The 71,857-nt window shown below is 38.8% G+C and overlaps 1 protein-coding gene across 1 annotated transcript; it reads right to left on the bottom strand.

Annotated features, from left to right (window-relative positions):
- Positions 1-11,420: 11,420 nt before the first annotated feature.
- On the bottom strand, positions 11,421-59,847 carry NDC1 (NDC1 transmembrane nucleoporin). The gene is made up of 18 exons (XM_030870197.3): positions 59,555-59,847; positions 57,953-58,073; positions 55,292-55,393; positions 52,271-52,445; positions 50,990-51,128; positions 47,704-47,812; positions 45,708-45,759; positions 43,587-43,722; positions 42,460-42,552; positions 40,836-40,917; positions 38,037-38,195; positions 35,612-35,857; positions 35,407-35,522; positions 32,692-32,742; positions 30,632-30,695; positions 29,770-29,870; positions 17,249-17,409; positions 11,421-13,996 (listed from the first exon to the last, which is right to left on the bottom strand). The coding sequence occupies exons 1-18, from the start codon at positions 59,702-59,704 to the stop codon at positions 13,933-13,935; spliced, it is 2,121 nt and encodes a 706-aa protein (XP_030726057.1). The 5' UTR covers positions 59,705-59,847; the 3' UTR covers positions 11,421-13,932.
- Positions 59,848-71,857: the final 12,010 nt, after the last annotated feature.

The following is a 71,857-nucleotide window of genomic DNA, read 5'->3' as shown; positions in this document are numbered from 1 at the left end:
CATCCATCCATATCCCCAGAGCTGTCACCATCATTTAGAGGATAATCATTAGGAATTCCAAAGTTAGAATATGAAAAAGAATATATATATGTATAAGTGAGTCATTTTGCTGTACAGCAGAAATTAACACATTGTAAATCAACTCTACTCAATAAAATAAATTTTAAAAAGGAGTAAAAAAAAAAAAAGAGGACCCACAAAAGTTTGAACCCATTTATCAAGGGTTAACTGCATCTTCTCTCACCTGCTTTACAGCAGTAGCCTCCTAACTAGTCTCCCTGCTTTCTTTTTTTTTTTTAAGATTTTTTTGATGTAGACCATTTTTAAAGTCTTTATTGAATTTGTTACAATACTGCTTCTGTTTTATGTTTTGGTTTTTTGGCTGTGAGGCATGTAGGATCTTTGTTCCCCCACCAGGGATCAAATCCGCACCCCCTGCATTGGAAGGCAAAGTCTTAACCACTGGACCGACAGGGAAGTCCCAATCTCCCTGCTTTCATTCTTACCTGTTTTCCATAGAACAGCCAGATTTAATTTTTTTTTTTTTTGCAGTACGCGGGCCTCTCACTGTTGTGGCCTCTCCTGTTGCGGAGCACAGGCTCCGGACACTCAGGCTCAGCGGCCATGGCTCACGGGCCTAGCCGCTCCACGACATGTGGGATCTTTCCAGACCGGGGCACGAACCCGTGTCCCCTGTATCGGCAGGCGGACTCTCAACCATTGCGCCACCAGGGAAGCCCCAGATTTAATTTTTTAAGACATAAGTTGGTCCACATTACTCCTTCGCTCAGAACTTTCCAGCGGCTGCCCCTGACTCAGAGTAAGAGCAAAGTCCTTGTTGTTGTCTACCAGGCCTGACATGATCTGGTCCCCTCCTCAGTCTCTGACCACAGCTACCACTCTTCCCCTCACCCACTGAACCCCACCACCCTACCCTCTTTGCTATCCCTTGAACTTACCAGGCATGCTCTGGTCTCCAGGTTCACTGCTTTTAGGAACTCTTCCCCCAGATACCCACATATCACCACTCTTACCTCATTCAGGCCTCTGGCCAAACATCACTTTATCAGGAGGGTGTTCCCTGACCACCCTATCTAAAATAGAATCCCACCCCCACTATCTACTGTCTAATTGTTCCCCTGTGTACTCGCCACCACATGATGTTTGTTTATATTCATTGTCTATCTCCCCCACTACCGCCTTAGTGTTGCTACTCTGAGCAACTTGCCATCCACATGGAAACTTGTTAAATATTTGCTCGCAACAAAAATAAGCCAGCTCCATCTTACTAGTTAATTAAGAAGATCTATAAGGGTAATATGGTTTTCTGTTCTAATCATAATAAGTATTACTATTACAGTTAACAGCAACCACAAAACATTAAAAATTTTGAAATAAGAATGATGGACAGCAGTACGTCAGACCAATTTGTAAGACTGACTCCAGAACCAAATGTCCTTTTATAGCAGCCCAAGAGATACAAAGCTTTTTCTTACTGTTCTCATATGACCTCTTCAGTGAGAACAGGGTGGGGTCAAATTGACCACTCGTTATTTGGTGATGAACACAGCTGTCTTCTCATAACTCTCCAGCTTTATGGAAAATCCTCATAATTTATTAATGTTTTTAAAAACATGAATAAATAAAAGTCCACGAAAACAGATTTATCTTTTCATTCACAAACAGCTTATTTCTTGTCAAAGTTAGGAAGTTCTTCCTTTGGATTTATAAATTGAAATTAGAAATCTTTTTAGTAAACTACTCACCAAATAGGTCTTAAGCTTGAGACATTTTTGGAGACAATGTATTACTGACATTTGTTTTCCTGTGGAGAAGGAGCAAAGGCTGACAGAACATCACAGTTCCCATCTTCAAAGAGGACCAAGAAGCCAAGTTTAGATTCTTCAAGAACATTTGCAAGGAAAAACAGCAAGCTATTTCTGAGGCTTTGCTTCAGATGACTGCTAAAATATTCCTTCTTTGAAGAAAAAGTATAGCTCCCAAGAAAATGAAGAGCCGAGCTTTGAAGACACAACTCCCTGCATCTGAATCCCATCTCCATTAGCTGTGTGCCCTTGGACCGCTCCTCGCCTCAGGCTCCCCTTCTGGAAAACTGAGGTATAAGCATCACAACCACTCCAGAAGATAGATGGCTATTAAAGATAAGAGAGTGGGATAGTGTGGAGCACAGGGTCCGGTACCTAGTAGGTGCTCAATAAATGTTATCACTACATAAACAACTGTCTACAGAAGTCCACGCAAGCCATCAGCACTTTTAAACGTAATATATTACAAAATTGATTTTTTTTAGAACATTTGGAAAATACAGAAAAGTATGAATAGAAAACCACCCACCAGTACTCTATGAATAATACCTCCCCCAAACAAAAGAGAAGTGGTGTGGACTATCATTTTTCCTCTGACAACTTTGAAATAGTGACCTCTGCTGGCCAGTGGAAAACATGAGCTTTCCAATCAACTCTCGCGACTGAGCAAGGGTTGAGTCAGCCAGGCTTGGTCCGTGTCCCAGAAACAAAAACCAGGTGTTGCATTACAAGGTACAGAAATCATCACAAGGGTTACCACAATGTAATTGGGATGTTAACAAAATTAAAGGCTGGCCTTTCCATTTGCTTATCCGCCCAGAAGATTCTTTTTTTCAAACTCCATGGTCTCCTATTTTTAAAATGTCATAATTACATGCAAATGTTACAGTCGAAAAACAATGCAAGGGGCATTAAAAATCAATCTTCCATGTAAGCCTCAGATTTTCCAACATGATGATCCAAAAGCAGAAGTGGTGACAAATGTGTAGAAAACAGAGTGAAAAAGTCAGAAGGCATCATTAAGAATATTACAACAAAAGGAGGAAAAAAATCTTTGGGAACACATGTATGATTCAGCTGGGGTAAACAGCCAACTACAAAGAAGGCTTTAAAAAACCCTACAAACCTCTTACAGATATGACCCAGAAATCCAGTTAGGAAGCAGTCACGACCCTTTTCTTCAGGCAGAAATAAACATGATGGAATAGGCTGCCCAAGAGTCTACTGGCTGAGATATTTAGACATGAAACACATTCCCACCTCTTAAGGTATGAAATAAAACAGAGGTTGCAAACTGTCAACGACAGGACTGCGTGTCTTGATTTGGCACTTACTGTATCTTTTTTTAATTAATTAGTTTCCAACATTTTAAAAATGGAGATTTCACAAAAATCTGAATTTCTGCCTTCTTAAAAACAAATGGGGAGATCTAGACATACCAAGCAAGCACTCTCCCACAGCAACAATCAACCAGGGCCAAACAGCAGTGGTTCCTTTATTTTATTTTAATTAATTTTTATTGAAGTATAGTTGATTTACAATGCTGTGTTAGTTTCTTCTGTACAGCAAAGTGAATCAGCTATACATATACATATATTCACTCTTTTTTAGATTTCCTTCCCATTTAGGTCACCACAGAGCACTGAGTAGAGTTCCCTGTGCTATACAGTAGGTTCTTATTAGTTATCTATTTTATATATAGTAGTGTATATATGTCAATCCCAATCTCCCGATTCATCCCACCCCCCCTTCCCCCCTTGGTAACCATAAGTTTGTTTTCTACATCTGTGACTCTATTTCTGCTTTGCAAATAAGTTCATCTGTACCGTTTTTCTAGATTCCACATATAAGCAATATTATACGATATTTGACTTTCTCTTTCTTTCTTCACTCTTTTTTGTTCGTTTTTGGCCACGCCGCGTGGCATGCGGGATGTTAGTTCCCGACCAGGGATCGAACCTAAGCCCCATGCAGTAGAAGCGCAGAGTCTTAACCACCGGACCGCCAGGAAAGTCCCTTACTTCACTCTGTATAACAGTCTCTAGGTCCATCCATGTCGCTGCAAATGGCATTATTTCGTTCCTTCTTATGGCTGAGTATAATCTCACTCCTGGGCATATATCCGCAGAAAACCATGATTCGAAAGGATGCATGCACCCCAATGCAGCACTATTTACAATAGCCAGGACATGGAAGCAACCTAAATGTCCATCGACAGAGGAATGGATAAAGAAGACGTGGTACGTATACACAATGGAATAGTACTCAGCAGTCGCTCCTTTAGATGGGGCACGTGCTCTCCGGTTTGCTGTGTTCCCCATCCTGACAGCCTTACTCATCACATCACCTGTTTGGCTTTTGTAAGCTCGAGATTGAGGCCCAGGGTTTCTTTTTCTTTTATTTTCAATATTTATTTATTTATTTGGTTGCACCGGGTCTTAGTTGCAGCGGGCGGGTTCCTTAGTTGTGGCACATGGGCTCCTTAGTTGTGCCAGGCGGGCTCCTTAGTTGTGGCATGAGGCATGCACGTGGGATCTAGTTCCTTGACCAGGGATTGAACACTGGCCTGCTGCATTGGGAGTGCAAAGTCTTAACGACTGCACAACCAGGAAAGTCCCGAGACCCTGGGTTTCTGACCAACCTAAGGCACTGAGGATGAACTGAATTCAGTTAAAACAATTATCAACCACGTGCAAGGTACTTCAACAAGCACTGGGTTTATAAAAAGACATGATCCTTGAACCCAAAGAACTCATTTATCACCATTTCCAGTAAAACCAAGTAAACTGGTTAATTATAATACATTATGACATGTTCACTGAAAAGATATAGAGGTGGTAAAGATAAAAGTGATAAAATTCACTTTCTAGCTTTTTGAGATGCTACTCAGCCCACTGATGTTCAGCCTTTCTTCTTTCCTAATAAATGCATTTTAAAAATATTTATTTATTTATTTTTTGGCTGCACTGGGTCTTCGTTGCTGTGCGCAGGCTTTCTCTAGTTGCAGCGAGCGGGAGCTACTCTTTGTTATGGTGTGCGGGCTTCTCATTGTGGTGGCTTCTCTTTATGCGGAGCACGGGCTCTAGGCACACGGGCTGCAGTAGTTGTGGCACTGCAGGCTCAGTAGTTGTGGTGCACGGGCTTAGTTTCTCCGCAGCATGTGGGATCTTCGCAGACCAGGGCTTGAACCTGTGTCCCCTGCATCGGCAGGCAGATTCTTAACCACTTCGCCACCAGGGAAGTACCCTAATAAATGCATTATAAGGGTATATATTTCCCTCTAAGCATGGCATTAGCTATATCTCACAAGTTTCAACATGTATTCTTATTATCACTCCTTTAGAATCATTTTTCTAATTCCCACCTGTGTCATTTTCTGTGGGAGATTTTGAAGTGTATTTCTTAATTTCCAAACATATGGAAATTAGTTATTCTAATTATCATTTTTAATGGATTTCTACCTTAACTGCCTTACAAATATACTCTAAATCATTTAAATCCTTTGAAGTTTGTTGAAACTTGCTTTATGGATCAACATATGGCCAGATTTGTAAATGTTCAATGTGAGCTTGAAGAGAATGCCTGTTTTTTAGTTGTCAGGTGCAGTGTTTCATATGTGTCCATTAGGTCAAGTTTGCTGATTGTGTCATTCAAATATTCTACATCCTTACTGATTGCTAAAATCTACTCGTTCTATCAGTTACTGAGAGAGGTGTGTAAAGAATCTTGTTGTAATTGTGGATTTATCTATTTCTCCTTGTAAGTGGTTCTGTCAGTTTTTGTTTTGTGTATTTTTTATTAAGGTACAACACACCAATACATAAAGCACATAAATCTTACATATCCAGTTCAACAAGTCTTTTATGTATACACCCACATAATTCAAATCAAGATATAGAACATTTCCAGCACCTCAGGTTTCTTCATGCCCTTCTAAGTCAATATGCTGCCCCTCTCTGCATTACTATTCTGACTGAGGATGACAACATGAAGTTTTACCTGTTCTGGAAATGCATAAAAACGTAATCGTACAGTATATATTCCTTTGTGTCTGGCTTCTTTTGCTTCCTACCATGTCTAGGAGCTTCATTCATGCTGTTATACATAGCAGTAGTCCATTCTTTTGCTTGCTATGTAAAATTGCATTGTAAAAGTGTAGCACAATTTATCTATCCAGTCTACTACTGACAGACAATTGTCTCCAATTTGGGGTTTTGTGAAAAATCCTGCTGTAAGCATCCTTGTAAACATGACGTTTGGTGTGCACACACACTTATTTTTGTTGAGTGGTATCTCAGTATAGTTTAAATTTGTATTTCCCTAGTAACTGATGGTGCTGAATACCTATCTTCTCTTATAAGCCATTTCAATAACCTCATTTTTGAAGTGCCTGTTAATCTTTTGCCCATATTTTTTTAATATACTTCAAGGCTATGTTATTAGGTGCATTAACATTTAGAACTGTTATCTTTCTCAAGAACTGATTCTTTTATTTTGAAGTGCCCCTCTTTATCTCTAGTAAGGGTTTTTGCCTTATACATTATCAAAAATTAATGCAAGTATACTGGCTTTCTTTTAGTGTCTGCATATTTCTTTCCTATTTTTTTATTTTCCATATATCTTTCTTTAACTGTGGCTGTTGTTGACAGCTAACAGTTCAATTTTGGTTTTTTGTTTGATGATCTTTGCTTTTTGAGTGGAATATTAGTTTATTTATATTAATGTAATTACTGATATCTTGGGTTTATTTATTTATTTTTTGGTGGCCACACAGCATATGGAATCTTAGTTCCCTGACCAGGGCTCGAACCCATGCCCCCTGCATTGGGAGCATGCAGTCTTAACCACTGGACCGCCAGGGAAGTCCTGATATCTTGGGTTTAAATCTACAACTTATTATGTGCATTATCTTTGTCCTGCCTATTTCAGATTTCTTTTTTCCTCCTCCTTTCATTTTTTATTATTTCATTCTTTCCGTCTTCATTTGAAACTTTTACTATTCTTTTAGAGGTTATCCTTAAGTTACAATGTACACCTTTAATATATCAAAGTCTACTTTTAGTCTACTGGCACTTTCTCTCTTCCCAGACAACATAAAGACCTTAAGATATTTTACATCCCAAATACTAACGTATGTCATTATGTTGTGTACTTTAATTCTCTCTATATTTAAAATCCTATCAGACGTTACTATGTCTCATAAGTCAATATTCGTATTTATCCTTTTTGTTGTTCTTAATTTCTTCCTGCTTCTCTATCCTTTCTTATCCCTGAAAAAACAAAAAAAAAACCCCTGTATTTACAAATTAAGTTCCTTTTAGTGTGACCTGTTGATGAAATTTCTCAGCTTTTGTCTGAAAATGTTTTGAATTTCCCCAGTATTTTTGTAGATTAATGCTGGATATGGAGTTCTAGGTTAGTACATTTCTTCCAGCACTTTAAACTTTCCATTCCATTCTCTTCAATTGTTTTCTTGAAATGTTAGCTGTCTAGTTGTTGCTCATTTAAACATGTCTTTTTTTCACTTCTGGCTACTCTGAACACTTTGATTTTTAGCACTGATGTACCTCAGTGTGCACCTTTTATTTATCTGTTTAGGGGTCATAGAGGTTTCTCAATCAGTGCCTTGACGTTTTATCAATTTTATAAAGTTCTTTGCTATCAAGTCTTCAAAATCGTTTCTGTTCCATCAGATCACCATCTCTTTCCAGGACTCCAATTACATTTACAAACTTTCTCATTATATTATCTCTGTCTTAATCTGTCGTCTGTATTTTGATATTTTTTACTTTCCATGCTTTATTCTGAATAATTTCTTCTGACCGATCTTCTAAGTCAATCTTTTTCAGCTATGTCTATCTGCAGGTAAACCTATCTATTGACTTAATTTTATTCCATTTTTCTGTTCTAGAATTTCTCTGTGGTACTTTTTCAAATTATCTGTGTGTGTGTATGTGTGTGTAGTTTCTACTACATATATATGTAGTTTCTAGTTCTCTAATGAATTAAAATTTCATTTTTTAATCTTATTGAACACAGTAATCATAATTCTTTTAAAATCTTTGTCTGATAACTCTAATACCTGGAGTCCCTATGGGTCTATTCTATTGTCTATTGCTTTTGTTATTCTCATTCATGTTGTCTCTTCCTGTGCCTGGTTATTTTCAATTGTCTGCAGACACTGTATCTGAAAAATCATTTGTAGAAATAATTGAGACCCAGGATGTTGTTTTCCTCCAGAGATGATTTATGATAGCTTCTCCCAGGAGCTAGAAACGCTGGCAAATAGAGATTACTGCAACTCAATTTAATTAGGATTCTAACTCAACTACAGCTCATGCAATCGACTTCCTCTTCACCCTTCCTTCTAGGTTGCAGCCCTTTAGGGGTCCAACCCAAAGCAAGGGGACCTACCAGCCCCTCTTTGCAGGCCCTGAATCCCAAATTCTGTCCCCTATGTTGGAAAACTCTGGAAACTGCCCCTACCTGACACTTTATCCTGATCAACAAAGGTAAGTTCTCAGAAGCCATGTTGGCACTACATGACCTTGTCCCTGAAGCCTAATTAGACCCTTGGACACTTAATCCATTTAGGCTAATTTCTTTCAAACAGGAATTTGGTTGGCATTCAGAAACAGATGGTCAGTCTACATCTATTATATGTAAACTCAGGGGTTAGAGGGCAGATGGAGTGAGTAGCAGAAAGCCACTAGGCAGAGAGACAGAATAAATCTTTGATGCACAAAGAAGCAGAGAAGAACCATTTAGAGGTCCTGAGAGCTCTCCAGGTTCTTCATGGGGCCCAGAAGCAAATCTATACTTGTGCTCACCAAGACTTTCCTGTGCCCTTAGGATCAACTCCCCTTCTTATGCTTAAGCTAAGTTGGGTGGGGACTGTGTCCTTGCAACAAAGAATCATCATATAGCAAGGGAGGGACTAGTGTTCAAATTTTTTTCAAAACTGTAGACCGCTTTACTAGTAAGTTGAGAGATTAAAAAGGATAAATCAATCAAGAGTCAACATATCTTCAAGACTATCAAGTAAAAGCATGTAATTCAGAGGTCATCTTCCAATGTTTTTCTGCCAGAGACATCCCATAGGTCTTCCAGAACTACCATCAGAACTACTTTACCAACAGAATCGCTTGCAAGTCACACTCAACAGTATCTGGTAAGAGATATGTGTGTGCAGGGAGAACATAAGCAATTAAAGACAAGGTAGAGCCACACAGCTCCTGAAAAATAATGTAAGAGACAAAGTGGGATGGCACCAGGACACCTAAAGAGATGCTGCATTCTGGGTAGGCTAGGAACAGAATAGGTGCTCAATCAACAAGGAGACAGCACATAGCAAGACACATCAATTATGTAAATAAGTAGAAAAAAGGTCTTTGCAAACAATGGTTACCTCCACTTACTTCTTCCACACAAGGAAGAACTCTAAGGGGGTAAGTTTGTACTGTCAGGGCCTGGTATACAGCAGGCAGTTAGTAAATGCTGCATTAGTAAATGGAAGAATTAACAGCATTTTACAAAAACGGTCTACAACGCTTTGTCTTAAATTCCTGAGGCCAGATGTTTCGAATAGAGAATTTTTCAGATTTTAGAAAGGTAATAAAGATGTATATTACATAACACTCTAGTGGGGTCTGGAACAGCACCTTATAATCACACTACAGTGAATGTAAACGTAGTCATACTACATGGAATAAATTAAGTCTACAAATAACCTCATATCAGTTAAGGTCGGGTTTAGCTGCCAAATATGTTTTGTCACCAAACTTACCAATAAAAAAACCTCTGGATTTCAGAATTGTAGATAAGGTCTGCTAAAGATGAAAACTAAAAGTAATCCTAAAAAAGGACTGCTAATTTTCACTTAGTTATCAGGAAACTATTGTTAGTGTGATAAGTTTACTGATTAGACACAGTTGAGGAAAACGACTTGTAAGACAAGTCAGAAGAAACTACCCAGAATAAAGCATGGAAAGTCAAAAATATTAAAGTGATACATTGAGAAAGTGTAACGGGAATCCTGGAAGGAGAGACAGCTCATAATCTACAAGGGGAAGCAGATTTTTAATCAGTTAAGTTACAATTCAATGTGATAATGGTCCAAAAAAGAAAGAATGACAAAGCATTGAAAAAACACATTGAAACCTATCCAGGAGCATGAGGGAAAGCTAAGCTCGTTGTGAAAAACGGGAAGTGCGCCAAGACAGAAATTCAGGCAAAGGGAACAATGTGAGCACGAGCACGTAAAGGTGCGAGAGCAACTCGCGTCAGATCCCTGCTGCAGTTTCAAGATAATCATCCGCACACCTGAATATTTCTCAGCATTCCTGCATTACCTATGGGATCTAACCACATTCTTCAAGCTTTCCAACAAATGAATCAGATGTAAGAACTCCACCTTACAGAAAATCATAGTTCATATGCTTTAGACACTCATCTGAGAGAACAACACATATGAGAAAATCCACTAGAACAGTAGTTCTTAAAGTATGGTCTCCTGACTAGCAGCATCCGCAGTGTCTGGACACTTGTTAGAAATACAAATTCTTGGGCCCCACCTCAGACTTACTGAACCTAAAACTTTGGAGAGGGGGCCCGGTAATGTGTTTTAACAAGCTTTCCAACTGATTCTGATGCATGCTAAATGCATCAGATCTCCTGATCTAAGATAAACCCTTCTCATAATGTAATTCTCAGACCACTGCTTGGAATTGGTTACAAACTACATCTCTTGGGAACCAGTCCAGACCTCCTGAAGCAGAATCTGTACTGAAGTGGAGCCCAGACTCTGAACCTTAATAAGCACTCCCTGTGAGTCTGATGCTTCTGATTCCAAGTTTCAAATGCCACTGCATCAGATTATACACTCCTGGAGGACAAGGACTCTCTTGTTCACAGGTCAATTTGTTTCTAATAGCTGGGCCATAATAGACATTCAGTGAGTATTTTTGGATGATTAGCTAGCTCCACATCAACGTGCCTATCACTACAGCAACTGCCAAGTCTGCTTAGGACCATGACTGAGAACTCTAGGGGGTGCGTGCTGTCTATCCCCCTTTCTTACCCTCAAAACGATAACGATTTTGCTTATTTTAAAATGGTGGTCAGCAGCTTGTTAAGAGTAGCTGGATTATTAACTGATGAATTAAAGTCATCTTTGTTTTAAGCTATTTGGTTCTAAGGAAACATAACTATGGATTGGGATAGCACACAAGAAAGTTGAGGGACTTAATACATAGTACCTCAACTACCTTGAGTTGAAGTTCAGACTAATTTAAGTAAAGCTGACAGACAAAACTTTTAGTCTGGTGGAATATGATCCGTTTAGAAACATTATTCTGGCAAGAAAAGAAACCTCTATTAAGAAATGGCTTTCAGCACCTGCATCCTTTGTTTAGTTTCGGAAAAAAAGGCAGCCAAGACAACGAAGAAAGAGGCTTTTAGAATTCACGCTCCTTAGAGGTACCATGAAACACAGATCACCTACCAGATTAGTCCAACCAGGGGCAAAAGCTCATTTCTCAAGAAGTGTTTCAGGTTTTATAAGCAACAACTCTGAGACTGCATTAAAACGGCTAAGGAAACACACACACACACACACCCCAGAAATTAAATAACTGACCTCACAGATATACATATTTCATTTTACAGTCCCATTTTTAAAAACTGTCAATTTATTTTTCTACCCAATTGAGTATCAGTGATATACAAAAGGATATAAACAGATCACCATATTTATAGGAAGACACACAGAACAATTACCAAGGAATAAACCCAGCAAAGTAACAAATTGTTGCTTATCCACGTCCGCTCAACTATACAAGTTTTTTAAAATTCTAGCACAGTGTCCCAGTTCTCTAGGAAAGAAGTTACGTGGATTTATACCTTCCATAAGGGTCAAGAAAACATTACAAGAGCTGATACAATCACGTTTTGTACTGACAGTCAGAGAAAGGCTTTTAAAGAACACCCTCTAATTTTCAGGCCAATGTATAGTATCAGTGGGTTCACAGGCAGGATGTGACTTCATCAAAGGAAATGGTTCTCTCCTCTTGCTGGCCTTCCTAAGATCCTCCTCCCTGTACACAGGCGAAGGAGCTCTCTTTCATAACAGGTGATCGAGCCATACCCTACTCCAACAGATGGTGTGTAGATTAACAACACAATGAGGAAAAGGAACTGACTTCCTTATCTACTAAATACAATCCAGATTTGGGGAAGCAGTTTCCAAATTTCCACCAGCCAGACATATAGTGAACTATACTGTGTACACAGCACGTCCTCTTGAGAAAAAATAGGGATGAACACATCAGAAATTTTCACATTGCTCATCAAATATACATTTGCCCAAAGTATATGGGAAATGATAAAAACCTAAACAAAGCCAGACATTTTATCTAAGTAAGTCAGAGTTTAAATTCTTCTTTATGGAAGCATAAGGTTAAGAGTTCTTTTCTCCCAAAATGCCTCAGCCAAGGAAAGCAGAGAATGGAATATAAGAAGTTCAATGGCTTTAAAACATGGAACTCAACAGTTCTCAGTCAACCTAGTCACAATTTTTTGGTCATCTGTAAGTAACTTCCACATTCAAAATTCAACTTTTACATTCAAAAAAGAGATCAACTCCACTTCAGATGCAAAAAAAAAAAAAAAAAGGCAACTGCCTAAATACTCCAAACACTTGACAACTGGGAAACTGTCTCATAAAGATACTTTAAAGGCCAGCAGGATTCATTTATAATTTGGCATGTGCTGGTTGAAGGGGCAACAAATAAATCAAGATATAATACATCAAGTAATCAGACAAATGGTAGACATATATACCACATTAAAGATTCATATACAATTCTGTGCTGACTTTAAAGAAAAAAATGGGGGACACTCGAGGGAAAAAATGGGAAAAGAATTACAAGGGAGCATTTCAGTCCAAAGTTAGTCCAGTGAATATCTACCAGTAGGATTTCCAATCTTTCACCTCCAAAGGTGATCTAATAAATTATAAAATTACCTACTCACTTTGGGGACATACAACATACTCCTAAGAACAGTAATCCCTCTGACATTTTGGTTTCACTTGCTGATTGATGACTAAGTTGTTTCTGGCTGCAAAGATTTTCCTAATATATTTTAATTAGCCAGTTAACAAAGCAAAGGTTGCTCCCTCTGTGAGGCCAATTAAGCTTTACAAAATAATTTGATCTAATGAAGATGAGGGAAGGAAAAAAAAGGGAAAGTTTCCTGGTGTTTCGTGCAAAACTTTTTCTCTCACTTGAAAAACTCGGCAATCACTTAATGTTTTGTTCCAGAAAATGAAAGCAAAACTAGTTGAGAAAATACCCATATGCTTATTGTTTACTAGCATGATACAAAATAAATTCATAGATGTTGGTCAATTGTCTTTCGAAAACCAAATGTGAATGTTTAATCTTGTAACTTAAGAACTGAATTTTTCCACATTCCTTTATATAGAGTTAGCATCTGTAAATTGAGACTTTTTTTGGACAATCATGCAAATTTAATTTGTCTCTGAAAACAAAAACACAACCTAACAGATTAACAAAATATGTCCTTCAGACAATATTTTCTGTGAAATTTTCTCCACTGTTACCCTTTTTATCCTTTAGCAAACAGAAACTACTCCAAAAAAGTTTATGTATTTTGAATTTACAGAGAGCTAAACTCTCAGGACGATTAGGAAGGAAGACTAGATCAAGTCAACCTATTTTATCAGTACCTTCTGAGCTGACTCTACTCCTCTCAAAAGTAAATTCTAAAAATTTTCTGGTTACTATTATTAAGCTATATAAGCTACAAACATTTCTACTGCCATAGATGCTTCTGTAAAATTGAATAAAGATTTTATTATGCCACACACAAAAAAAGTAATCGGTACAGAAAAGGCAGTTTTCGGTTATTCTGTTGAGAATTTCTCTCCATGATTTCTCCCATTAAAGTATAGTTTTCAAAGCAACCACCACGACAAAGGAAGCATCTAATTAGTCCATTTTCTTCTGATCCAAGAATGCTGAACATTTACTGTCCCATCTGTAGTTGTATCAGCAGTGTAATGAACACAGTTTATATTACTTAACTATTCTTTGAACTCCAAGAACTGTTGAAGTCTTTTCTGATGTTCTGCAGATGCTTGCACAGCACTAAATGAAACATAAATTCAAAGCATAAGCTTTATTTTACATTAAGCATATTAAGTGAACCACAGAGCACAGAGTCAATATTTTTCAAAACAATTAAAAACGAATAGAAATCTTCACATATTTAGTACTTCTGAAAAAGCTGGATGAAAACCCTCCTTAATCTAATGAGGAGGAGGGCTTGCACTCAGTAACAGCATGCTTCTACCTTCTAAAAGACCAAAGCAAATTAAGACTGACAAGTGAAGGCATCAATTTTAACCTGCTCTGCTGTGGAACCTGCTGTGCAGTTCCAGGCCTTGCAGTAGATTTTCTGGATTTTATTATTTTATTTAAACCAGATTCCAACATTATCTTTGAGTTGTGGAGTATTTGAATTGCCTTTAATATAAAATCCTTTAAACTAAAATGTTTGGTTAAAACACAATAGACTCCACTAATCGTTTTCAAAGGTAATAGCTTGGTGGTTTAGATTTACTTTTCCCTTTGAACGTAAGTTATGTCTTAGAGGGGGAAACTGAGTTCTCTCCCCACCCTTGCCGCCACAAAAATACATTACCTGGACAAAAGCGGGGCAAATATATATATTGAAACTAGTATAAAACTTCCTTTTAAACTTTTGGGCAGAAATTGAATATACTGAAAAATTCTGGTTTTCTAGTTGTTGATAGTAATATACCATTACTGAATGATAAAATTCCAGGTAACTGAAGGTCGCCACTTTTAAAAGCGTCAAGTCTTATTATAATAATTTTGCTACAAATCATGCTAAAGCACCTTATACATTTACATCTCTCTGACTAACTGCACCATCTCAAGTGTATTTTACTGTTCAGACTCCCTCTAGGTGCCAGTGAGGTTGTCATCTCTCACTAAATGGCTCCGAACTTTTTCAAACACCAAGTCTACAGCTTTTCTCGTGACTCCCCTCTGCTAGCAGGCACTGTACTGTCTCTTACTGTTGTTTGTATTCTTGACTCTAACAGCAGTCTTCCTCTCATATTTTAATATGTTATAGGCTGGAAAACTAGCAAATCGAATTTGCCTAAATTAAGAGTAAATAGGTATTAAATGAATTTCTCCAATGCGTAACTGATCTGCGTTAATTTTCACACCTCAGACGTTTACTTCATTTATACCTGGTTCTCAGAGGTGAAGTTTTGGGGAATGAATAAACCAGGTATGATACAGTAATAATAGTTATTGTCACAACAATATATAATGTAGTGTGGGCTTTACATATGTAGGATCCCATTTTATCTCTCTTAACAGCAAATGAAACAAACTGGAATGGATAACATACCCTTTTCATAGGAGGGTAAACAGTATCAGAATGGTTTCCAGAGGTTTGTAGATAGAATTCTAGGGTCAGAAAGATTTGAGTCTAAATGCTGGTTCTGCAACTTACTACCTGCATAATCTCAGGCCAGTTACTTAAATCAATAGGTAACTTGCCCACAACTACAGATAGTCAATAATGTAACCAGGCATATATCCAAATGTTTTAATTCCAAATCTAACTTCTACTATACCATTCTGTCCTGTATTTGTACAAAATAGTCTCTACTGACCTCATCAATTTTGGTACATGTATAAAAATATGGCTCTTCTCAAAGGAAAGAAACTAAGGCAGAGTTTCATTCTCATAATTTTTTTAACAGTCATCTCCCTTTCTTATCTAAGTTTACATCTTAAAGGGAGTCTAGTATTGTATAGGGTAAGAAGGTGGAATTTTAAGAGGAAGAAAGACCTGATTTCAGGTTCATGTTCTAACACTGACTAGACTACGCTATTAGGCGAGTTCTTAATCCCTCCAAGTCTGTTTCCATATCTATACAATACGATAATCTCTACACCCCAAAGGCTCTTTGAGAAGAGTAAGTGAAAATGCGAGTGTATTGTCTAGAATAGCACTGTGCAACAGAACTTTCTGCAATGATGGAAATGTTTTATACCTAAGCTGTCCAATATGGTAGCCACTAGCTATGTGCAGTTATTGAGGACCTGAAATGTGGCCAATGTAAGTGACAAACTGGATTTTCAATTTTATTTAACTTTAATTAATTTAAATTTAAATAGCAAGGGGGCTTCCCTGGTGGCGCAGTGGTTGAGAGTCCGCCTGCCGATGCAGGGGACGCAGGTTCGTGGCCCGGTCTGGGAAGATCCCACATGCCGCGGAGCGGCTGGGCCCGTGAGCCATGGCCGCTGAGCCTGTGCGTCCGGAGCCTGTGCTCCGCAACGGGAGAGGCCACAACAGTGAGAGGCCCGCGTACCGCACACACACAAAAAATTTAAATAGCAATACATGGCTATCACATTGGAGAGTGCAGATCTAGAAGCACTCAATAAATAGATTTTTTTTTGGTTTGTTTTTAAACAAATGAATAAACTTCTTAAGGAGAGCGGATCTACAACTCTTCTGTATTCCCGCACAGAACCAAAGTGTTCCAAAAAAACTTGCTGCTGCTGCTACCTTATGTATGTGTTGACATGTATGTCATATGCTTTATGTATGTGCCTCATGGAAGTAAAAGGAAATACACTACTGCTTCTAAAAGCAAGTGGTTTGAGGAAGTTCTAAACTACTTATTGATTGCATACAGAAAAGAACAGAGCAATCTCTTATATCTTTTAAAGTTTATTTATAATTATGACAGAAATAATTTAGTTAATAAACTAGTATCCCTTACACTGCCTAGGTAGATTATTTCATGAAAAGAAAGCAGTAAACATCAATGAAACTAAATATACACAGGTCTGGCATTTGTGGTTTTCTTTCTGGTTCCGTTTCTGAAGGTGGTATGATCTATCATTGCTTTTCCAGCACGATTCACAAAGCACCAAGGACTCATTTATGGAATACTCTCCTCACCCCAAGTCTTAGTTTGCTGACCAAGATGTAATAACAGAATTATTTTTAATATGCTTTTCTGGAGAAGAAAATATCATTTTGCCTTTTTTCTCCCTTAAGGATATTTTAGTAATTAAAAAAAAACAATATATAATTACATTTGCTGCTTTTATAACTTTCTATCCTCTTTTTTACCCATTTGAAAGAAGGCCCCAAAGCTTATATGATAGGCCAAATTTTAAAATGTAAATATTAAATCTAAATCCAAGCTGTTAGTTCCCAGTAGGAATCATGAAGGTCCCAAAAGAATACTTTCAACTTATGAGCCTTTATAATTCTCATGCCTGTTTCTCAGGTGAACTCCTGAGAGTGAATTATCGTGGAACAAAAACAGGTAAACTTACTTCAGATGTTCACCAAATGTAGTAGTTATTCTATAGATGGCAGTTTTTAGTGATGCTCTAAAGGCAAATCTTAATGTTTTATAAGAAGTGTCCACTAGGCTTCCTGAAATCCGAGGTGGTTTACTGGAAGCATGAGGAAGCTTGAAGTACTTATCAACTGCCTACATCAAGAAAGAAAGAAAACACGTTAGTTCAGACTATCAAGAAAGCCAATTTAGTCCAAAGGATTAAAGAGATTTCATTTCAGATAGATAGATACAGACACACACACACACACACACACACACACAGAGACATATAATATTTATTTTGGATCACAGTCAAAACAATTTGAAAAACAGGGAGTAGAGGTTCAGCCACTTCAGCAGTTACCAGGGAAAAGTCCACATCTGTCCTCTAAAAAGCAGTTATACTTCAACAGCCTTGAAAATGCAAAACTGGGAAGTGAAACACAGATATCCTACTCTGCTTATAATGTATGACAGACGGGTAAGAGCATCTTTATTATAAATCTCAGCCCAAAAAAAGACCAAACTTTATACTTTACAAGGGTAAGGTTATTTACTATACTAGTTTATCTTCCTTTACAATTCTAGCTGATAAAGTACCTATGAGCAAGAATAGGTGGGAAGAGAACTCACAAGTGAAACTGATTTTATTTATAGTTGATAGTATGAGATTTAAGTATAACTTTTAAAAGCCAAAGGTAAATATTATAATTTTTAAATGCTATAAACTATATTAAGAGAAGGGAGAAGACTGAGAAGTATAAGCATGTCAATCTACTACAGGAAAGATAATGTCTAAAGTGACAAGAAGTAATAATATAAGTCTATTATTTATAGTTACAGATGTAAGCACCAAAAAAGTACTTAAAACTATAGTTAAAAGGATTTCTGCCATCATGTTTTTAATTTCAAGAGCTCTTACGAGGGGAAAGCAGGGGTGGGGGTGGTGGTGGGATGAATTGGGAGATTGGGACTGACATATATACACTATTATGTATTAAATAGATAACTAATAAGAACCTGCTGTGTAAAAAATAAATAAAAATTTTAAAAAGAGCTCTTTATGTCATTTGAGTGATCCTTTTTACTTCAGCATACTATTTTTGTTTCAAGGCTGCAATACCGCTTTTATTTCTGAGGATTTTGGTGATTTTTGTTATGTTTTTGGTTTTTTGTTTGTTTTATAGTTTCTTCCAAGCTACTTTTCTTCTCTTTCCTTCTTCTGGTCTGTATCTTCTGTATTGGATACTTTCTTCAAAATCTAGTGATCTTTGGCTCATGACTGAGAGTGGGACCTCCTAAAGAGCTGACCGAAAGCTCTGAGTACTGGAGATTATTGACCACAGCTTTGAGTACACAACTGGAGATTACTGACAGCTTCACAATAGGTGATCTGCGTGGACTTTTTTGGGGATAAGTGCTCAACTCAGTAACTTTAGATCTTTCTTCTTGGTTTGATCAGAGTTCCCAAATAAAAGTCTTCCAGTACCCTGTCTGGGGGGCTTGGTCCCCAGTGCTCAGGGAAGCCAAGTGGTGAACAGAGCTATGGAGCACACCTCTACGCTTTTTAGTAGAGTACCCACAACTGTGAACTCTCCCAGTCCAGAGACCCAGTGCTCTACTCTCTCTGAGGATGAACCTCGACTTCTGCTGGAATGAGGGAGAAGCACCACCTAGGAAAATCTAGGGATCTAACTGGTTTTCAAACAGCTCTCACCCAAACCTCCCTGTTCTGGTACCTGTCCCTTCACCCTTGGTTCCAGAGGGTCTTGGTGCTTGCCCCACTACCAACTTCAGATTTGCCTCTGGAATCTGGTAAGTTAGTTATCTCAACCATCTGCTGTCCAGCTTTGAAGACTTTGTTGCTGTTGTCTCCTTTCCTATTTATGGATTTACGTTTGTTTTTTTTTAAAATAAATTTAGTTATTTATTTTTGGCTGCACTGGGTCTTTGTTGCTGTGCGCAGGCTCTCTCCAGTTGTAGCGAGCGGGAGCTACTCTTTGTTGCAGCGTGAGGGCTTCTCATTGAGGTGGCTTCTCTTGTTGCGGAGCACGGGCTCTAGGCATGTGAGCTTCAGTACTTGTGGCATGTGGGCTCAGTAGTTATGGCTTGTGGGTTCTAGAGCACAGGCTCAGTAGCTGTGGTGCATGGGCTGAGTTGCTCCATGGCATGTGGGATCTTCCCAGATCAGGGCTTGAACTCGTGTCCCCTGCACTGGCAGGCGGATTCTTAACCACTGCGCCACCAGGGAAGGCCCTGGATTTATGTCTTTTTAAAAGTCCTTTTACTGTAGTTTAGCAGAGTTTAGGGGTAAGGAACAAGACCTGATGTGTGTGTTCAGTCTGCCATGATAACTGCAAGTCTAAACATTTATTCTCTCAACAGTAACTTATAAGAGGGATTCCCAAGACTGGGACAAACTTGAGATAATTTTAGGCAGTATGGGAGATGGTATCCAATGACATATTTAAGCAACATTAAATAACACTGAATCATAATGGAAAAGTTACTTCCTTTTCAATTTTCTCGTAAACCTTCTTATTAACATTCAGTATACCAGCAAAATCATCATCATCATTTACACCTGGATCCAGTGGACCCTTTATTTAAAAATCTATTTTTATTTATTTATTTTTGGCTGCGTTAAGCCTTTGTTGCTGCACGTGGGCTTTCTCTAGTTGCAGCGAGCGGGGGCTACTTTTTGTTGCGGTGCGTGGGCTCCTCATTACTGTGGCTTCTCTTGTTGTGGAGCATGGGCTCTAGGCGCAGGGCTTCAGTAGTTGTAGCAAGTGGGCTCAGTAGTTGTGGCTCGTGGGCTCTAGGGCGCAGGCTCAATAGTTGTAGCGCATGGGCTTAGTTGCTCCGCGGCATGTGGGATCTTCCCGGAACAGGGCTCAAACCCGTGTCCCCCACATTGGCAGGCGGATTCTTAACCACTCTGCCACCAGGGAAGCTCCCCTTTTTTTTTTTTTCCAGTGGACCTTTTTTATAGTTTAGTTTTTTTACAAAAAATTTACAGAAATAAGAATGACAGGATAATGTAAAATAACTTTATAGAAGTTTAAATAAGATTATAAACATATTTTCCAGGTTTTGAAGATATATACATCTGAAATAGGCAGTCTTTTGAATGCAACTAGCTGCTTATCAGCTATCATGAATAAACGTGGAACACAGCCATCTTGCAATACTGATTTCAAACTGAAGATATATCTCCAACAGGTTCTAGTTTATCATTACTTCTGATTCTTTTTCTTGCATCTGCACATCAAAATACAATATTTTAAAAAACTTTTGACAGCTCATAATATTGTTGAAGACTTCAGCCATTTTCTTTGTACCCTAATTGTGCAAAACATTTTCATTCTTAGGTTTATAAAGATGAACTGAAATGATGAATCAAATATAAAAATATTTTATTGTACATGACTTTTTTCATTTCAGTATCACCTATTTCCTTCCACTTTTTTGTTTATTAATTAATTAACTTATTTATTAATTATTTATTTCTGGCTGCGTTGGGTCTTCATTGCTGCCCATGGGCTTTCTTTAGCTGCTGCGAGCGGGGGCTACTCTTCGTTGCGGTGCGCAGGCTTCTCATTGCAGTGGCTTCTCTTGTTGTGGAGCACGGGCTCTAGGCACACGGGCTTCAGCAGTTGTGACTAGCGGGTTCTAGAGCGCAGGCTCAGTAGTTACGGCACGTGGGCTTAGTTGCTCTGCAGCATGTGGGATCTTCCCAGACCAGCACTCGAACCCGTGTCCCCTGCGTTGGCAAGCAGATTCTTAACCACTGCGCCACCAGGGAAGTCCTCCCATCACTTTTTTTTTTTGCAGTACGCAGGCCTCTCACTGTTGTGGCCTCTCCCGTTGCAGAGCACAGGCTCAGTGGCCATGGCTCACGGGCCCAGCTCCTCCGCGGCATGTTGGATCTTCCCGGACCGGGGCATGAATCCGTATCCCCTGCATCGGCAGGTGGACTCTCAACCACTGTGCCACCAGGGGAGCCCCCTCCCATCACTTTTGAATACACCTTTGTGTACCTTCAGCATGTAACCACTTAAGAACCATGTAAATTTCCAGAGTGCTGTCTCTCCACATTCATCTTCTGATTTATCTAAATAATTATTTAACATATTGGCAATTTTCTTCCTTTTACCATCATCGGTGGTAAATTTTAAAAATCTGAACTAGCAACTGCATTCAATGAAAGCTTAAAAAAAAAACTGTAAAGATGTGTGTTCAGACTATATACCTTTTCTTCAAAGATGATACAATATTATATGATTTCATCATTCTTCTGTTTTCTTACTGGTCTTTTTTACCACAATTGGAATAACTGATGAGTAATGATGAAATAATTCCTGGGATGATCAAATAGCAAGTTGTTTCAAGATACTGGAAATGTAAAATCACTAGGATTTCATAATACCTCTTGGATTTTACAAGGGTCCAAAGGATAACTGTAAAACAGTGAATTCTGTTTGACTGTTTTCTCTTTGTTCTTTGAAAGACCTCTAAGAAAGAATAAAAGTCATAGAATATCAATCCTTACAAATAACTGGAATAGCTCACAAATAAATACAAAAATTATGAGTCCAGCAGACCCTAATGGTATAAAAGTTACATTGGGGAAGAAAGTCTTAGTTTGGAGGTAATGTGTCCTTAACACATCTCTAATTCTCTCTAATCTCCTTTTGTAGCAAAGGACAAGAAGGCTTCAGGTTCAGGGATTTGAGCAAACAGTATGTAGCCAGAGCTTAAAATTATTGTCTTTTCTCACTCTAATTGTCTTCTCCTAAATACTGAAATCCAAGAAGCACTGGGACTTCCCTGGTGGTCCAGTGGTTAAGAATCCTCCTTCCATGTGGAACATATATACAATGGAATACTACTCAGCCATAAAAAGGAACGAAACTAGGTCATTTTTAGAGACGTGGATGGACCTAGAGACTGTCATACAGAGTGAAGTAAGTCAGAAAGAGAAAAACAAATATCTTATCTTAATGCATATATGTGGAATCTAGAAAATGGTACAGGTGAACCGGTTTGCAAGGCAGAAATAGAGACAGAGATGTAGAGAACAAACGTATGGACACCAAGGGGGGAAAGCAGGGGTTGGGGGGTGGTGTTGGTGGGATGAATTGGGAGATTGGGACTGACATATATACACTAATATGTATAAAATAGATAACTAATAAGAACCTGCTGTATAATAAAAATAAAATAAAATTCAAAACAAAAAAGAAATCCGCCTTCCAATATAGGGGACACGGATTCGATCCCTGGTTGGGGAACTAAGATCCTACATGCCGCGGGGCAACTAAGCTTGTGTGCCACAACTACTGAGCCCGCGCTCCACAACTAGAGAGAAGCCTGCACACCACGAAGAAGAGCCCGCATGCTGCAATGAAGACCCGATGCAGCCATAAGTAAGTAAGTAAGTAAATAAATAAATAAATAAATAAAAGGAGGTTAAGAAATGCATGCTCCTGCCAAGCCCTCACAGAGGTAATTTGATATGGCGGGAAGCAAAGGACTTCAGGTCTAAAAGCCTGGTTTTCAAATTTACTCGACCATTTATTGGCATGATCTTGATTAAGTCATACCGACAGATACAGTCTTTTTGAGAGAGCCTCAGTCATGCAAAGTAAGTCTTATTCTAACTTTATGGGAGTGTTACAAAAATTAAAGAAAGAGCATTTCTTTTGGAGTACTACACAGATATTAGGTAAAGTAGCATAGGATTCTAGAGAAACAAAGAATGGACTGTGACTTGTAGAAGAGTATTGGTCAAGGGTCTCTGGGCCTTCAAACCCATAGTTCTGGCCCTCAAGAACATTCCTTTCCTTTTCCCCATTCTTCCTTCTAACTTCTGTTATCACTTCCTCAGGGAGGCCTTTAATGACTTCATACTTCCTTTCAATCTCCTATTCACAAGACTAGCTTAGACTTGCCTGTTTTATGTTCTCTGATCATCCTGCATTTTTGCATACTGTGGCACTTATTACAATTGTAGTTACTTATTTGTATGATTTTCTATTTTATAGTCTGTAAGCTCCTGGAGGGCAGGTACCATGTATGCCTTTTCTCATTCTATATCATAACACATGGTAAACCATTTGATAATTAACATTTACTGGATGAATGGATATGTGAATAGCATAAAGGTCAACTCCAATATTCCAAGTATATCAAAATTTGACCTTTAGATGATAAGGCAAAAAATATAATAGACAGAGCTGATATCCCACCATCAAGGTGACAATGACTTTTCAAAGACTTGAAGGCTTTCTGAAAACTTTAAAAAGTACTTTTAAAGATGAAAAAGTTCTGGAGCTAGATGATGGTTGATGGTTAAACAACAATGTGACTGTACTTAACGACATAGAAATGTACACTAAAAGATAGTTAAAATGGTAAATGTTACGTTATGTGTATTTTAACACAATTTAAGAAAAATTTGTTTTGATTAAAAAACCACTCTAGGGGCTGCCCTGGTGGCGCAGTGGTTGAGAGTCCGTCTGCCGCTGCAGGGGACACGGGTTCGTGCCCCAGTCCGGGAAGATCCCACATGCCGCAGAGTGGCTGGGCCTGTGAGCCACGGCTGCTGAGCCTGCGCGTCCGGAGCCTGTGCTCCACAACGGGAGAGGCCACAACAGTGAGAGGCCCGTTTTCCGCAAAAAAAAAAAACACTCTAGGGGCTTCCCTGGTAGCGCAGTGGTTGAGAGTCCACCTGCCGATGCAGGGGACACGGGTTCGTGCCCCAGTCCGGGAAGATCCCACATGCCACAGAGCGGCTGGGCCCGTGAGCCATGGCCGCGGAGCCTGCACGTCCAGAGCTTGTGCTCCGCAACGGGAGAGGCCACAGCAGTGAGAGGCCCGCGTACCGCAAAAAAAAAAAACCACTCTACCATTTTGGTCCCCAACCTTTATAAGGACCCTTTTTAAAGATTATATATATATGTAGACATGTACACATATATATGTATACGTAGTGGAATTCCACAGGATAGTAGTTTTTCTCCATCCACTAATGTAGGAAATAATGCTTTTAAGTGAATTTCTATTTTAATTAACCAAAACAGCATGTAAAAACCTCTGAAAAATAGCTATAAATATGTCAGACAAACATTAATTACTCAGATGACGGCAATATATGTGTGGATTCATGAACCTGTTGTGATACTTGGAATCTCCCAGGAGGGCCTGGCCCACTATTAGGAACAACTGTCCTAGGATATCCATCCCTCCACGGCTTGCCCTCTGAATGATTTGAAGAATGAAAGGCTTCCCCTTTCCTATTTTCTCTTTAATGATTCACAGTGATATGGCTTTTTTATTGATAGTGAAAAATAAAACAAAAGAACAGAACAGTTCCATACAATTTTCCTTAGTAACATCCAGAAGCCTGTATTTTATAACTTGCCTTAAATTCTAAGAGATACTTAGAACTTATTCTCGTTATTAAGAGCAAGTATCCCTCCTACATCACAGAACATAAAACCAAAAACATGTAACAGGGCTCGTATGAGTCTCATGACATCCCTGCCTCTCAAAATGAAGGGGCTTGGGACTATTATAATTAACCCATTACATCAGAACTGTCACTCAAATCAGGCCCCAGAACAGAAGCTTTTGCCCACCAAACCAACCATGAAGCTATCCAGCAGTCATCAAACAAGCATTTAATAAGTGCCTGTCATTTGCCAGGTACCAGGTCAGATGCTAGGAATACAGAATTAAGACAAGGTCCCTGCCTCTGCTCTGACTAGAGACAATAAAAGTAAAGAGACAGGGCTTCCCTGGTGGCGCAGTGGTTGAGAGTCTGCCTGCCGATGCAGGGGACACGGGTTCGTGCCCCGGTCCAGGAAGATCCCACATGCCGCGGAGCGGCTGGACCTGTGAGCCATGGCCTCTGAGCCTGTGCGTCCGGAGCCTGTGCTCCGCGACGGCAGAGGCCACAACAGTAAGAGAACCGTGTACCGCAAAAAAAAAAAAAAAAGTAAACATACAATTAAAATGCAGTATAATAAAGTGATGAAATGGGGATTACAGGGCAGAGCCAGAGAAAAGAAAAATGTGTTCTAAGCAAAGAAGGAAAGAAGAAGCATCATATACAGAGTTAGAGTCTGGTTAAGAAAATAAAATATATTTGGGGGGGAAATGGAATAGTCCATCGTGGTTATTAGAGTAGAGGGCTTATAGGAAGAACAGGATAGTGACTAAAGTCAGAATGAAGGATCCCTGTTAATAAGAGGAGCAAAAGGCCATAGTAATAATTCAGGTCAGAAATGCCAAGGGCTGAAGTGAGCCTGAAGCAGGAGGGATGGGCAAGAGAAAGGGTGGGTGGTTGATATGGGATTGATCCCTTAGAGTTTTGCCACATGGGTGCAACTGAAGGACATGGCAACAAGGAGTTGAAGAACAGGTAACAAGGACCTAATGAAACTTGGAAGCTTTTGCACAGCAAAGGAAACCATAAACAAGACGAAAAGACAACCCTCAGAATGGGAGAAAATATTTGCAAATGAAGCAACTGACAAAGGATTAATCTCCAAAACATACAAGCAACTCATGCAGCTCAATATCAAAAAAACAAACAAACCAAGCCAAAAATGGGCAGAAGACCTAAATAGACATTTCTCCAAAGAAGATATACAGATTGCCAACAAACACATGAAAGAATGCTCAACATCATTAATCATTAGAGAAATGCAAATCAAAACTACAATGAGATATCATCTCACACCGGTTAGAATGGCCATCATCAAAAAATCTACAAACAATAAATGCTGGAGAGGGTGGGGAGAAAAGGGATCCCTCTTGCACTGTTGGTGGGAATGTAAACTGATACAGCCACTATGGAGAACTGTATGGAGGTTCCTTAAAAAAACTAAAAATAGAACTACCATACGACCCAGCAATCCCACTACGGGGCATATACCCTGAGAAAACCATAATTCAAAAAGAGTCATGTACCAAAATGTTCACTGCAGCTCTATTTACAATAGCCAAGACGTGGAAGCAACCTAAGTGTCCATCAACAGATGAATGGATAAAGAAGATGTGGCATATACATATAATGGAATATTACTCAGCCATATAAAGGAATGAAACTGAGTTATTTGTAGTGAGGTGGATGGACCTAGAGACTGTCATACAGAGTGAAGTAAGTCAGAAGGAGAAAAACAAATACCATATACTAACACATATATATGGAATCTAAAAAAAAAAAAAAAAAGGTCATGAAGAACCTAGGGGCAAGATGGGAATAAAGACACAGACCTACTAGAGAATGGATTTGAGGTTATGGGGAGGGGAAGGGTAAGCTGGGACAAAGTGAGAGAGTGGCATGGACATATATACACTACCAAATGGAAAATAGATAGCTAGTGGGAAGCAGCTGTATAGCACAGGGAGGTCAGCTTGGTGCTTTGTGACCCCCTAGAGGGGTGGGATAGGGAGGGTGGGGTGGAGGGAGATGCAAGAGGGAAGAGATATGGGGACATATGTATATGTATAGCTGATTCACTTTGTTATAAAGCAGAAACTGACACACCATTGTAAAGCAATTATACTCTAATAAAGATGTTAAAAAAAAAAATTGGTAACAAAATGGTTGAAGTGACAGACTATAAGGTCTAAGCTGGATAGGGAAAGACATATGTGTAGCTAGGAGGGAGCCGAAAAACAAAGGAAGTGAAAATATTGACAAAGACAAAGTGTACAGAAGAAGCAAGGTCATAAGAGGCTGTGCTTGGGGGGCCTCTTACATGGGCCCACAGATCTATGGATAGGATTCAGGGCGCAAGAACTCTGGGATAAAAATTACATGCTTATCTTTACTAAGCTCTAATTAAAAATTAGCATTTCTTTCAATTATGAAACAGTAAATCACAATAGCATTAGCAATTCCTGTGACTTTGCCACCATAGATATCATCAATATCTTCATATCACATTACTATTGCAATTATCTGAAATACCATTCATCATATCACTACTTCAAAGTGATGGGTTAGTAGACTCACTGATAGATCTTGTTATTTAATGCATTAATTAAAAAGCACACATTACTGTATCATAGATTTAATACTTTCATAATTGTATTCTAATATAATTGATTTCCTTTTTAATCCTAAGGACTTTATTTTATGTATTTAAGAACATTATTCTGAGAAAAAGTCCATGGGCTTCATCAGACTGTTAAAGGGACCTTTGGCACAAAAACATTTAAGGACTCTGACTTAGAGGGTAGAATCCTGGAATTTTAAGCTTTGGAGGTGGAGAATTCAGGGGATGATGAGGCCTGGATGATGGTCAAAGGCTGACACTGATGGGTATGTAAAAGACTGGTGAGGAGGTCAAGGTGTGGGACAAATATCCACGTGGACACTGAATTACTCACTACAGTCAACCTCAGGATATGGGGTGGGAAAGACTGCAAGGCAGTTTGCAAAATCTGATGCCTGCAGAGCATGACCAAAAGGCCGACTGTGATGTGGCCTAGGGGAGAACAGATGCCAGAAGCCTCACACTAGGAAGGGTTTTTATACTCAGAAGCAAAGTATCAAATCACTGGTCCTGTTCTTTGTTCCATTTACCTCTTCTCAACTCTCAAAAACATGCCTCTGCCTCTTTCTACTCTGCCCCTCAACAGTATCCTCCATTCAACTCCTCTGTTTCAAAGTAAATAGGGCCTGACCCTTAGACAAATCTATAATTCTTATCTTCCCAATCAATCAAAGGTAGGAATGACTATAACCAAATAAACAAATTGCTTTCCTTGTCATACCTACCCATAGCCAACTATGAAGAATTAGGAATTCTGATGGTGGGGAGGTGAAAAGAAAGTAACTTTGGTGCAGAATACCTTGAGGGCAGTGTGATCCTTGTGAAATCAATTCCGTTTCAACCACCATTTTTTTTTTTAATGAAACAGAATGGAAAGCATTAGAATGCAGAGCACATAATAAAAGGTAAGCACTCTTCTAAGAATCTTTTGTTTCTTGTTACACCCACACACCTCTATATTCTGAGTCTAATGTAAATGTACTAGATCATGGTCTAAAAAGTTTGAAAGCCATGGTTCTAAGGGTAGATCCATTCTCTCTAAAGAGAACCTTATGTAAAAATAAAAGCCCAGGAGAAGATAATAGACAAGTTCAGAGAGAATACAGGATGTGGATCTGCAGCTTTCCCTGGGGTCTACTACACTGCTAATGCCCTGCAATCAGCTCACATTCAAGTCCCAGCTCTGCCACTAACAAGACGTGTGTGTGAGACCTGAGGTAAGTCCCTGCACTACCGAGCCCCTCTCATGTGCAAAACAGGGCCAAAACACCTCCATCTCACTTCACAAGATAGATCTGAGGTTCAAAATAAATAATGATAAGAAATCACTCTGTAGACTATGGAACATTCTACTGTAGTTTTATTTTAAACTACATAGCAAGAGTGATTAAAAAAAAACTATGCTATGTACCAAAGAGATGCCCAAATCATGGTTACCCTATTGTGTGGTTAGACAAGCCAAATATTAGAAGTCGTGGAGAAATAGTAGGAAATTCTTTCTTTAGAGAAAGGCAGCTGGGAAAAGAACCCAAATAATAAAACTACCCATGGGTATAAACATGTCTCAAATAACATACATGAGAAAGTGGGCACAAAGAGGACTCAGAGTGAAGAAAAAAAAAAAATCACTGGTTTTGATGGGTAAGACTTTCTAAGAGGTAAAATGAATTGAGATTTGAAGAAAGGAACAGTAAAGCCTGTTTTCTCTTCGTATCTTAAATTGTTTCCCAAGACCCAAAGATGCACCAGTTTATTATCCTTTAAGCCTAGTTCAGTAACACCCCTCCAGAAAACCTATACAACACACAAGCCCCTACCTCTAAATGCTCCTAGCCCTCAGTGTTTATATTCCTCATCTGACATACAACTAATATTATAAGGCAGTGTAAAACATATCACCCAACATGAAGTTAGGAAAGGCAGCCTAATGGAAAACAAGAAGCATACGTTTTATTTTTCTTCCTTTAAGTCTAGGACTAAAAAGACCTGGTAGTTTAAAACTACGCACCCAGCCTGAAAACAGGAATCTGCTGGCCCCAGCTCTATCTTCTTAAGCCTCTGGCCAATAGGTAACTTCTTATCTGCAGGGTAACTTAACTTCAAGTCACTTTCAGTGGCTACAAATTATGTAAGGATGCAATCTTATAGCACTGAACAGAATTCCAATATCCTAAATAATCTGATTAATATCAGAGGTATATCCTACAGGTTTAGTATACTTTCTTTCTTTGTTACAATACAATTATTACTTATAAATGAATTAAAAGTTTATCTTCCTAGTTTCTCTTAGATTGTAAGTGCCTGAGGGTGAGAATAGTACCATTATTTTGACTTCCAACATATGTTTGTTGCTTAATGTGATATGTAAGAAACAAAGTGAAAAAGCTGGGCAGGGGGAGGGGACAGGACCTCTACTCCACCCAACCCACATATTGCCTACCTCTTGTAGCGTCAACAAAGTATTAAGAATAGCTGGTAGTGTAGTCTGGACAACTCCAAATCTATCTTCTGTAAATGATGCTGCTACTAAGTGAGACAGACCTCAAGTGGAAAAGAAGAAAAAAGTTAAAAGCGAATCAAAATTAGGCAAATCTACTTGCAATACGTCTATTTGGGAAAGGATTAATATTCTGAATGCATAAAAAAACTTCTAAATAAAAAAAGAGGGAGTAATACAATAGAAAAATAGGCAAAAGACTGGAAAAGGCATGGAAAAAGTGCTCAACTGCAACAGTCTTGAATAAGATGACAGTCTCTGCCTTACGTTCTAGTAGGAAAAAGAATTTTTTAAAATAATATTGTGTTTGATAGTGATAAGTGCTAAGAAAACAAAGCATGATAAGGGTGACAGCTGTGAGGATACTTTTCATAGGGTGGTCAGGAAAGGCCCCTCTGAGGAAGTATCATTTAAGCATTGAGAAGGCAGTATCTGTAAGATGAAAATAAATAGTTCTTCAGGAACTAGATTTTCATATTTAACCTAAGCTAAATATGGTTAAACATGCTATGTCAACGTAAGTTGACGGTTAAAAAACAATCTATTAATTGCAGTTTTTTTGAAATAGAGAAAGAGAGGCAAGAACCCCAGGCTCAGTTTATCCACTTATATACAAGGAAAATTTCTGCCTAAATTAAAATACACCTAAATATCTAAGAAAAATGATCTATATAAAACAGAGAAATAACAATGTATCTGAATATTCAAAGATTGAGATCGAAGTCCAGAACTGATCTTTCACGGATTATACTTCAATATTTAACTAATAAAGAAATCATAGTTGCAGTTCACTGAGATTGCTTACCTTCTAATGCCCAAATATGCATTTGGGCATCTGAAAAAACAGCCTGAATGGAGGCCTCTGGGTGCTACAAATACAATAAAGACATTTAAGTAAGTTCCCCTGAAATGATAATTTCATCTAATCAATTATGTAGACTATAACAATAAATATTTCACAGCTGCCTCTGAAGAATTTTAAAACCTGAAATTGTTACACAGTATGATTTAACTGCAATAAAGCATTCTGCTACCAACTCATTGTGTGACCCTTGCCAAGTCTCTAAATCTCGATGGGCCTCAGTTTCTCATTTACAATAAGAGTTGAATAAATAATAAATATATTCAACTCAACCCACCTCAGGGGATTAGCATAGAGATCACTTAAGAGAAGCGTTAAGAATGCTCTTTTTTTTTAAACAAAAGAATTGCCTAAATACATATTACCTCTCTTAAATCGTCTGCCCTCAATCCCACTGCAAAGAAAAACCACCCAACCTTCTTTAATACAGCAAGGTATTGTGGTGTGGAGCAATAATTGGCCCGTGTAAATGGTGGATTTCATAATACACCCAATGAAGCCTACTAAGTACAACAGCATGTTACACGTCCCAACATTAAGTAGCAGTGTCTACAACTCCTTATCATACAATAGATCCACTTGCAAAATTAGAATCAAAAGCAGCCCTTCACTTCCAAGGAAAAAGGAGATCTTATCTTGTTCAGCCTCTGCTCTGCCACTTACTGGCTATGTGCCCTTAGGCTAGCTACTTGACCCCTCTGAGCCTCAGGTTTCCTTATCTGTAAAATGAGGACAAAAAGACAACTCACAGGAATGCTGTTAGATTAAATGAGGGAACTTAAGTGAAAAGAGCACGGCATACAGAAGACAAAAGGGTAAGTTTTCTTCCCATCCTTCTGAAGCAAAGCTCTGAAGTAAAACTTCAGACAACTCCTCTTCCTCTTGGTGGAAGACGAGACACCTTCCTCCGGGGTCTGATAGTTTAACCAGGGCTCTAATGGATAGCCTTATTGCTAGTTGGGTGGATCCTCCCTGCCACCACAGTGAAAAAACAGTTTCAAGAACTTGAAAGGATTCTTTGCTATGTGTACCTATATTCTATCAGAGTTACTGAGTTCTCTCTCCCCACCAGAGTATGACTCCCAAAGAATAAAAATGAGGAATGTACGCCAATGCAGAGTTTCACTTGAAGGCATTAACTGAGTGCACTATTAGTTAATACTACAGTATCTGGAAAAAGAGAGAAGCTAGATTAAAATAATTAAAACAGGGCTTCCCTGGTGGAGCAGTGGTTGAGAGTCCGCCTGCCGATGCAGGGGACATGGGTTCGTGCCCCGGTCCGGGAAGATCCCACATGCCGCGGAGCGGCTGGGCCCATGAGCCATGGCTGCTGAGCCTGCGTGTCCGGAGCCTGTGCTCCGCAATGGGAGAGGCCACAACAATGAGAGGCCCGCGTACGGGGGGAAGAAAAAAAAATTAAAACAAAAATTCTTTCCCCTACAAATGGGCAAGGTTTTCCTCATCAAAGGATTAACTGACACACAACAGCTGTAGCAGTGAAAACAGGAATGAATTTTTAGCTTCTACCATTGAGATTTACTCCCCTACAGCAGCTGGGGCAGCTGACAGACAAGTTGGAAAGTCATTTAGTTTGTGGTCTGAATTACAACTTTTATCCAACCCAAGTTTAACATCTGCAATCTAACCCAGTCATCTCTCTTCTGAACACCAAATTGGCCATAAAGATGTTAGCAGGACAATGAGCCATGAAGCATCACCATGGATCTACTCATTTTGCAGCAAGGGGCTACACATCAGCACAAAGCTGCCTGCAGCCAGGAAACTGAGAAGGCCAACTAGAGCCAAGCCTCAGGAAGCCACTAAGGTGAGATGTGTGTCTAGGGCAGCCACTGTTAAAAGGGAGGTTTAGTGAAGCATGATGCAGAGCTGTTTGGCTTGCTAGGATCAAGCTAAATATTTAGAAGTCAAATCTTACCTGCTACTTCATTCTTATTTTGTTTCCTCCCCCCCCCATTCCCAATGCTATAACTACATATTCTTACCTTACTGAAAAAATACATTATCAGCACCCGTTTTGATAAGAAATTCTTAATCTGAGTTGGAAAAAGGGAAGAATTAACACATGCACATTTTGCAATTCTACTCAAATATAATATTACACATTTCCAGGTTCTTCCTGACACTAACTTAAATGAAACACTTCACATCTTACAAAGAAAGAACAGTATTTAAGGTAAACTACGTAAATAAATATCTCTGTACTATAAACTGGATAACCAAGATAGGCCATCTAACCTAAACTGCATTCCCATGTACACATGTCTAGCCCTCATATTTAAGCCCTGTCATAATAAAAAAGGAACTCTAAGTGGTTCTGGTGATATTTTCTAAGACCATATTCTTTCTCAATTCTCTACAACTGTCTTACCCGTTACCTCTTAATACCAAAAAAGAGCATGTTTCCCCTACCAAAAAAAAAAAGATCTTAAGACATGAAGTGGTTTTCTACTAGTTGATATTTACAGGGAAAACAATTTTCTTAATATTAAGCTAAAAGCTATATACCCCAACTGACTTGAAAGTAAATTCATGACATAGCAGTACTTATGGCATATAGAGCCATATGGGATCCTGAAGTTTTGTAAAATGCCTTCAGTTCTGCCCTCTCTATTAATTGATCATTCTATCAATGAACATGATATTATTTCTCCCATCCTAAAAAATAAAACCCTTCTTTGACCCCTCAACTCCTCCCAGCTACTACCCCATTTCTCTGTTCCCCTTATAGCAAAACTCCTTGAAAGATCTAGCTTTTCTTGTGGTTTCCAATTCCTCTCCCAGTCTCTCCTGAACCCACGCCAATCAGGTGTTCATCCCCTCTACTCCACCCAGTAGCTCTTGTCAAGTACTCAATGACCTCCACATTTCTAGCGCAACAGTTCATTCTTAGTTTGAGTCTCATGCTACCTATCAGCATCATCTCTGACACTCACTTCTGTCTGAAACACTTCTTGGTTCTTTCTCATCTCAACGGTGCTCCTTTGCTATTCCTTCTCATCTCCCAGACCTCGTCATTAGAGGGTCCCGGTTCTTGCATCTCTCTTCTTCTATATCTATATTCCCCAAGAATTTTCACGGAGTCTCATGGCTTTTATATTCTGATGACTTCCAAAATTTCATTTCTAACCTGGACTTTCCCCTAGACTCCAGATGTATGTCTCATATCTTATTCAGTATTTTCACTTGGTTGTCTAGTAAGTATCTCAAAATTGACATGTCTAAAATCAAACTCATGATTTCCCTACCTTACCCCTATCAAATCTCTTCTTCCAGAATCATCAGTAAATTGCAACTCAATAAACTGCAACTACATTATTTCAGATCCTCAGGCCAAAAACTTTAGTATCAACACTGACTCTTTCACACCACAACCAAACCATAAGCAAGTCCTATTACATCTACCTTCAAAATATATCCAGACCTTGATCACATTTTAGTCTCCACCACAACCACTCTGGTCACAGAGACCATCATCTCCCCCTAGATTACTTTAACAGCTTTACTACTGTCCCTCTGCTTCCACTCCTGCCCTCTGAGGATCTAGTCTCAACATAGCAGCGTTTTTCAAAATGTAAATTTACATCATGTCATTCTTGTGGGTAAAACCATGCAGTGGCTATCCATCACATTCAGAGAAAATGTCAGTCTTTCCAACGGCTAATGGGCCTGACGAGCTCTGGGTGCCCGCTACATGTCTTATCTCACCACCCACCTACCACTCTCCCCTCACTCTGCTCTGGACACACTAGTGTCCATACCGTTCCTCATGCAAGCCAATCCTACTCCCACCTGAGGGCCTTTGCATTTTGCTGTTCCCTGCCCTCCCTTCAGGCCTCTGATCAAGAGTCACCCTATCAATGAAATGTCCCCTGATCACACCATATAAAATAGTACTCTCTTCCCCTAGGTACTGGTCTCCTTTACCTGCTCTATTTTCCTACATAGCACGTAAGACATCAAATTTCTTCCCTTTTAAGACATATATTTTTCATATTTTGCACATGACATATCAGGATGCCATCTTATAGTCAATAGCATGTCACGGTTTAACTGGCAACTTTTTTTTCTTAGTGGTACGTAAAGTAAGTCTTACAATTAATAGTACAGTTGACCCTTGGAAAAACTCGGTTGTTAGGGACACTGACCCTCTTGTAGTTGAAAATCCACCTATAACTTACAATCCGTTCTCTGTATCCACAGTTTTCCACATCAGTGGATTCAACCAACTGCAATCGAGTAGTATTGTAGTATTTACTACTGAAAAAAAATCCACATATAAGTGGACACACAGTTCAAACCCGAGTTATTCAAGCATAAACTGCATTTTTTATATTCAAAGAAATGTAATACACTTGCTTGCTCACCTCTTTCCCCTCACTAGAATGTAAACATATGGTCAGGGACTTTTGTTTGCTGTTTCCCCAATACCTAAAACCACACCCTACATAGATGAAGAGCTCAATAAATATCTCTTAAATGAAAGAATTCACAGATCAAAGGCACTGTATTAGGTTAAGCCAAATGAAATTGCAATTTTATAACTCAAAACCAGTCAAATACTGGCAATTTTATATGGGTCAACTTAACACATTAAGCATCCCCAAAGTCCTATTTATTCCTAATGGCTTACTTAAGTGAGATCCTTGATTCTCTCAATGTTACATGTAACTATAAATCCCATACCCGTATCATCCTACCTGTTCACGTTTATTCTGAATCCATGAATAAATCATATTGGGCTGTCTCACTGTCTTACCCTCAGCACTAACAGAGGTAGATGGAGAAGGATTAGAATATTCAGTCATTTGCTGACCTACAAAAAAAAAACCCAAGAAGGTGAAAACTTAGCCTGATTCTCTGTAACTATGACATTTCAAATTTTAGAAAATAAATAGTCCTCACCAGAAGCCGAAGTCCATAATCTTGGCCCTCTTCTTGTAAGCTGAGGACTTTGAGGTGACGCATAGCACGTGTTTACATCAAAAATCCCAGTCATCCGATTCACTACACTAGAGCCAAATGGGGTCGCCAAGGGACTTGCAACATCAGGTGTAGACAATTTTGAGGAGAACAGCGATGTCTTAATTAATGATGGCACTGAAGGCCGAGGCATCTGGCTAGACTTGGGGGTTTGAAAAGTAGTTTCTTCTGTAAAAGAACAGATCCAGTGCTGAAGAGGCAACCTGATCAAAGCAGGCCACTGTGGAGGTTCTCAAATTTTACACATCTCAATTCTTTGTTTAACTCATTTAACCAAGGCTCTGTAGATTGTTTCCATTTAGGTTTACATTCTCAACATCCATATTTTACTACTGCAACTTGGTGACCACTCAAGGAGCTTTATACATCTTTTTCTGTCAGGGTGGTACAGCCCACGTTTTTTTTCTCTAAACAAGTATCTTCATCTTCAAGGTCAATTTTTCTAACTCTAAGCTGCTTTGAGTGAACCTATCAACTTATACTTTTTTTTCAAATGGCAACAACCTTATTGCATTAGAATATGCCCAGGGTTACTGCATGATCTTACTGTAACTATTACTTGGCTGAATCAAATCTACAGTGTGAAAATGTACAGAGAGAGTGCTAATCTTATCCCATTTTCCCCAGAGTTCTTTCAAGTTAACAGAAGTCACACCAGAGACTCATTTGCCTACAAATCTGATCTGTAAACAGCTTCTTCAAAAGTTATCTCATAACTGTACCAATTTATAGAGTCTCTTGCACAAAAATAGAAGAACATCTTTCTGCCACTCCAGTACAAGGCACAAAGACAAATAAATTACACTAGTATTCTATCTTTTTAATAAAACTGGCATAAGACATCAAACATTTAAAGTACCAAATTTTCATGACATGACTCTTTAAGGGTTAATGGCAATAACAAATATTTGGAGAATCGATTTACAAATTAAGATTGGGGTTTTTAAGTTTTGCGGTTATTCCTCAAAATTAGAGGCAAATTTTGACTGAGTAATGGGATATGACAACAATTTAAAATAATGGATAATCCATATTTGGTCTGGCCCAGGATCTCCCCCAACTCAGAATTACAATGATCTTTCTAACATGCTAATTTGATGTAACTATAGCTACTCAAAATTCTCTAACAGTGCCACATCTAAAGGATAAAATTTAAACTCCTCCTTTCATTATCAAACATCATCCTACCCATTCAGACTCCTTTTTGACAGACTTCCTTTTAGCAGTTACATTGTCTTGTCATTATTCGTGTGCCTCCCACGAAAAGGTCAGTTCCAAGAATGTTTTTTCATCTTCAACTCTTTGGCTTCTAGCACAGTGCTTGGTACATGGTAGGCATTCAATAAATGCTTGCTGAATAAATAAATGCTAATCTGAATGCTAAGAACATCTGAAACACTCTAGAATCTTCTAAAATCTGACACTCATGAACTTATCTAAATCACTTTTCTTTTGTAATCTCTTTGTTTTTGGTCTATGACCCCAGCAGAGTAATGAAGTCAAAGACAGAGATGTGTTTGCTTTGGCCCATATAGTGATTTTTTTAAATATCAAGATTAGGTGCCAATGTTTAAAAGTGGTAGATTTTCCCTAAAACTTCTTCAGGCTTCTCTTTAAAAGAAAAAAAAAGCCCAGAAGTTCAGATACTGGGTCCAAATTTCCATATGGGAACAATGGACTGAAGCTAACCCGCAGCTTCCCATTTCAGATGAAGACTGTGCTCTCAAGTTTACCACAGTCCTCACCCAGCCAGTTCTGCCCATTTTCATTAAATGCCTGGCTCCAAAAGGCACTGGAACATTAAGTCTTTTTATCAGTCTTACCTTCCTACGTATTGTCTACTTAAGGTGTTTTGTGAAATAGCATAGGTTCCTCCACCTGTACTTTTTCCTCTCAGCTTTCATCTTTCAAACATTATATCAAGCTATCTTAAAACAATGAATGTGATGCCCCCATCCCCAAATCACCGAGTCATTGCAGTTGCTCCTCTCTGGGCACCGCCCAGGAACTTTTTATCTCTGGGATACTGCAATCACAGCAGCATCCAGTATTACCTGTAAAGATTCACCTGGCTCTCTACTAGAGTAAGCTGAAGTCCTCTATTTGATGATTAACATTTTGTTAGCCTTTTTAACACCACCACCACCACACTGGACTTAATTTTTTCAATCTACAATAGTACCCAGGCCTTTTTCTTGATTCAGTACAATATCCCATATATTGGATCAATTTTCCCTAGAAGTATATACTTCACACTTATATACATACCCTTACATTAACTACTGTTACCTTCCGTAGGAAATAAAATGTAAGTGCTTTCCCCTCTCTTAGTAGTATTAGGAGTTACCTGGAGAATTCAATTTCTTAGGTTCCACTGGGTAGGATGAAGACATCACTCTCCCATTTGTAGCAGCAGCTTCTTGATAGAGTACAAGTTTCTGAGTCATATCATTTAAAAGATTCAAACACTCTCTTGAAATGGCTGTCCAACTGTGGGGATGTCCACCTAGGAGGTCCAAATACCAGCTTTTAAAATGTAGATAATCTTATGGTCTCCTCTCAAAATGAGGAGAAAAATCAACAAGAAATGCTATATTACACTTCGCATCAGGGCCCACTTTTCTCAGTCAAGCTACCATTTACACTCATGCCATCTAATACACAGCAGGAGTTCAATAAATATTTGGATGAAATAATTTTCCTAAAAGTCTACAAGCAAAAATTTGCTATTTTACCATTAAAAAAAACCATTCTCAAATTGGTTGCTAAAATAAAGCCAAACATTGTTGCACAGTTTGAGTGAAAAAGACCCAGGTTACTTCACTAGCAGTACTGAACAGACTGAAGACTTATGACAATGAACATGTCTAATGAGAAGCACCCCATGGCCCCCAGTGACCTCTAAATTGCTGTGGCTCACCCACTGTGCTTCCTTACATTTTCATTTGCAAAAGAGCCCTTATTTGCTATTACATCTATAGAAGTGACACACTATTTGACAGTGATCATACTTTATACTGAGTGTTTATGTATCTGCTATCTTATTATTTAACTACTGTGATCCACACTCTTAAAAATTCCCTTAATTCTCATTATCTTTTGATTTTCTAAAATCTTTATCTCCAATAGCTGTCATGCAAAAATCGACTGTGCGTTGAGAATAGCAGAGGAGTCCACTGAAAACTGGTTTCTCCATCCTGGGCATTAAACAATCATTCTCTCTTCACTTAGGTCCCTCCTTAAATCTTTCTTCCCATTTACAACTTAAGAGGAATACCACTTAACCTGAAAACAAACAAAATACTCCATCAATAGGCCCCAGGACATTTTTTTTCCTAAATTATTTTTTTTTTAATTTCTTTATTTATTTATTTTTGGCTGCGTTGGGTCTTTGTTGCTGCACATGGGCTTTCTCTAGTTGCAGTGAGCGGGGGCTACTCTTCGTTGAGGTGCGTGCGCTTCTCGTTGCAGTGGCTTCTCTTGCTGCAGAGCACGGGCTCTAGGTGCGCAGCTTGAGTAGTTGTGGCTCGTGGGTTCTAGAGTGCCAGCTCAGTAGTTGTGGTCCACGGGCTTAGCTGTCCATGGCATGTGGGATCTTCCCGGACCAGGGCTCGAACCTGTGTCCCCTGCATTGGCAGGCAGGTTCTTAACCACTGAGCCACGAGGAAAGCCCCCCAGGACGTTTTTTACCGCTGTATCGCAGGACCAGTAAGGAACTATGTAATGGTCCAGTTACATTTTTTTTCTTCCAGTTTTCAGATATAACTGACATACAGCACTGTATTAGGCTTAAAGTATACAGCATAATGATTTGACTTACATACATCATGAAATGGTTATCACACTAAGTTTAGTGAACATCCATCAACTCTTATAGATACAAAATTAAAGAAATAGAAAAAAAAAATTTTCCCTGTGATGAGAACCCGTAGGATTTACTCTCTTAACAATTTTCATATATAACATACAGCAGTGTTAATTATATTTATCATGTTGTACATTACATCCTTAGTACTTACTTATCTTATAACTGGGAGTTTGTACCTTTTGACTGCCCTCATCTAGTTCCCCCACCCCCACCCCTTGCCTCTGGTAACCACAAATCTCATCTCTATTTCTATGACCAGTTACATTTTAATAATATGTTCTCTGGCAGAGAACATGCCACCCTGGTACGGTTTACTTGAATATCTTGTGAAAACATTTAGTGTATAGAGAATTCTTAAGTAAACCTCAGTCTGCTAGAAAAGTATTGCTACAGTTAATTTTCCACAGCATCAGCACTGGATTTTTCATACTACCAAAAGGAGAGTGGCTCCAATCATCTATATTTTTATATAACTGGATTTTATTTCCATGTAACATGTAACTATAGGTTTATTTTATAATGTGGGAATTGGCGAGTTTGGCAAAATAATGAAGAGCTTATTACAGAGATGTAAAGCTACCCAGGTTCTGTCCCCACTGGTGCTAGGCTGGAAGGCTTTCCCTCTAGGAACAAGGCAGAGCACTACTGGCCCAGCTGCAGTCTGGAGGAGCTCGGTAAGTAACAATGAAGAAGTGTTTCAGAGTTGCCAAGAGTGTCCTTGGGCCTATCACCATCAAGTCTATTGATAGTTTCTTTTCACTTCTTTTTTTAAAAAGGAAGGCAAAGTTGCATGGCAGGAAGGGGGAGCTCTGCACTTAAGAGTCAAATAACAGAATTTCTTATTCCAACTCTGACATTAACTTTATTAAGCCATTTTAATCTCTCTCAGACTTAGGTCCTCCATAAGGATTAAACCATCTGATTTTTAAGACCCCTTATAGCATTAAAACTTCTGGGATTCTTAAACTGTACTTTTCTGCTCTAAAACTGTCAGCCTACCTCATAATTTCTTCAGGTGAAGGGAATGAGAGGACAGAAGGAAATAATATAAAAATTTAAAAATACTTTTCCTGGAAATATAATTTCTAACCACAGCAATGCAAACAGTTGTACAATGTTTAAATCAATACTTCATTTAATGGAAGTATTATTAAATATGTGTGATATTTAATGATGTGTGATATTTTAATAAGTATATCAAGCTCACCAAACTTTAAGTGGAACACTTTCTGCACACACATACTCAGTTCCTATTAGGTCTATTATTTTTAGCAATACCTGGCTGGCTAAGGCTAAAAACTTCTTGTCTTCGTGAAGGAGAATATTGAGAAAGCAACATCAGGTCCTGCAAGGCCAAATACTGAAAGGGAAAAAAATACACACTATTTAATTTTTTTAACCTCTATATAAAATCTTATTTATGAATGGGGCTCAATACTACATATCTAAGGGGAAATCAGTTGAAATTTTTCATGAAGGAAATACTTTTCAGAACCATAACCTTCCTTTCTAGACTTCCAGAACCTTCTTGCCTCTACCCTCTGTAGGCTACCCTAGTCACTGTGGGCTCCAGCTACCGAGGAACTACGGAACTCTCTGTGTTCCTTCCCACCTTATAGTGGGAAACTTAAAACACCACTTCCTCCTGGAACTTCCCTGGCCTCCCCGGCAAAAACATGTACTCACACAGCTCTCAACCATGGTACTTACCATAATTTATTGTAACTGCCTGCTTACTTGTCTCACCGGGTTCCACCCACTAAACTGTGAGGCAGGGACAATGTTTTGCTCGCTGCCACGTCCAAAAGCAGTGCCCAGGCACACAGTAGAGACACAACATATGCTGTACTTTTTTACTCAAAATCTTCATTTTGTTCCCTGGCAAACCACTTTACTCATCATTCAAGATACCATCCCTTCTGCGAAGGTTTCCTGCTTTGGTCCCAAGCAGAGTAAGTGGTTCCCACTGCACTTACCACAGTAAATTTTCATTATTTTGTGTATCTGCCTTTTCCATTAGGCTGTGCTTTGTCTTATTCATCATTACACCCTAAGCAACTAGCAGTGACTAACATCTGCCCAGTAAATAAAGATCTTTTAAATAACCAAATGAGTAACTGATATTTTTGTTTATCTAATAAATTAGTCATAATTGATATTTAAAGGTAATCAGAACCTTAGTGGGTCATTTTCTTATTAGTTTACAACTTTTCTAGAGTGTAATCCAAACTCTAGGTTCTATTTTAATTCTTTTTTAAGTACTATGACCTCTTAACAAGATCATGTATATTGTAGTTCTACTTTTAAAATTTCAAAATGAAACTTAAATCAAAACAATTTATTCTCACTTAGGTTGATTTATAAACGTACTGCAACTTCTTTAGACTCTTTTGATTAAAATTTGTTTTAGGATTATTATCATTATTCAAATTTTAAGAGAGTTCATTGAATATGTACACACTATCAAGTACTTCCTTTGATCATAACAGCCAACAATTCTATATGAGTGAAAATATACCTTAAACCAATGATTAAAAAAAAAAAAATCAGTGTTTTGTTTTGCTACCATGAAGAATTTGTGAAAAGCTAACGTATATGGTTGTATATCATTATATTTCATGCTTGAAATATTTTTATATCTCTCCTAAATATAGAATTAGTCTAGCTTATACACATACGTTGCAATATATACTTGCATCTTAGTCACTTGGAATGAAAACTGAAAAAGTAAACAGCATTTAATGTAGCATGTAGGTGATTTTTACAATACTTTTTACAGTATTAGAATATTCTAGGCCCTCAAAAAATATATCGAAATACTTAATTATGCAAACATTAAGTCTATTCCATAAGGTAAGTTAGAGATGACTGTGTAAAGACACAAAATGCATAGTTCCGCTACCTTTATGATGAGGGGAGGACTGCTGTTTAAAACTTTCGGGAGGCATTCATCTGACTCTTCTGAAAATGGTGGTTGAACAGGGAACAGACGAGCCTATCAAATATAATCAAATATAAAGACTATGGAATGATTATTTTCATGACTTAATTACATTCAGTAAATTAGCACTATTTGAAATTTATTATAAAGGAGACAATACAACCAAACTAACATCTTTAGTGTTCCTTGCAAAAACAGATTGCATTAAAATTACATGTACCCAAATACACTACCTTCTAACATGTTACTTTCCCAATTTTACTAGATCTCTGACTTCCAATAATAGAAACAAATTTAAGAAAAAATTCTCTGAAGTCACTGGAGGGTACAAACCTACAGAGATGGTAAAATAAAACAGAAACACTCATTTTCTAAGACAAACATTTGGATGATGAAGACAATGCAATTCCTACTCATTTAAAATCATTTCTTCAATATAAATTTTTAAAAGTTCCTTCAAAGAACAAGTATTTTGGGCTTCCCTGGTGGCGCAGTGGTTGAGAGTCCGCCTGCCGATGCAGGGGACACGGGTTCGTGCCCCGGTCTGGGAAGATCCCACGTGCCGCAGAGCGGCAGGGCCTGTGAGCCATGGCCGCTGAGCCTGTGCTCCGCAACGGGAGAGGCCACAACAGTGAGAGGTCCGCGTACCGCAAAAAAAAAAAAAAAAAAAAAAAAGAACAAGTATTTTATTGCCTTCCTTATATTTAAATATTTTAATACTGATCAACAGTATCTATATCAATAGCATGTAAAATTAATTTAAAATTCAGGCCGATCTAGTATATGCTCAGTAGAGAAATAGAAACTTTCAGATGAGAATTACACTATAGATAAAACATAGTAAGTACCACTAACAGTTCATTCAGTTTAGTTTTCAAACATTAAGAACACTAACACTGTTCCTCAGAAAAAAATACAAATAAATGATGGTTATAAAAGATACATGCCTTATGAAATCTCAGAAGAAAAACCAAAACCCAACTTCTCAAAATGGCTTTGGGCACAACAACATGCTGATCAGTGCTCTACTAAAAATAAACCTCTGCACTCCAAAACAGGAAAGTACTGACAAAAAATTCAATACTAACCTCTGTGGCATAGATTTTGAAGAGGATCCATGAGATGTACCAAGTCATCAGGACAAAGACACCACAGAGCCAGACATGGTAAAGTAATGAGAGATTCAAGAGGCCACTCACAGTGTCAAGAGGCCTATGAAACTGCCTGTGAAAGCAGAAATTACTATTTAATCCTGTAGGAAAAATACAATCTAAGCATTTAAGAGACATGAGGCCCTACACTGAGAAACAAACAAATCCTATTTCTAAATAATAATGGTGATAGATTCCTCTCCTTTTGTACCCTGTACAGTTCTTTCACTAATACCTTCTTATAAAGTACACAAGGGAGCCTTAAGGGAAGAGCAGACCTAAACTAGCTCTTAGTTTCTTGCATTCCAAATCTTCACTGTCACTTTCTATGATGGAAGAAGTCTCCCCTAGAGACTGGGTAAAATTTTATTATTGTTGTTTTGTAGCTTGATACTTAAAAACCATTCAGCATGACTAGCACCTCTCCTGGACCAGATTTCAGCTCTATCTGTATATGTATAAACAGTTTCATAGTAGTTAAGAACACAAAGTACTATCTAAAAATAACAAACTTTACTTTTAAAATAAGTTAAGAAACTCTGTTAGAATGCTAAATAAAGGGAATGCAGGCAATGTTACCAAAACCTTGAAGAGCTCAATTTGCAAAGTCATTATAATCCTACAATCATACTTAGCAATTGTGAAAACAGGACTAGAACCTCTGACTCTGCTATTTGTAAATGTTGTGATTTTGTTAATCACTTGACCTAACCTATCCTCAGTTTCCTCATCCATATGGTGGCATAATCTCTTCATTCTACCTCTTAGGGCTTTTATGAGATTTAAAACAGTTTATGTTAGGAGTGCCCAGCGTAGTACTTGACCTTCCTTGGGGTTGGGGTGGCGGTGGGGATGATAAAGTTTTTTTTCTGCTTTTAAATAAGCATCACTGAGGGCCTGGCATACATTAAGTCCAGAATATCAGGCACTGCCATACAAACAAAACATTTTTTAGGTGAAAGGAGGAAAAAAGTATTATATTAAATTTCTATCAATACCATTATTATTTTTTTCTTTCCATTTGACCAAGTATAAAACCTGGGCTAACATAATAAATGACCCACACGTTTGGTTTCATATATACTGATTAAGCAGAAGACAAAACTAAATTTTACCTAGCAACTTTTAAAAGTCAGGAATTTTTTGAAATCTACACTGGAGAAACCATAATACCTCAAACATCCATTAATGTCGATATTCCCACTCCTCAAAAGTGATAATAGTTACGATCATACAAAAGTATCACAGTGGAATAACCAATAATTAAAAGAACAAATACTAATAGAGAAGTTTACATTTATTCGCTAAATAAAGATTAAAGCTTTGCCTATGTGCAAAGTGCATAAGGAATAACTAGAACAATAAACCCCAATGCTGTCACTCCATTGCTACTTATGACCTTCAACTGGTCACGTGACCTGACTCAAATCTGGTTTCCTCACAGGTAAAATTAGAGTAAAACCATAGTATGGTGCTCATCTACCACAACATAGCAAAGAATGATTATTGAGGAGAAAAACAAAAGAGAGGTATGTCCATGCAACTCAAGAAATCCACTTATATAAAAGCTGTATCTAACAAAAAAGGAATTATCATTGCTTATTTTTGGGGAAAGGAACTAGGTGACTAGAGACAGAGGCCAACAGATTCACCATATACCCTTTTATATACCATTGGAATTTTAAATTATGTGAACTAAGTGTATTCAAAAATGAATGCAGGGGCTTCCCTGGTGGCGCAGTGGTTGGGAGTCCGCCTGCCAATGCAGGGGACGCGGGTTCGTGCCCCGGTCTGGGAGGATCCCACATGCCGCGGAGCGGCTGGGCCTATGGGCCATGGCTGCTGGGCCTGCGCGTCCGGAGCCTGTGCTCCGCAACGGGAGAGGCCACAGCATTGAGAGGCCCACGTACCGCAAAAAAAAAAAAAAAAAAAAAAAAGAATGCAATTTTTTTAAAAATTTAAAGGCTAAATCTAAATAAAACATCTGGAAAGTAGCAAACATCTAAAAGGATGGAGAGAATTAAAAGCATTAAAATTAGACTTTTCAGGATCACTTACTCATCTAACTGAAGGTCCATAGCAGTGCTAATCCAAGCTTTGGGAATGTGGCCTGAAATGAAAAAACACCATGCTATAATCATAAAAAGTTAATGAAACAAATCTTAATCATGCTTTGGAACATGAGGTGGATGAGATGACCAAGTAGACACCAAGACCTCAGTCAAAATGCTAGACTTTGATTAGGAATGGGCAGAAAAAGAGAGTAATTTCTAAATACAGGCAGTCCTTGCTTTGCACACGTCCAACATGTACATATTTCAGTTACTGTGGTTTAATAACACCAGCCTGCAACAACACAATTCAAATTTCAGTTACTGTAGCCTTAGCTGTGCATAACTGAATATAGCAATTCTAGCTTTTCAGTAGTACACAAATCAGTATATAGATAACAGATGGACATCCTTTCTTTCAAAGTCTGTTAGTGATTAGTCACTCACATCTGTTATTCAGTTCTGGCACAGACAGCAAAGCATGTAGTTGTGTTGCCTCCTTATCTGCCATGATAAATCTCCATGACACTTTACCAAAACGAAAAATTGAAAGAGGAAACTGGCCCAAAAGACCAAAGTGCAACAAAGAAATGAAAAGTGGTAACACTGGAAATCTGAATGAAACATAACTGGAATTAAAGAAGAAATAGTTGGCATGAATATGTTGACACAGCTGCTATGTCAGCCCAAATGTATTGATACAACAACAGGGGAACATCCAGGCTGATTGCAGTAGGTTAATAAAAAACAACAAAGTGTTAACATTAAAATGACAATTATAAAAGCTACGTAGAAAAATGGATTATATAAACTAAAAATTTTTTAAAGTAGACAACAGAATGGCCTATGCACAAATAGAACAATTTTGTAAAATTATTCCACAGAAAAAAGTAGGACCAGAAAATGTTATAGTCTGAAAACAGTATTTTAGAATGCTGGATTTTGTTTATATTAATATATGTTGCTATTGAGATTAAGGTTTCCATTCAACTTGTACTGTTCGTTATATTAAATAAGCTGCATCTTTGTGCTTAAAATTCATGTTAATAAATTCTACAATGTCCCCTTAGCAACAGGGTATTTCTGTTGTATTAGTTAGCAAGTTACAAAAAGTTATAAAAAGGAATATGTTATTTATAGAGTAATGACTAAATGATATACAATATTTTCTTTTTTTTAAAGGATATATCTTTTTATGTGGTAAAAAATACATTACAAAATTTACCATCTTGACCACTTTTAAGTGTATATACACTGTATGGCACCTTGTCATACAACAGCTCTCCAGAACTTTTTCACCTTGCAAAACTGAAACTCCATGTCCATTGAACAACTCCCCCTTCTCCCCTCCCTCCAGCCCCTGGCAACCACTATTCTACTTTCTATTTCTAAGAGTTTGACTACTTTATTTATTTATATATTTTTAAATATTTATTTATTTATTTATTTTGACTGCGCCAGGTCTTAGTTGTGGCACACAGGATCTTCGTTGCAGCACGCAGGCTCACAGTTGCGGCATGCAGACTCCTAGTTGTGGCATGCATGTGGGATCTAGTTCCCCAACTAGGATCGAACCTGGGCCCCCTGCATTGGGAGTCTGGAGTCTTACCCACTGGACCACCAGGGAAGTCCCTTGACTATTTTAGACACCTCGTATAAGTGGAATCATGTAGTATTTGTCATTTTGCGCCTGGCTTATTTCACTTAGTATAATGTCTTTAAGGTTCATCCATGTTGTAGCATGTGACAGGCTTTCCTTCTTTTTTAAGGTTGACTATTATTCCATTGTATGTATATACCACATTTTCTGTAACAATATTCTCTCTTAACTAGTCTTTGAACGTTTGAATCTAAATCTAAACACTTAATCGAAACAAGCAATCAGCTGGGCTAATCACATACCTACAATTGTAGGAAATATACAAATACAATCAAGAATGACTTTGATATTTTCTGAGCTGTGAGCTAATACATATACTGTATCAAAAAGCAGAAATTCTTACCAAGAAAATAATACACAATGCAGAAATTTCTAAGCAGGAACAGTGATTCCACACAACTATGCTTAACTAGCAAAGGCAGAGACCTCCTGAAGCGCAAGAACTTGTATTGCTGTGGAAGAAAAGAAAACCAGAATCAAATGACATTCAAACAAAGGTTCTTTTTTATTCCAAAGCAAGCACATAACTATAACGGTCCACACAAAAACATAATCACTGCATAAAAAGACAAAGTTTATTCCAGAGGTAAAAAAATCATCCATTTCAGATGTTAAAGTATTTAATATTTACATTATACAACATCTCATTGATATGAGATCAGAAATGAGAAAATTAACAATATCAATCTATACTTATAGTAAGGACTACAGAGATGGAGTAAGTACAAAAAACATAATAATAATTACAACAATAGCAGCTAACATTCTTTGGATGCTTTTCACATACCAGGTAGTGTTCCAAGCACTTTAAATGCATTAATCCATTTAAATCTCACAACAACCCCACGAAGGAGGTTCTATTATTATCCCCATCTTACAGATGAAAAAACCAAGGCACAGAGAGGGTAAGTAACTTAACCAGTGTTACCAGCTAGCAAAAGAAAAAATCTGCGATTTTAATGCAGGCAGGCTGGCTTCAGAGTCTGCAACCTTAAAGATAATGTATGCTGCCTTTACACTAAAACTTTTCACATGCTGTTTACAGAAAAATAGGAGGTAGTGAAGAAGACACGAGACTAAGAATTGGGAGACCCGAGTTCTGTGCTTCCTCTTTCTGTATAACGTTAAGTCAGCCTCGTCTCCTATCTAATTATCTGTGAGATAAGAAGGCTGAACCAGCTAAACAGCTCCTTAGTGGGTACCTTCCTATGCTAACAATCTAAGAGAAAAGAATCAAATATGAAAAAATACGAAATGTTTTTCCTGAAAAAATTACACTTCTTGTGAAACAAGGGTTGTCAACCCTAAAAATGCCAATGGAAAAAATAATTTTTAAATTATTGGAAAGAATCTAAGGAAACCCAATGAACCAAAGATGGACTTCCCAAATTCTGGTCTTCTTTTGTGTTTATATTAAGGCTGATCCTTCTCTAAGGATTTCAGAAGCTAAAGGACAGCAAAGAATTATAGTCCTTAGGTAGAGGTTATGTCTTCATACCACATCTGCAGATTCCCACAGCATCTTACAAAAAGCAGCCCAGGTGAAATGAATGCTTGATCACTAACCATACAGCTTCAAGTATCCTGATTTATTCAGATATTTTCAAACTCCAAGACATGGAATTGCACTATTCGATGCAGTTACTGGGTGCTACCACCATCTCACCTCAACCCCCTAATAAAAAGGGTACAGTCCCTAAACCATTCCTACTGCAGCTCTCACCTCCATCATCACTCTCAAGGGTCCAGAGAAGCTAAGGAAGCAGGCAGACATTTCAGTAGATACGTAGAGAACAGCTAATAAACCCTCTTCTTGCTCCCAAGCTGAAGTGTTTTTCAATTCCCTGTTGGGTTCTTCTGTGATTTGGCTATGAGCTACCCTGTGCCTATTCAAATATTTACTATGTGCCAGGCTCTATAAATCTTATCTCATTTAATACTTTCAAATAGTCTTGTTGGCGTATAACTTGCCAAGCCTGTCTTGGCATTAATCCATTTCTTTGTCCCCTACTCCATGCCAACGTTCTGCTTTTCCCTATCAGTCTGTCATTAAGAATTTAATAAGGGCAATAGAACTGGTTTTTGTAGCATAGGCAAGTTTATAGAAAAAAACCCTAATGGACTAATGGTAAATGGTTAAAATTACTAGATTTTTAAAAACATCTAATTTTTCATACTGTTATATGAAAAAAGTAGTTACTGAATAATATGTACAATATAAAACTATTTATGAAAATCCCACCCCACAAACTATGTACTATTAGAGCTACTATATATATAAATGTACAGTAAAGGGTCTGGAAGAATACACAAGAATGAATCTAAGATTTTATCAAAAGCTATTACAAAAAATTTAGTAGTCAAATGTTACAAATGTAACAGTACATGGTAGAAACAATAATTTATCAGTACTGTCAATCCTGGACTCCCCTTGTTCACTCTTACACACCCGTGATGTTAAATAGGTGGTTACTTTCAACACAAGTCCGTGGAGGAGCAAGATATTTGGGGGTAATCTCATTTTTCTCTAATTTTTTTTCTTCATTTCCTACATTCTTAACTATGTTTGGATCAAAGCTGATTCACCATGGATATTTCTATACAGGATTTTGGGGGGGTTTCTCCTTTTGAAATTCTGAGGTGGCAAAGCTGACACTCTGCTTTAATTCACCTTCACAAGATGTGAAGAATTTGTAAATAGGACTCTTTGTTCATAAACTCACAGACTGCAGGAAGATAAGGGCCAGATCCAGATAAGGACCAGATCCTGTGAGCACTGTCTCCTTGCAGTAGGTGTATTTTCATCAGATTGTTCTCAGGGATGCAACAGGCATGTGAAAATTTTAGTTAAGCCAGGAGAATCCTAATCCGTCACACTCTCACACACTCTTGTGGAACATCATTTATTTGCATACCCCTCCCTCCCTACCGGACTGCGTCCTAGTGGGAAGGGGCTGGTTCTAACCGTTTTGCTCCAAAGCCCCGTACTCAGCATGCCCTACAGCAGGAATGAAGCGAATAATAGCACAGTCAGGAATAGCAGCAACAGGCTGGGGAAAGCCTTGATGGCACCAGGAAAATCTCAACCGAACTTTCTCTCTCCTGCCAGAGGAAGAGTCAGCTCCTACCAAACTAGTAGAATTTTTAAAACCTATCCCACTCAAACCAGTCAAAACTGTTTTATTTATGCACATCAAGCCTTGTTCTGAAAAGGATTTGAGATAGTAACTGACATATTCTATACTTAGTTGTACATTCTCAAGCTTATGAGCTTCTTAGGTTCAAAAAGAAGCTGGCAGCTGCACAGAGGTACTTTGCATGAATGTCATCATCATCCTCCCCCAGCCCTGCTAGGTCACAGCAACTGCCACTACCTAGCACGGAGGGGAAGAGTGGAGCAAAGAGGTATTCTGAGAGTGGCAGCAGGAAGGGCAACTGCAGCTCTCAAACAGACACTGAAGTCTCATGAAGACAAAGATCTACTCTCCAAATGGCATTTTGAGGATCTCAGTCCTAAGTTTTGCTGATCAAATCTTGAATTAATCAGATGATGCCAGTTATATATACAAACACCAAGGCAATTTTAACTCTGCCAAATTCTGTAAAGTAATACTCAAATCATAGCTTACCTGTATGATGGGAAATGGAAGATAGTTCATGTTGTTAATAAAATACAGGAGGCTATAGCTATAGCCCATAAATGCTCCAGCCAGCAGAAAAAAAAGGTGATACTCATTTAAGCAGGTTTGTGCAGCAGGGCTATCTAAGCTGAAGGGGAAAAGTTAGGTTATTAATTCAACAGTCAGGGACACATATTACTACTTTAGGCTTATTATTTACTGAAGGCAAAGCTTTGACTTAATTACTTAAGAAATGCCCCAAATTCTAACAAAGGGGTTAAGTGTGGGCAAAAGATTAACAAAACCCTTTTCCCTGATGCATGAGAACTTGACCTTTAGTTAATGCTCTAGCTCTGCTCCTCCAGAAATCTGGTAAGGGTAAGAAAGTCCCCTGTGACAGTAAGCAATGGTGCTTTTGAGTTGGTAAATTGCATCTGGACTGAAGAATTCGAAATAAAGGCTATAACCTGATAGAGATGCTGTAACTTTGGGCTTCTCTCTGTGTTGCTCTTATAACTAGGCAATCCCTCAGGGGGACTCTTTTCACTAAAGAAAATTTATTGCATTAGGAAAAAAACTTGTCTTATATAATGTAACTGGGGGACAAAAGGAAATCAAGTATTCAGTAGCAATCATGAATACTGTCTTAAAGTCACTGGATAACAGAGAACTTAAGATTACTTTTTTGACTTTTAAAGTCAGAATATAAACTTGAAATTTACATCAATGCCATCTGGTCAAGAACTGTATAAGTTTCAAAATTATAAAAGTACTCTACTGAAGAAGGTATTTTTAATTATTAAAAATTTTTTTCTTCATTCTTCTCATACTGTCCTTCCTTCAAACCCCAACCGAAATACCACCTCCTCCATGAAGCCATGTGTGGATTCCTCCCTGCCTTCTGAAGCCCCAGATGTTTTTATCTGCACATTTCACTTTCTTCCTACTAAATACTATTTCTCATACATTCCTATTTCTCTCCTATTATATCTATTTGCGTCCAGGTCTTAAATCCCCTACTGTTCTCAACTCTCAAGGAGCTTACAGTCCATGTGTGAATCATTCTAACAAATCCAAGCATTTAGCATAGTACCTTGTACAAAATAAATGGTTTAAAAAAATTGTTGAATTCAACAAACATAAAACATCAAAAACATTCGATATACATAAAAAAGCACTTTTTACTGAAGTCCAGAAAGTAAAGAACGTCCATAAACTATTAATGTATATAGGTCACTTTGGGCTTAGTAACTAAACAAGCACCCTTAGAAAAAGTATATGTAATATTACCTCTCAGTAACAGTGCAGGGAACCACAAGAAAACTGTATTGACCCTTGGTTATCACCGCAGCACACCAAGCCATCGTCATTCCCATTGCAGCATGAATAAAGGAGTGCATGAGCTGCTGAGGATGAATGATCTTCCCTATCAGTGCCAGTCTTGAGCAAGGAATGGAAGGCACAACTGCAAACAAAACACGTGACTGTGGCTTTATAATCTGCAGCATATGAAATTAGAGGACTTAAACTATTCCCTCTCATCTTTGCACAAATACGCCAAAGGGCAGGAAGAAACCCAGAGTCACTGTATAGTACAGAAAAATACCAAGTTAAAAATTCTTAGTTAAAATAATTTGAAAAAAGACTGAATACAAACAGATGCACAAAGAAAAAGAAAAACCAAAGGATCTAGAGAGGTGAAACCTAAGTATAGTATGATTAACATTTTTCAATTCTTTTTAATTAAGATTTCCTGATAGCTCAAATAGTGCCTACCCTGGCACTCCCTTCACTGCCATAAAGGAATAAACAATAATAATTTTAAGACAGTGCTTGCCCTCCAGCAAGTTATCTTTATTTCAGCATTTTAAATTGTCAATATATAGTCCATCTGTGAAAAATAAACCACAAACCAGGTAAATAATGATAACACTGAATACTAAAATAAATGCTTGCATGGGAATTTCTAATACCGCTCTGATAATCCTAAAAGGTTTTCAGAAGTGAGCTGGGGGAAGCAAGTGTGGGTGGGAGGTGAGGGGTGCTGACTTTTGAAAACAGTTGGCACAGGGTTCCCTGGCCTATCTTTGTACACATTCTCCTTTTGATACATACCAAGTAAAGAGATTGTGGGGAAGTACAAAATTAAGTATAAAGGGAGAGGGCTTAGGTGCTTTACAATTTGGGGAAGAGGCTGCTATCACCTTCCCCTCCCCACCAGAAATGCCCACAAGGCCTACTGACTGTGTAACTGACTTACATTCTGACTCATACTCTGAACATACCAAAGCTTCTCATGTCATTAAGTCTTTTTATATGATACGCCTTTTCCCTAAAACATCATTTTTCTTCTGTGCCTACTTAATACAGCTCATTCTTTAAGGTTTGGTTCAAGCATCACCTCCTCCAGGAAGCTCCCCATGCTGGGTAAATGGTGCTTCTATATACGTCCATACTATCCACGTATTACTGTCTTTCTCAGCATTAATTGTGATCCCCTGGGGAAAACTGGGACCATACATCTCTTATCCCCACACAATGCATGGCATAAAGTAATACATAAGGAATGTTGAAGGAATGAGCCAAAGTGACTAGTCAGGCTTTAAGAATGACTAGATGGGGACTTCCCTGGTGATTCAGTGGTTAAGACTCCTCGCTTCCAATGCAGGGGGCACAGGTTCAATCTCTGGTCGGGGAACTAAGATCCTGCATGCCGCATGGCGAGGCCAAAAAAAAAAGAATGACTAGCTCGAGAGCCCTTGTCTGGCATCTAAATCTAGATTACCCAGGTACATGGGACAGTGTGAAAGAACACATGCTGTAAACCAAGGGGTTCTGTAGATGGCGTGAATAGCAAAAGGGATCCATCAGCCAGTAGTGCGGGATTAGAAAAGCAAAGGAAAAGGGTGTACTATAAAATCCAGAGAGCAATGTGAAATTTTATACCATATCTAACAAGGAAGTACTAAAGAGCTAAAAAGAAGAATGATGTTATAGTGAAAAAAAGAAGTATCAGAAGAAGCTTCTCAAAAAAAAAAATGTCATGAAGAACCTAGGGGTAAGACGGGAATAAAGACACAGACCTACTAGAGAATGGACTTGAGGATATGGGGAGGCGGAAGGGTGAGCTGTGACAAAGCGAGAGAGTGGCATGGACATATATACACTACCAAACGTAAAATAGCTAGTGGGAAGCAGCCGCATAGCACAGGGAGATCAGCTCGGTGCTTTGTGACCACCTAGAGGGGTGGGATAGGGACGGTGGGAGGGAGGGAAATGCAAGAGGGAAGAGATATGGGAACATGTGTATATGTATAACTGATTCACTTTGTTATAAAGCAGAAACTAACACACCATTGTAAACCAATTATACTCCAATAAAGATCTTAAAAAAAAAAAAAGAAAAAGAAAAAGCTTCTCATTTTACCTCAAGACAGATTTAAGGAATCTGAAACGGCAGGAAGAGCAAGGAGAGAAATTGAGAAAAAGTAAAAAGCTCTGAAATCTAACAGGTGATTCTCCCAAGGCAAAACATATGATATTTTAAATTTTGTTGGAAAACCACAGAATTATAGACTTCAATATTTGAAAAGGACCTTAGAAATCATCTGGTCTTGATCTCTTACTCTATAAAGGAGTTATTTTTATAATATATCTGCTGAATTATAACTTTAACACCAGCTGTGAATTATTAAAAGGTCTAAATTTTTGTATGTCATAAAGTACACATTTAAAAAAGTACCATTTTAACCTTTTTTTTTTTGCCGTGCTGCGGGGCACGTGGGATCTTAGTTCCTCGACCAGGAATTGAACCCACGCCCCCTGCATTGGAAGCTCGGCCACCAGGGAAGTCCCTTAACCATTTTTAAGTGTATAGTTTCCTGGCATAAGTACACTCACATTGTTGTGCAACAATCACCACCATCCATCTCCAGACTTTTCCATCCTCCCCTGTACCCATTAACTCTATGCCCATTAAACAATTGCCCATTCTCTTCTCCCTCCAGCCCCTGGCAAGCACCATTCTACTTTGTGTCTCTATCAATTTGACTACTCTAGATACCTCATATATATAATTGGAATCATCCAATATTAGAGTTCTAATTATTTTTTTTAAAACAGAGAATGTATTGGTCAAATAAATTTTATGGTAAGACATTCAAAGCATATATAATAATTCTGTATACATTTTTTAAACTTTGACATAAAATATAGCCTCTGATGTACACATCCACATACAAAATGCATTGAGTCTGCCCTTAGTAAAATAAATTCAGATACTTTAAAGATGGTTAATATTTGAAAACTCACCTGTATAGAACTCCACATTGAAAATACTTATTATTACTATTACCACTGACAGCAGCAGAAGGTAAAAGATTATATAGGAACTATACAGATCACTGAAAGAATCTAAAACACAAGAGAAATGAATTAGTAAGTTCATTCAGTTATATAGTCATGTTTAGTATACTGCAATAGAAAAGGGGCTTGAACCACAACTATAATTTTAAAAGTTATCTTTTATTTAAAAATTTACTCATACACTGCTGATGGGTCCTATAGGACATCAACTCAAGAACTACATACAGCACGAGCTATTTGGACCAAGTTCCAGGTCCTTAAAAATTATACTAGAATTTCTTTTAGATGACCCAGATGTTAACATCAGACAAAATAATACCATATGCAAACATTTTAATCACGTGAAACAGAGAAGTACCACATTTAGTAATATACCAACAAAGTTTCTTTTTAAAATGTAAATAATATTTTTCAGATCTCTTCTTAATTAATGCAATTAGTCCCTACAGCTAGAAAAAAGTAACATTTCTAGAAATAGCATAATCCATAAATCATCCAAATGAGCCAAATTAAAAAAAAATCATGATGTCCCTACGAAATACTAACACATTCACATTTTAGAGTAGTTCAACAATCAATATTCCATTTAAAAAATGTGGTAAAGTTTAAAATACGTATATATTATGCCTAAAAACATGAACAAGAGATATAAAAATAAGGACATATGTTTGTTGAATAGACTTAATAATGAAACGAATTATTTTTAAAATTTTAATTCAGTGACCAAAATTATGGAAAAATATTTATTCAGTATCCACAATTAAACTCCTCAAGCATTACACTGAGCTAAAAGAGTGAAAGAACTGATTCATGTGACTGAAAATAAGGAAGGAAGGACTACAGTTTCTCTGTAAAGACTTTGTGAAGCAAAAGTTGAAGAATACAAGTAATATTTGATGAGAAAAAAAGCATAAATCAAATCCAACCTGAAGAGAAAGTGATACTAGGATACCCTTGGGCCATGAAATGGCAGAAAGTGTTTATCTCAAGTGCCAATACTGAACAATTGGTAATGGCTCTAGATTACAATATTGAAATATTCTGAGGTTGCGACTAGACAGCCCAGCTCATGAATGATGCAGATGCAGCAAGGTGCTTACAGAAATACTTGCCATTCTTGTGCTGGCTTATGGCTTAATTTCATTTGACCTGTGAGACTCACCCAAGAAGTGATTGATATGTTTCAACAAAAAACTTAAAATGACTTTAATTCTTTAGCAGCAATATCTCTCCAAAGGTCACAAGGTAAAGCTTTTAACTTTGAAAACTGGCATTTCTTCAGAAAAATTAAATTAACAACATACTCCCCACTTTTCAAAGCAAAAGAAATTTATTGTTACTGTTTCTGAGAGGGAGGGAAAAAAAGAATTTCAAGAGTATTTGTGCTTCTAGGCCTTAGGCAAGACTTTAAAGACTTCAAAACCTACTCTGGGAACATTTCTCTCTTTTTATTTTTTTAATTCTAGTGTGGCAGAGTGGAAAAACATAGGTTTGAAGTCAGAGACCAATATTCAAATCCTAGTTCAGTTATTCACTAGCTGTGTCTCTGCACAGACTTATAACCTGAGTCTCAGTTCCCTCATTTCAGTAGGGATACTATGTCATTATTATACAAGGTTGTAGGAAGGATAAGAAGTATTATACATAAGGTACTTAGCCTGGTGCCTGGCACACAGTAGGCAGCAATAATTGGTAGCTATTATTAACATAAAATAGTTTAGTTTAATGAATTTATTAATTTTATCTACAAGGATGTGGAGAAACATTAGCCTGCTCCAATCTTTTCCTCCTCATCAATCTTTCAGTTTAACTCTACTTTCCTTAGTCTTTCCTCCTTTTCTCTCTTCTCATCTTTTTTATCAACCACAATATAGAAATTTTTTAAAATATATTTCATGTATCAGATTCCAGGGTATCATTCTTTTTTTTAAATTTATTTATTTATTTATTTATTTATGGCTGCACTGGGTCTTCACTGCTGCCCACGAGCTTTCCCTAGTTGCGGCGCACAGGGGCTACTCTTTCGTAGCAGTGTGCGGGCTTCTCATTGCGGTGGCTTCTCTTTGTTGCAGACCACAGGCTCTAAGAACACGGCTCAGTAGTTGTGGCACATGGGTAGTTGCCCCTTCCTGCACCAGGGATCGAACCTGTGCTCCCTGCACTGGCAGGCGGATTCTTAACCACTGCACCCCCAGGGAAGTCCCAAAGTATTCTTAATTTTAGACAGACTTTTTAAAAAGGTATGTCATATTTTCTACCTACAATTTTTAAATATATAAAAGGAATAGTTCACTTCTTAAAAAGACAACCTCAATAAAGCTGCCAAATAGAAGAGACAAATAAACAAAATTAGGTTCTTATTTATGTGGTCTTCTAATGATCTTTCTGTTCATGTGATAATACTACACAGTCTCTGATGTGTCTACTAATCTTATTATATAGTGAAGAGGCCTATGTTAGGAAGGGAATGCCTTAAGAATACCTCAAAGTGAATGTTTTGTCATTGTCAATACAGCAATTAAAATAAATTATTTAAAACACAATGCGATTTTTATGTTGAGAAGTGGGTCCTGTAAATTTGTTTTCCCCAAACTGAGTATCACTTACCAGACAGCCACTGTATAGGATGAAATAAATCAATGCTGCTGAAGATGACAAATACTGTGGTACAGATGGGCAGAAGCAGCAATGACCAGACAATACTTGTAACTATCCTCCAGCCCAAAACCTATAATTAAACAAACAAAAATCCCTCAATCATGAAGTCAGTTAAACTATTTCAGTTATTTCAGTTATGCAAATCCTATCTTTTCATACAGGATGTTGATCACTAATATTTACACCCAGATCACAGTCCATGCAGCTATAGATAAACTCTAATGGTTACTACTATTAGTAACACTACACATCACTCCAGAAACTTGTAATAACAGTGAACTGATGCTTGTTTTAGTCCAGAGTCAGATGTCACATTAAATATCACACTTTGAGGGGTGAGGGAGGTTTCAATTAGTTTACAACTGTACTTTACAGCAACTTATACTTGTCTCTCTAGGTTTGATATGTCAATATCTGAAAGTGTATTCATTTTCCAGGAACCAACAGTATATTTTAATTGTGTTTATTAGACATGAGCTCCTTACTGGGCAACTACTGCATTGTATTCATGTCTGACTCACCAGTGCCTACCACATGAGGCACAAGATTTACTGCTTGAATACAAGAAGAGATACTGAGGCATTTTAAGCACAAAAGTGACGATCAGATTTATATTTTGGAAGGTAAAACACCCTTGTGTCTGTAAGGTGGCTATAATGAAGATGGATCAGAGGGGACAAGACACAAACAGGAGACAAACAGGAGGCAGTCCAGCCCAATTGCCCAAGCCAAAGATTATAGTCAGTGTCTGAAGGAAGGCAGTGGCAAAGAGCAAGTTAAAAAAAAACAAAACTGCAGCCACGTTTCTGACATACAATCTACAGGACATCGATGACTGATAATACAGGTGGTAAAGAACAGGTAAGACTCAGTAACTTGGGATACAAAGTAGATGGCAGTGCCGCTGGGCTAGAAGCCCTGTTCTAAAAGGAATCTTACTCCTATATCTCTGTGCCCTCCACAGAATGGAGGCAGAACTGTTGATTGGACTTCAACAAGGAAGTACCTCCTCTTCCCGGGCCCACAGTGCACACATTCCTCTAATTTGACAAGATACCTGTCCTGCTCACCTAGTCCCCAAGACCAGCTTCTGCTAAGGTCATACCACATTCTTTCCGATTCCGGATATTCCTTCCTGCTTCTTATCCCAAGTAACCAACAACTTATTAATTGTGCACATAGCAGAGTTGCATACAACTCTTCCCCATTCTCTGCCAACTCCCATGCAGGACATCCTTCCCACCATGACCAGCTTCCACTCAGGACCCCTCTCTCACGCCGTAACAAGTTTGCACTCAGGACGCCCCGCACACACACAACTTGTAACCAACTTTCCCTAGCACGCCCGTCCCCTCTGTAACCAGCTTGCACTCAGGACGCCCCCCCACAACCCTGAAATAAGTCGCTCGGGTCGCCCCGTCCCCACGCGCTCCCCACACCACACTCGAGCCAGCCCCGCCCCCGTCCAGCGCGCACGCGCGACCAGCGCCCGCACGCCCAGCCCGACCCCCGCAGCTGCCGAGCGCCTGCCACAGCGCGCGCAGCACTCACGCGCCACAGGATGTCCCGCGGTCCGCCGGCGCACGGCAGGCTCGCAGCAGTGGCCATGGTGATGGCGGCCCCTACTCTGAAAGGTACAGGATACAGTGAGCCCACCCGCCACCGCAGTTCAAAGGGAGGAAGGCCCCCCGAGGGCCCCATTGGGGCTGTCTCAGACGCTGCCTGGGCGAAGCCTGGCCCAGGCCCCAACCCATCCCTTCGAGGTTTCGTCTGGACGGGCCCAACAGGCCAAAACCGCCCCGCAGACACGTCCCCCAAAGAGGGCTGGGACTCCAGACCCCGCCCTCTGGAGTCCAAAACGTCTCTCCGAAGCAGGGTGCGGCGGGGCGCCAGAAACTGGGGGCGGCGCTCCATGCTGGGAACTGTAGTCTTTACGGCCCTCTGAGTAAGGAGGAGCGTTGCATTCTGGGACTGGGAGTTCCAAAGTACAGCATGCTGGGAGTAGAAGTCTTCCCAGCGGTCCTTTGTGCCATGCTGGGAATCGTAGTCTTTTATAAAGCAGCTTCTAGTCACAGTGCTGATTATCAGAATTCTATAATTAGAAAGACCTGGTAAAATGATTTGCCTTTATTCCTTCCGATCTTACTTTATCGACCTCCTGAAAGTGAAATCAAAGGATGCTGTGGCCCTCTCCACAAAGGTACTAATTTTACTGAAATGAAAAACTCTCTTTCCCTAGAGGTGCATTTGGTTTCCTAAGATCTGATTTCTAGCTCCAGCTCTGCCACTTGCTAAGTGGAATATCTTGACCCTCCCTGAGCCTCCGTTTCTTCATCTATACAATAAGGATAAAAATAAAGATGGCATCGGATGATGTTGTAAAGATGTACTAAAATGCTATACAAATATTGTCATTAATTTCCTGCCAGTGAGAAAAAAAGGCTTTTCACCAGCCTAAGTCCCACTTAATGAATCCTTCTCTGATTGCATTAGGCCTCAGTGAGATCCCCAGAGGCATATTGCTAACACATTTTAACACCCAGTTACATACCACAGACAATATTCAGTACTCTAGAAAGACAGATTCAGTGATTTACTGACTCTGAAGAAACTCATAGTCTGATGAGAGTAATTGAGATCACACATATTGCTCTGCAATGTTTGCTAAAAGTGGTTTCTTGAGTTGTTTTAAGGTTGTATATCATATTCACTTCCAAAAACATGATAATATCAATCAAGTCTGAAGTATTGCAGGACAAACTGGAAATAGAAAGGTAGATCAAGTCTCTGCCATGAAGAAACCTTCTATTTGGTGGTGGAGAGAGATTATAAAGAATCATTCTAGGGACTTCCCTGGTGGTGCAGTGGTTGAGAATCCGCCTGCCAATGCAAGGCACACGGGTTTGAGCCCTGGTCCAGGAAGATCCCACATGCCGCTGAGCAACTAAGCCTGTGCGCCACAACTATGGAGCCTGTGCTCCAGAACCCGTGAGCCACAACTACTGAACCCATAAGCCACAACTACTGAAGCCCACGTGCCTAGAGCCCATGCTCTGCAACAAGAGAAGCCACCGCAATGAGAAACCCGCACACTGCAATGAAGATTAGACCCTTCTCACCACAACTAGAGAAAGCCCACGTGCAGCAGCAAAGACCCAAAGCAGCCAAAAGTTTAAAAATAATAATAATAAATTAATTAAAAATAAAATAATGATAAAAAAGAAGAATCATTCTAAATGAGTGTCCATAAACAGACCTCAGGTTACTTGCAGTCATATTCCTTTGTTTAGTTCCTTTGGTAAAGACTAGTAATTGTCTACACCAGTGTCTATTCTCCCCTTCTTTCTTAGTATAGACCACCCCCCCCTCCCACGTTTAACTGGGCATGTGGCTACATTTCTTAGATTCTCTTGCAGCTAAGTGGAGCCAGGTGGCTGAGTTCAGGGCAGTAAAATATAATCAAAGTATTGCATGGTAGCTTCCCAGAAACCTCCCCTTAAAAGAGAGCTAGCTCGTGGTCTTTGCCCCTTTCTTAATCCTTTCCTCCATCCAGCTGCATGGAACTTGGATGTGTTGCCTGCCATATTGAACCACAGTAAGAGGGTCACACTCTAGGCAAATTAGGTACTGAGCTAAAAGGAGACTTGATTACTTGGAGCAATCATACTATTTTGGGCTACCTGCCTTTACCTTCTGACTTAATTTATACAAGAGAGACAATTATTTATTGTTTAACCGACTTCTATTTTTACAGCACTTACTACAATCTGAAATCATATTGTGTAACTCCTTAGTTATTATCTTTCTTCCCACTAGTCTACAAGCTTCATGAGGGCAGGGACTTTGTCTATCTTGTTAATCATTGTTTCCAAAATACCCATAACATTAGTAGGTAGTCAATAAACGTTTGTTAAATGAACAAAATAATGAATGGAAACAAGTAAATGCATCAGATAGTGTCTGATTCAGGAAAACAAACTTTGTTATTTAAATCAAAGGGGGATTTAATTCAAAGAATTGATAACAAAAGTATTGGAAGGGCTAAAAGAACATGGGGAGAAAGAACAGGGTTGTAGTAGCAAAAGGAAGAAAGGAATTATTACCCAAATATCAGAAAGATGCTACTCCCTCTGCATTAGAGCTCATCGGCCCACATGCAGTGCTCAGCTGCTGAGGTAGCTCCATTACTGCTGTTAAAACCACACCATTTCTGTTGAGCAGGAACTAAGGAGCTAGTACTCTAGAGCTGTTGAAACCACCACAAGTGCCCACAACATCTGCAGTTGCTCTCCAAGCTTTGGTTTCTTCATCAATAATAAAAAGATGTTGCAAGATGCTGTATTAAATTAGATTTTGTTGTAAATTGTCTGCCACACAGTAGATTTTCAATATATGATAAATATAATTAGTAAGAAGATTAACAGGCTTTGGAGTCAGATAAACATGTGTGTGAATGAATACCTGCTCTGCCACTTAGTAGCTATTTGATCTTGGGAAAGTCACTTTATCTTTCTTGACTTATATGAAAAGAAGATTTAAAAGCATCCCTATGGACACCAAAAGCATACTAGAAAGACACATGCACTAAATAGATGAAACTATAACCTAATCCTCCAAAATGGAATAAAATTAATTAAGAAAATGATACAAAAGATGAAAGAACAACACTAATTAGTACTAGAAAAACTCAGGATTATGATATAGAACACCAGAAAGAAACAGATATATAGGAATAGAAATATAGGAAATATATAGCAATAGAATATCTATATAACAAACACATGAAAGGGTGCTCAACATCACTAATCATCAGAGAAATGCAACTCAAAACTACAATGAGGTATCACCTCACACCGGTCAGAATGGCCATCATCAAAAAATCTACAAACAATAAATGCTGGAGAGGGTGTGGAGAAAAGGGCACCCTCTTGCACTGTCGGTGGGAATGTAAATTGATACAGCCACTATGGAGAACAGTATGGAGGTTCCTTAAAAAACTAAAAATAGAACTACCATACAACCCAGCAATCCCACTACTGGGCATATACCCTGAGAAAACCATAATTCAAAAAGAGTCATGTACCACAATGTTCATTGCAGCTCTATTTATAATAGCCAGGACATGGAAGCAACCTAAGTGTCCATTGACAGATGAATGGATAAAGAAGATGTGGCACATATATACAATGGAATATTACTCAGCCATAAAAGGAAACAAAATTGAGTTATTTGTAGTGAGGTGGATGGACCTAGAGTCTGTCATACAGAGTGAAGTAAGTCAGAAAGAGAAAAACAAATACCGTATGCTAACACATATATATGGAATCTAAAAAAAAAAAAAAAGGTTCTGAAGAACTTAGGGGCAGGACAGGAATAAAGATGCAGTTGTAGAGAATGGACTTGAGGACACAGGGAGGGGGAAGGGTAAGCTGGGATGAAGTGAGAGAGTGGCATGGACATATATACACTACCAAATGTAAAATAGATAGCTAGTGGGAAGCAGCCGCATAGCACAGGGAGATCAGCTCAGTGCTTTGTGACCACCTAGAGGGGTGGGATAGGGAGGGTGGGAGGGAGACACAAGAGGGAGGAGATATGGGGATATATGTATATGTATAACTGATTCACTTCGTTATAAAACAGAAACTAACACACCATTGTAAAGCAATTATACTCCAATAAAGATGTTAAAAAAAAGAAATAAAGAAAGAAAATAGAAACAGACCCATAATAGAGACAATAAGCAAAGCCAATTTTGTTTATTGAAGAGATAGATGAAAGAAAAAGTAAATACACATACCAAAATCACGTATGAAAAAATGAATACCTTACGAGTCTAGTCTTACTGAAAATAAAATATTATGAATACCTGTAAAAAAGAAAGAGTATCTATATAAATAGATATATAGGAATATAAAAATAGAAATATAGGAAAAATCACTATAGAAATGAAGGTTGAACTAGGAGGAACTCAAGAGCAAAGAAACAGAAGATTAATGCCATATAAAAGGGAAGAACATTTTTCAAACAAAAATGAAAAAAGAAAGAAACAAAAAGGATTTTTAAAAAGCAATAAATAAAGAAGATAGGCAAAGATGATCTAACATATGAATAATGGGAGTCCCTGAAGAATCTGGGCTCTCATTTTTAACCACCACTCTCTCCCAACAAGGTAAGGAATATGGGAATTACTTTTTGCCCAAATTTTCCTAATATTTTTAAATGAGCCATCATTTTCCTAAAGTTTTCATTTCAAAACCTTCACACTGTATAGTCCTGGGCATCTTATAGCCTGTTAATGTTAGGGGGTGGTTGTCGCACATGACCCCTCTTTCTCCCCATCTGTAACCCTTTTAGTGTTAAATTCAGTCCTTTGAAGAAAGAAGGCTGCTGACTCTTGATAAAATGTGATTAGCTGTTTCCAGAGGCAAAATAAAAGACATTTATTTTAAAAGACAGCTCTTTGGACATCCAAAGTCTCTTGTGCAACAATAATTTGATGAATCAAGCAAAAAATAAATTCAAAACACATTGATGACATTTCCTAAGGGGGCATGGAAAACACATATTCCCCAGGATAAACATAAGTCATTACTATTTTTCCTTTACCAAACTGAAGCCTTGGGGAAGAATTTGAAAGGTTTAGCAAATTGAAAATGAGGCTCAAACTCCTCCTCCTTCCTTTGATACCCACTCTCTGGAGCCAGGCTTTACCTCTTGATGGCTGTTTGGTGGATTATATTTCAAAGGAAAGTGCAATGAAGAGAGAGGGAGAACCTTGAGGGAAAATCCACACGGTACAAACAAAGTATATAATCCAGGCTTCAGAAATGACTTTTTCTTCCTTTTAAACTGGCCTGGGTTGTTTGCAAAGTCTGATTTAACCTTCTGCCAGTGACACAGAGACAGTAAAATGAAATCCATGGGTGAAGGTGAGGCTACTTGGTGCCTCATCTCCAAGTATATGAGGAAGAGGCAGGATCAAAGGCAGGATCAAAGGCAGGTAAAGGTTTTAGAGTCAGGCAGATGCAGATTTGAATCCTAGCTCCCTGCTAATAGCAGGTTAGTGTGAGCAAGTAACAACCTCTTAGTGCACAAGTGTCCTCAACTGTAAAAAGGGGGGATACTAGTGTACACTGTCCTTTCTTTCTATCTACCTATCTAAATGGAGCCCCATTACCCACCTTCAGATAATGTGATGGTCATTAATACTGTTCACCAAGCATTTCAGGGCTCTTGTTTTCTAGGCATATAATAGGATTGCACTTCATGGCCTTCTTTAAAGTTAGGTATGGCCATGTGACACTTCTGGCCAATGAATTGTAAGCAGAAGTGACACGTGTCACTTACAGGTGGAAGATTTAATTGCCACTGAGAGACCCTCCAGAGCTCTCTTCCTCTGGCACAGTGACCAACAACATATGAGATGGTGCTCATTCCAACAACCCAAGGGCCTGAGTGACTACGAAGAACAGAGTTTCCCCGCCAATCTGTGATGAACTTGTAACATGAGCAAGAAATGAAACTTTTTGTTTTAAACTGCTGAAATTTTGGAGTTGTTTATTACTGTAGAATAATCTAACCTACCCCAAATGATACAAATAGTGAGTAGATAAATACAGTTACCTGATGAGGGCTTGAAAACTCCTTGAAAAACTTGGTTTATCTTTTAGGTATTACCTTATTAATTCACCCCACCAGCATTTACTCAGCAATGAGTATAGGTTGAGTGTAGGCCACGCATTGTGCTGGGCCCCGGGGGTGTACATCAGAGCAGAGTCGCTGCTGTCAGGACCTTCCTATCTTTAGACACTCATTCTCCTAAACCATACTCTCAACTAATACATCTGGTAGAACTGACTATCAGTTTTTCGTTTACAAGTTGTCCTTGGGAAAAGGATGAGGACAGGTCTAAGACACTAAAACTGATCTCTTACAGACCCCTCACCTCCTCACCAACACATCTTGTTTTCTCTTTCATGCCTCTACTTAAGCTGGACTCTATGTCTTTGCATGCCATGTCTTCCATGAAGCATGGAATCTCTCCTGAAAAATCCTGTAATTCCACCATTCAGTGGATACGTGCTGCCTTGAGTAGCACAGTAGAGAAAGAGCAAACTTCATAGCCGGACAATCCTACTTTCAAGTCCTAGCTTTGCCCCTCCCTTGCTGAAAAGGCTACAGATCTTGCTTTGGTTGAACCCTTATTATATACTGGGTACTGAAAATCATATTATATAAATTTAATTCTCACACTTGCCCTTCAAGATCAATTATATATATTATGTGTGTGTGTGTGTGTCTATATATATATATATATATAGACACACACATATAAATAAGATGTGCTCCCAGGCACTTAAGTCTACATACATACATATAGACTTTTACAGAGGAAGCCAAGCAGACAGAGGTAAAGTGAAGCAGGGATTCACACCCACATCTCTGTGAAAATTTCTACTCTTTTTTTTTTTTTTTTTTTTTTTTGCGGTATGCGGGCCTCTCACTGTTGTGGCCTCTCCCGTTGCGGAGCACAGGCTCCGGACGCGCAGGCTCCGCGGCCATGGCTCACGGGCGCAGCCGCTCCGCGGCATGTGGGATCTTCCCGGACCGGGGCACAAACCCGTGTCCCCTCCATCGGCAGGCGGACTCTCAACCACTGCGCCACCAGGGAAGCCCTCAACTCTTTTATATAAATAATTTTTCACTCTGTGGTCTGTTTATTTGCTTGCTCACTCATTTTTTGGTTTTAATATTTACAAAAGTTTGTACTTTTGTTCTAATCATTCCTCTGTGTTACATCTTTAATCCCCTCTATTTGGGGAAGGCAACTATTGTCTATTTTTTCCTCTTATGAACAATATTGACATTATCTAGTAACTTCTTCCTCCTCCCCTTCTTCTCCAGCCCCGGGTTGGAAGAAATATTTTGGTTAATAACTATAAGGCAATCAGCAAGCTTTGTCTGCCTCTTATAAATGTTCTCCCCATTCTCTTTCTATTTTGTTAGTTATACTGTATATTTATTTTAAGAGCACATAACCATTAAAAACTATATTCTTTCCCTTATAACCATCACTTATTTTTAGTTATACAAGTAAATATATTTAGTGCTCACCACCTGTTATGTCAATGTCTCACTAGTCTGGTTGTCTGAGGTATGTTCCCTAGAAGATGCCTCTGAAAGGTCTCATGAGAATAGTGCCTTTGTTCTTCCATGTTGATAACATTTTGTCTGTGGCCTTCACACCTGAAAGTCGGTCGGTTTGGTTTCCTTTCTTTGGGTGTCTTAGATATATTGTTACACTATAGTCGCCTAACATAAAGTGCTGTTGTCAAGTCTGATCACAGTCTGATTTTCTTTCCCTTATAAGTGAATTTGTCTTTTAGCCTGGATGGCCCAAATAGTTTTTCTTTAAAATCCATTAATTTTACTAGAATATGTCTCAGTATTGATCTTCTGGGTTGATTTCCCCAGGCACAAGGTGTGCCCTTTCTATATGCAATCTCGAGTCTTTTTAATCTTTTTTTTCAGGGAAGTTTCTTTTATGTAGATTTTTAAATATATTATTTCTCCTTCATTGCCCCATTATTCTTTTCTCCTTCAGGGACTTGTGTAATACAATTTTAGATATTTTTGCCTATCTTCTATATTTGTCATTTTCTCTTGAATTCTCAGATTTCTCTTTATTTATTCTGGAATTTAAATTTTTTCCTTCTTTTCACTTTTTATTCCCTTAAGGCATTATCTGTTGTGCAAAAACCATGTTACTCTTATATTCCTTCTAGTTCAGTCTTCACTTGTAAGATGAATTTTCCCTTTTCTTTCCAATTCTTTCTTAAGTTTGATTACCTAATTTTTGCTTTCTAATTCTGACTTGTACTTTTCTTTCATATCTTGTAATATTTCCTTAATTTACTTCAGCTCATTTTGAAATACTGTTACAGTTTTTACCTGGTTTTGTGGGCATATCTTTCTGGGATGCTTTATTTCATTAAGGATGTTTTTCTGCTCCTTCTCATTTTTCTTTTAATAACTTCATTATGAGATTTCACTCCAGTCCTTTCTGTTGCTCACTTTTAGATGAAATTAGTTTTCCTGCACATTTAGTGGGGAGGAGTGAGTTAGGATAGCTTTGCTAAATTCAAGGCTCTACAGCTTCCTTGTCTATGTTTCCATGAAGTGGTCAGAAGAAGTATGGCTTCATACTTTCCGAGATCTTCTGGCTCTGTTCCCCTCCCCAGCTCTCATTTGGACTTCCCCTTCCTTTGTCCAAAATATCCCTGGCCTACCCTATTTGTAGTATATTCCCTGTGGCTTTCTAAAGTGTCCTGCAAAGATACTTCGTCTGGTTTTGAGGGTTCACAGGACCCGGGCTGCTCCAGCTTCTTCAGTCCTTACTTTGGACCCCTTGCCCTCATCAGCTGCAAACAGGGTTGTACAACACCCTGCCCCCCGCAGTTCCAGCTGCTGTTTTCCTATTGGCCCACTGTACTTTCCAGGGAGTACCTATTTTGGGGTTCTCTTATTTTCAGATTTCTCAAGACACTCTTTGCTTCCCCTGCTTCTTTCCACAAAAATGCTGATACCATGCAAGTCTTCGAGCCACCAGTGGCTTCCACCTACATGAATTTTGGGGTTTGTGGTGCTGTCTTGTCTCCCAGTTTTGTTATAGATGTCCATAGGTTTTGGTTTTGCTATCCCAATTGCTCTGTGGCTTTTTTGTTGTTGTTTGTTTGCTTGTTTTGGTTTTTTTTTTTTTAATGGTGGAATTCAGGGAGATTAAAAAATGCCACTGCTATCTTCCCAGAATGCTTTTCTCTCAATTCTTTATATAATGCCAACCAGTGAAATCAAACAGACAATGGACAAACCACCATCTACTAACTTTTCTAAAAGTAGGGGATTCCAAGATGTAATAATTATCAATCTAAAACCCATTCTGGGGACTTCCCTGGTGCCACAGTGCTTAAGAATACACCTCCCAATGCAGGGGACGCAGGTTTGATCCCTGGTCAGGGAACGAGATCCCACATGCATGCCGCAACTAAGAGTTTGCATTCCACAACTAAGGAGCCCGCCAGCTGCAACTAAGGAGCACATGTGCCGCAACTAAGGAGCCAGTGAGCTGCAAACTAAGGAGCCCGCGAGCCACAACTAAGGAGCCCATCTGCTACAACTAAGGAGCACACGTGCCACAACTAAAGGAGCTGGTGAGGCGCAACAAAGGAGCCCACCTGCTGCAACAAAGACTCAGCACAACCAAAATAAATAAATTAAAAAATAAAAATAAATAAAACCCATTCTGGTTGGGTGGCAGTGTGGCAGTGTGCCCAGATAAAAAGCATTTCCCAGCCTCCCTTGCAGCTAGGGATGACTATGTGATCCAGTTCTGACCAATAAGATATAAGCATAAGATATCAGTGGGGCATTGGAGAAAGCTCACCAAAAGGCAGATCAACTCAGCTGGCCAACCAACCCCTTTTGCCCTTTCCCTTCTTTCTTCCTGCCAAAAGCTGAGCTGAGCTGCAGACAGCTGAGCTGCTAGGCATCTGTGTAGAGTAGTAAAAATGAAACTAATGGTCAAGGATTTAATCATCTACTGTGACAGTATAAGCAAGAGACTAAACAGGAGAAAGTGCTGGCTCCCCTAATGTTCCATTTTTCTCCCTGAAACAGTGCCAGGCAAGAGTCAGGTGGATTAGTACAGATGCCGGGATTGTCTCACTGCTGAAGGATCCCTGAACAAAAGGCTCCTGCCTTTTTGCAGACAAGGGAGGCAGGGAGAAGGGAGGGGGGAAGGGCTAGGAGTGAAAAAGTACTGCATACTGAGTCAGCGTGGAGGAAGCATTTCAAGGCCCCACTCTCGCCCCCTTCTCCCCCTCCCCCCGCCAACAGCCAGTAAGTTGGTCTCTGCAGAGACACCTAAGAGAGGCCATGGCTAGGCTCCCCCTTCTCCGCATAAGGAGCCTGGGCTAAGACTGGGGTGATGGTAGGATGGGGCCAGAGCCCTTGACTGTAAATCCCCTCAGAGAGTGCAGTGCACAGGCTATGTACCTTCCCGGGAGGCCTGTGGGCAAAGCTTTGTAACTGCCTATGGTTGGGTCTGAAATATGACACAGGTTTTTGGCTTAGAGGCGGACCCCTCACTGCCTACACTTTGCTGGAGAAGGAAGCAGGAATCTTGGGATCAGATGATGACAAATTCATGCTAAAGACTGCAAAAGAAAAACAGAAAGATAGAAGGCAGAGTCCCTGACGGCCTCATGAAGCAGCAACGTTTACCTGGGACTATCTCCAAAGTTCTATTTACATGAGAAAAATAAAACTACTAATTTGTTTAAGCCACTGCTTTTCTGGGTTCTTTTACAGCTGAATGAAATTCTTAAGTGCTACGTGGGGTTCCTAAGGGCAGTGGCTTCCAAAAGGGTGATGCTGGTTCGTTCATGAAGTTTTCAGTGGTACTTGGTAGGTGAGAAAGAATGAATGTAGTCGGTTTTTCATAAACTAAATTTATTCAAACTTTTAGTACTGAGATTATGCCCTTCCAGATTATTTGACATTATAATGTCCTCTCTTTCACAAGATGATGGTGGTAATTTATGATGCTGGTTGTGTCTAAAATCTTTACTTAAAAATTAAGTTCTGGGACTTCCCTCGTGGCGCAGAGGTTAAGAATCCGCCTGCCAATGCAGGGGACACGGGTTCGAGCCCTGGTCTGGGAAGATCCCACAAGCCGCGGAGCAACTAAGCCCATGCGCCATAACTACTGAGCCTGCGCTCTACAACACGTGAGCCACAACTACTGAGCCCACTCGCCTAGAGCCCATGCTCCTCAACAAGAGAAGCCACCATAATGAGAAGCCCGCGCACCGCAACGAAGAATAGTCCCCACTTGCCGCATATAGAGAAAGCCCGCGCGCAGCAACGGAAACACAACACAGCCAAAAATAAATAATAAACAAATTGATTAATTTTAAAAAATTAAATTCTGACTACTGTATCACAGAATCTCTAAACATAATTTTGGAAAAATGTACAAGTCATGTCAAACTTAAAAATACTTAGTAGCAACTAATTTCCACCTCAAAATCAGATATTTATATGTGCCTGGAAAAAAACCTGTTTTCCTTTACCTGAACACTTACAACATTTCTGAGACCAGATATGTGGGGTTTTCCACCCTAAACAATTTTGACACTAACTGCCTGGAGTTACTGCACACCCACACGTTAAGGGGTCTTAATGCTAATTGTGAGCAGTGGGTCCCCAGGTTACCCATGACTTCTGTCTGACTTGGCTTACAAATTGGAGGTTCCCACAACCCCACCCCCTTGGGTTTGATAATTTGCTCACAGAACCCAGGAAAATAGTTAACTTACTACTGCTGGTTAATTACAAAAGACATTTTAAAGGCTACAAATGAACAGCCAGATGAAGAGATACATAGGGTGAGGTCTAGGAGGGTCCCAAGTGCAGGAGCTTGTGTCCATCTGGAGTTGGGGGTGTACCACCCTCCCAGCACATGGGTGTATTCACCAAACCAGAAACTCTCCAAACCCCATTCTTTTGGGATTTTTATGGAGAATTCATCACATAGGCATGACTGACTAGTAACTCCATTCCAGTCCCTCTCCTCTCTCTGGAGAATAGGGGGTGGGGATGAAAGTTCCAAGCTTCTAATCATGGCTTGGTCTTTCGGGTGACCAGCCCCATCCAGGAACCCCCAAGAGTCTCCTAATTAGAACCAAAAATGCTCCACTATCCAGGAAATTCCAAGGGATTTAGGAGCTCTGTCAGTCACTTCTATCACTCGGGGTCTTAAGGGCTCTCTGTCAGGAAGTGGGGTCAAAG

This window comes from Globicephala melas, chromosome 1, assembly GCF_963455315.2.
Source record: "Globicephala melas chromosome 1, mGloMel1.2, whole genome shotgun sequence".
NCBI classification, from domain to species: domain Eukaryota; kingdom Metazoa; phylum Chordata; class Mammalia; order Artiodactyla; family Delphinidae; genus Globicephala; species Globicephala melas.
The sequence above is the reverse complement of the archived record's forward strand: the minus strand, read 5'-3'. Positions and strand labels throughout refer to the sequence as shown.

Coding starts and splice junctions, on each gene's coding strand:
- NDC1 (XM_030870197.3), bottom strand. CDS start 59,704: ATGGGGCCCTCGGGGGGCCTTCCTCCCTTTGAACTGCGGTGGCGGGTG. Junction 43,723..45,707: donor ATGGACCTTCAGTTAGATGA/GTAAGTGATCCT, acceptor CTGCTTTCACAG/GCAGTTTCATAGGCCTCTTG. Junction 40,918..42,459: donor GTCCTCCCCTCATCATAAAG/GTAGCGGAACTA, acceptor TTTCCCTTTCAG/TATTTGGCCTTGCAGGACCT.